Source organism: Anopheles cruzii, chromosome X (assembly GCF_943734635.1).
Source record: "Anopheles cruzii chromosome X, idAnoCruzAS_RS32_06, whole genome shotgun sequence".
In the NCBI taxonomy this organism is placed as follows: domain Eukaryota; kingdom Metazoa; phylum Arthropoda; class Insecta; order Diptera; family Culicidae; genus Anopheles; species Anopheles cruzii.
In genome coordinates, this window is record NC_069143.1 from 6,841,439 (window position 1) to 6,894,793 (window position 53,355).

The 53,355-nt window shown below is 53.0% G+C and overlaps 5 protein-coding genes and 1 long non-coding RNA gene across 7 annotated transcripts in view; 4 read left to right on the forward strand and 2 right to left on the reverse strand.

Moving 5' to 3' along the window:
• The window catches only part of LOC128278482 (uncharacterized), a 29,643-nt gene extending 20,889 nt beyond the window's left edge, over window positions 1-8,754 (forward strand). Inside the window, exons 5-10 of the mRNA XM_053017217.1 lie at window positions 2,854-3,018; window positions 3,107-3,182; window positions 4,670-4,767; window positions 4,810-4,873; window positions 5,015-8,555; window positions 8,682-8,754. Of these exons, the coding sequence (XP_052873177.1) occupies window positions 2,854-3,018; window positions 3,107-3,182; window positions 4,670-4,767; window positions 4,810-4,873; window positions 5,015-8,555; window positions 8,682-8,754 (4,017 nt within the window). The remainder of the gene's footprint in view (window positions 1-2,853; window positions 3,019-3,106; window positions 3,183-4,669; window positions 4,768-4,809; window positions 4,874-5,014; window positions 8,556-8,681) is intronic.
• A 107-nt stretch (window positions 8,755-8,861) lies between these two features.
• On the forward strand, window positions 8,862-17,280 carry LOC128274001 (smoothelin-like protein 1). 2 transcript variants are annotated; one of them, XM_053012095.1, is made up of 6 exons: window positions 8,862-8,933; window positions 11,519-11,596; window positions 11,657-11,765; window positions 13,045-13,195; window positions 14,866-15,017; window positions 15,123-17,280. In XM_053012095.1, exons 2-6 carry the CDS (start codon window positions 11,554-11,556, stop codon window positions 15,244-15,246), a joined length of 579 nt encoding a protein of 192 aa, XP_052868055.1. In that variant the 5' UTR covers window positions 8,862-8,933; window positions 11,519-11,553; the 3' UTR covers window positions 15,247-17,280. The 2 variants fall into 2 exon arrangements, with proteins under 2 accessions (XP_052868055.1, XP_052868049.1); XM_053012089.1 differs by lacking the exon at window positions 8,862-8,933 and adding an exon at window positions 9,243-9,377 and having other exon boundaries at window positions 11,522-11,596.
• Window positions 17,281-22,621: 5,341 nt separating this feature from the next.
• LOC128271555 (uncharacterized) lies at window positions 22,622-23,281 on the forward strand. Its single transcript, XR_008269226.1, has 3 exons — window positions 22,622-22,837; window positions 22,900-23,043; window positions 23,147-23,281. It is a non-coding gene; the product is annotated as an uncharacterized LOC128271555 (long non-coding RNA).
• Window positions 23,282-28,088: 4,807 nt separating this feature from the next.
• Window positions 28,089-29,847, forward strand: LOC128268391 (TNF receptor-associated factor 3). Its single transcript, XM_053005467.1, has 4 exons — window positions 28,089-28,248; window positions 28,321-28,791; window positions 28,886-29,377; window positions 29,475-29,847. Exons 1-4 carry the CDS (start codon window positions 28,162-28,164, stop codon window positions 29,802-29,804), a joined length of 1,380 nt encoding a protein of 459 aa, XP_052861427.1. The 5' UTR covers window positions 28,089-28,161; the 3' UTR covers window positions 29,805-29,847.
• A 1,964-nt stretch (window positions 29,848-31,811) lies between these two features.
• Window positions 31,812-44,526, reverse strand: LOC128268457 (otoferlin-like). The gene is made up of 19 exons (XM_053005564.1): window positions 44,448-44,526; window positions 43,321-43,379; window positions 43,043-43,244; window positions 42,910-42,977; window positions 42,063-42,832; window positions 41,805-41,988; window positions 41,674-41,736; window positions 40,022-40,106; window positions 38,350-38,506; window positions 38,088-38,274; window positions 37,632-38,004; window positions 36,346-36,558; window positions 34,970-36,277; window positions 34,159-34,927; window positions 33,310-34,032; window positions 32,983-33,229; window positions 32,667-32,917; window positions 32,078-32,593; window positions 31,812-31,992 (listed from the first exon to the last, which is right to left on the reverse strand). Exons 1-19 carry the CDS (start codon window positions 44,524-44,526, stop codon window positions 31,812-31,814), a joined length of 6,435 nt encoding a protein of 2,144 aa, XP_052861524.1.
• Window positions 44,527-49,846: 5,320 nt separating this feature from the next.
• On the reverse strand, window positions 49,847-52,382 carry LOC128274761 (adenosylhomocysteinase-like). Its single transcript, XM_053013066.1, has 3 exons — window positions 52,150-52,382; window positions 51,849-52,039; window positions 49,847-51,086 (listed from the first exon to the last, which is right to left on the reverse strand). Exons 1-3 carry the CDS (start codon window positions 52,172-52,174, stop codon window positions 50,004-50,006), a joined length of 1,299 nt encoding a protein of 432 aa, XP_052869026.1. The 5' UTR covers window positions 52,175-52,382; the 3' UTR covers window positions 49,847-50,003.
• Window positions 52,383-53,355: the final 973 nt, after the last annotated feature.

A 53,355-nucleotide genomic window follows, 5' to 3' on the forward strand; every position in this document is an offset into this window, starting at 1 on the left:
GTCAGGTCCGCGCAATTTGAGAAGACTCCGGTGTAGAAGGACTCTCCTATATTGAAGGCTTTGCGTTGGAAAACGTGCTCTGGTCCGCCTAGGAGTTCAGTGGCGTCAAGTCGGGAGCTCTGTGACTCGCGCCAACCGCACCAATTAACAAACTCCAACGACCAACGGCTGTGAGTTTTTGTGTGTGTGTGTTTGACAAGGACGACATGTGGCTCAGCACACGGAATACATTCTCTGCCGGAGTACACTCTACTATCAAACCGTACCCCGTGCGTTATCAGTGGCAGTGGCATATTTGGCTGCTGCGGCTAGACCTACGCGACCAGCTCTACCACCATCACCCACTCGGTACTAGGGTACTAGGGCCGAGTGATAAGCCCCGAGCACCGGCCATTTAAGACCGACCCGGACCCGATCAAATATCTCGGTGGGACGTCCCCCAAGCCAAGTCAGCTCGCGGCTTTCGTGGCAGCGACTATTTTCACGCCGGCGAAGAAGAACTCTTCCTGCCGGGTGATATGAATAAACGTGCACCGAGCGAGCGAGCGGGCGCGGTATGTTACGTAACGGAATGTTGCGCACTAGAAGCTCCACGTCGCGTGTAGCAAGCGATGCAGCGATACTGACAGCCGCCCGACGCCGCTGCTGCGCTTCGGTCCAATTTTGGTCCGAGACGTTCCGAGAGAGAGAGAGAGAGAGCGAGAGACCGCCGGAATCGCTCACACAGAACGATCGGTGGCCAGGCCTGTTGGGTGTCTTGCAGATGTTGCTGCCCCTGCCGATTGCTGTAACGGGGTCCTCCTTCTCCGGGTTCCGGCCACTGGAGCACTTTTGGTTTACGCGGCTGGCCTGACCTTGGCAGAGGTTACGTACCGGGAGCGATGGAGTCGGGAGCAGTGATCCCGACACGACCCGTGTTTGGTCCGGTAAAGGCCGGCTTCGCTGACACCAAGGGTACACACCTCTTCCTCTCGTCCGGTGTTGGTCCCGTAGTATTCGGCTTCGGGGAGTCTACGGGAAACCCCCACCCCAGACCAGTAACCAGATCTCGGTGTTACCTGGGATGTGGACCTGGGACATTAGACGGACGGCGCTTTTGATGTAGACGGCGCTTTGGTGTAGTTCGGAGCTCTTTCGACCGTCACCAGTTCGTCGCAGAAACACGTCCCGATGACGTCAAACAGAAACCAAAAGAATCGACGGTCGAGGAGGCTAGTCCAGTGATCCAGACCTAATCCACTGGGGATGTCTGGAAGGAGGGAGATAGAGTGTCGATGGCGATCGGGGAGTTACAGACTGGGGCTTGCTTGTCTTGGACCTGCTCTACCGTCCCGGACTAGGCTAATGCCAGCTGTGGTTGCGTCTTTACCTCACGATAGAGAGAGAGAGGAGCGCCCACCGGTGCGAAGAGGCGGAACGATTCACAATTGCCTCCGTCTCGGCCCCGCGTATATCCAGGAAAATTCGGTCTCACCCTGCTTTCGGTCTGCACCTGCTACCCTCGCCAGCTCGCTCGCTCTAGAGACCGCTCCGTGACCATCTAGGGACATTTGAACGAGGGCCAACGCAAAACGGCAACACAACACACATGGGTGGCTCGGTGTGTCTGTGTCTGTGCGAGGTGCGAGTGCCCTTGAAGGCCGATCGTGTACGAGATCGAGCAACGTTGTTGAAGTTGGTTTGGCAGCTTAACGACGCACCCGGATATCGATCGGTGCGGCGTTCGCCCACACAACAGCCAAGAACGGCTGCGCTGGCTGACAGTCCGGAGACTAACGGACCAACAGCAGCAGTCCGGAACTGTCAGTGAGCAGCAGGAAACAAGGCGGCCTCCTCGGGACGTCAGACTAGCGATTGGCAGTTGAGGGCCGCCGCCGCCGTCAGCGTTGCTCGGACGTACACAACACCTATCACCTATCAGCCACTTCCCAGCACACACCCCGCTACCCCCGTCGAGCCTGTGCCGGTACTATGGTCCCTGGTGCTGCTGATGGTCGGGGTCGGGGCAACTTCAGTTGGGGTTTTCCGGCGGACCTAAAAATAGCGCCCTAAACGTTAACAGCTCACTGCACAGACAGAGATTGCGTATGCATTGCCGGCGTACGCATGTGTGTGTGTGTGTGTGTGTGTGTGTGTGCGGGAAAAGAATTGCAAACGCGCGCGCTGGGAACGACAAGTCTGTGGCGAGAAGTACAGGCCCGGAAAGGAAGATGCAATTGAAAATGAGTTAGAAACGGGAACCAGGCGAAGCAGAGGAAGCAGAGGAAGCAGATTCTAGCATAGGGTGATCCATCAAGTGTTTTGGGTTTTTAAGCTACCGAGCTACTTGACATCTAAAATGTCAAACTTCTTCACTCTGGGAATTGTAAACATTGAGTAAAAATTTTGACAGTTACGAAATGGGGAAGACATTGAAAAAACCTAATTTCCAAAGTGGTTCTCAAGTCTTCAACTGAAACTGTACGACATTTTACTCATTTCCGCCTCGGTGGAATCTCATTTCCGCCTTTCTGATTGCGGTTCTTTGGCGAAACTGGAAAACTTGGAAAACTTGGACTTGGACTTGGACTTGGTGTCAACAGGACGGCGCTACGACGTGCCATACAGCCGTCGGCCGATCTTCAGAAGCCAAGAACTAGATGGACCACCCTGCTAAAAAAAAAACGACTGACGGGCTGCTAAAAATATCATTCGCCGTTGTCGTTGTCGAAAGTGAGATGCGGCAGACATAGTCGTCGAATGCTTGAGCCGCGCGGCAACCAACCGCACCAACAATCATCAACCGTCACCGAGAACCCTCCGAGGTCCTCCGATCTAACCGCCTTCGCGCTGTTTGGTCCCCCTTTCTGCCAGGTGTCGAAGGTATCGTCCAGCAGCAGCAGCAGCACCACCACTACGCGCACCGTTCGCGCTGGTTCCGGTTCCGCGGCAACACCGGCCTCGGCTACATCGGCCATCAGGCAGGTGTCCATCGACAGCCTCGACCAAGTGTGGGACGAAGCCGTGCTAAAGCAGTTGGTACGTGTGTGGTACTGGTGGTGTACTCCTCAATCTCCTCCCTCTCTCTCACACACGCTCCCGCTATCACTTTGTTCTTCGCCCCCAGCTGGAGCAGTCCACGAGCTACGACGATCGGCGCAAGATTCGGGCCCGCATCCGGCAGATAATGGCCGAGAAAGAAGGTACGACCCATGCACCACTCTGCGTCTCTATATCTCTTCCTTTGCCCCACTTTCTGACACTTCGTCCTCCCGCGCCCCATCGCCCGTCTTACCATCATGGCGCGTGCGCGCTGCCTTGGGAGTCTCAGGGTTTGGGGCGATGCTGCTTGTGTTCGCCGCCATCAGCTCGGTTTTCTTTGCCGCTCCCCGATGCCGGCCCGACTTTCTTTCCGTTCTATTACTCGAGTATGACGTACGAGTATGTTTGTTATTGTTTAACTTTTCTGTTACCGTTTTTTCGTTTTCTTTTCTGTTATGGCTCCCTGTTACTGTATTGCTCGTGCTTTTTTTTGGTTACGTTTCATTTACTTTGTTTTCATTTCGATTCATTTGTGGTTCTTTGGCGCGCTCCGGGAATGATGAAGAGACTGTCATTGCCGGTCAGATCTTTGCTCGACGTTACCGGTCGGTTGATGGTTTTTGTTCTAGCTTTCTCCCCCGTTTTTGGGTGGTCTTTTTTGTCTACTTCTATTATCGGCTGCCTTCTGATGCTATCAAACACGCCCACCCGAGTGCCCTCCATTGGGCGATTATTCGTTTTCTGATCACAGTATAGGAAAACCCCTCGCCAACCATGTACCAGGTTGTTCAATCAAGTTTGCGCGTTCGATGAGAAAAACATAATTTTATGGTTTGAAATCCATTTCATTACTCAGTATGGTCTATCTGCAACAACAATACATTTGTTCCAATGAGCTTCCAATCCGTGAATGCCCTGATCCCTGAAGTGAGAATCTGGAACGGGGTGAAAAATTGTGTTTTCATTAATTCATGGATTTTTGCCATTCTCCAAACAGCTCTCGTGACACGAGAGGTGTGCCCCCCGCCCCCCCCCCCCCCCCCCCTCATGGGTTTTTGAACGGTTCCACCCATCCCCTCGAGAAGTCTGCGCAGTTCCGGAGGCCCACAGTTGGCCAATCGTTGGCCTTCGAAATCTCGCTCTGGATAGACTAGACAGACGAAGGATCTGCGTACCGGGTCTTTTGGTCTTCGGGTCTTCTTCGCCACGTGCCTCGTCCACTTAGGTGTCCGCTACTCGTTAGGGCGTGTTTCTGCCTCTCGCTCCCTCTCTCGTTCGTGTTCTCGACTCTACGCAATTTACTTACACTCATTTTCTTTTATTTTTTTGTTTCTTGCTTTTCCATTTCTTCCTATTCCTCTCTGCCTCTCCCTCTCTCTCTCTCTCTATCTATTTCTCTCTCCCTCTCTCTCCCTATCTCTCTCTCTCGTTACCCTGATGCGCCTATCCTGCGCCCTGCTGTTTGATTTGTTCATCCTCTCCTACATATCTCTCTCTCTCTCTGTGCTATGTTTATGTGTCATTTGTGTGTGTGTGTGTGTGTGTCCGTGGTCCTCGGTTGTCATACATCCATCCCCCCCCGCCACCCACCAAAAACCCTCCCACCCGACCTGTGTCACCTGTGTGTCTTGTCACCACCTCCGCACAGCATGCACCGACATCGTCGCCAGTGTCACCGCCGACCTGCAGCGGGATCGCACCCTGCAGCAGCAGACATCAGCGGCCGCCACCGCAGCGGCAGCAGCGGCAGCAGCGACGGCAGCGGCCGCCAACGGAGGGTTGCCACAGGGTGAGTCACTGCTGCTGTTACCGTTACTGCAGGGCCTGCTACTGAGCAATGCGGCCGCCCTCGGCTACCATTTGCCGGTCCTAGCGGGCCTCACCGGTCCACCGGGTGTTGGTGGAGCTAATCATGTTTGTAGTGCTGGTGGTGGTGGTAGTACTAGTAGTGGTGGTAATGGTAGTAATAGTAACGCCAACCTGCCCCGAGAAGGTGCAGGCGTTGGGAACGGTGCAGTAGGGACAGCGACGACGACGGCGGCCCTGCTACCGGTCGAGGACTCGGGCACCGAGTCGGGCGAAGATTTGCGCCTGTTGGCCGCCGGCCTCCACGAAGCGGCGCTGCAAACCCACCCCAAGGGGGCGACGGTGGGGGCGGCAGCCCCCCCGGCCGCCGCCCAATGTTCGGTGCTGAGCGAAGTGACGGCCGCTCTCGAGCGGCTACAGCGGACGCTGCGCGGCGAGGGCGGTGGCGGGAGCGCCCCCGATGTGATGCAGCTTGACACCGAGAAGCGGCACGCCCTGCTGGCCCTCGTCGCCCGCCTACAGGAGGGTCTAGGGCAGCCGGAAGCGATGGCGGCGGCCGCAGTGGCTAGAGGTGGTGGGGTCGTCAGTGGCGAAGGAGCAGGCGGTGGTCCCCGGCGGTCCTCCGCTGAAGCACAGTTGGACGCCGGCCAAAGCCGCCACCGAGTGGTGCCGGGGGCGGCAGCACCGCCGACAAGTTCACGATTCGGCGGTGGCGGTAGCGGCGGAGGCGGCGGCTCGAAGCGTCGCACCAACCGCAGCAACCGCCACACGGTGGGCGTTAGTCGTGAGGAGCTCGCCGATGCGAGAAGGTTCATCGAGGAGATGGTGTTGGTGAACGGTACGGTACATCAGTCGGCGGCGGCGCCGTTGCAGCCGCCGCAGCCGCCACAACCCGTTGCCACGGGGGTTAGCGAGAGGCCGCCCCTCCAGAAGCAGCCGGCGCCGCCGCCGCCGTTTGCGATGAAGCGCCCGAGTCAGTTCGTGCCGAAGGAGATGCAGAACGCACAGACGGCCATCGACAAGCTGGTGCTGCCGCCAGCCGCCGTGCCGCCGCCGCCGCCGAAGAGCGCTGGCGGCCCGCCAACGGTTCCGCCCCGGACGGCCGCTGCCAAGGCGGCCAAACAGAAACTACTGCTGAGCCGCCAGTCACTGAGCGTCGACCAGGTTCAGCCGCCCACCGCGGCGGCCTCTAAACCACAGCCGCCGCCGCCGCTGCAAGGGCCAGCCGCCGAGCAGCACTTCCGGAAGCCGACACAAACGGCCGCCCAGCGGGCACTGGTCAAGAAGTACTCGTTCAACGACGGCTCCAGCTCGGACGAGGAGCGCACGAAACACGCCCACCGAAAGCCGGAAGAACAGCCGCCGGCGGCGGCGCCGCCGAGTAAGACGGCGGAACAGGTGGTGCTGCGGAACAAGAGCACCACCACGCCGGTCGTCAACACGGTGCAAAGGATGGTCAACCGCGAGGTGAAACTGCAGCCGCCGGCGGCTACGGCTGCCGTGGCGGCCAAAGTCACGGCGGCCAAAGTCAACAAAGCGGATGGTGATCACCATCACCTCAACAAGTACACGAGCAAAAAGTTGCGCATGAAGCGCGCCAACACGATCGACATCCCGAAGAAGCTGCTTCTGACGGGCGGCTACGACGACGACGACAGCGATGGATGCCGCACAGGGGAACGCAGCACCACGACCAGCACCACCACCACGAAGCCGCACCATCTATCGCCAGCGGCGGCGCCGCCGCCGCCGCCGGTAGAGGTGCCGGACTTTAAGCCGCGCACCGAGAATGACCTCAAGTTCATGGCCTTCCTGCAGCGCCAGGGGAAGCAAGGGCAGGCTCGCCAGGGCTGGAGCAAACCGGTGCCGCCGCGCGAGCACGCCGGGTCCAGTAACTGGACGAACAAGTTCGACCACCTGAAAAGCAACTTCGAGCAGTCGGCGGCTGCTGCGGCGGCGGCTGAGCGGCGCAGCCTCTCGGAGCTGCCGCCGCGTCACGGAGCGCCCAAGGCATCGGCGATGCACTTCTGGCGGAACCGGGCGGCAAGCGGTTCGTTCGACGACACCGAGCCGCCGCCGCCGAGAGCGGCGCCGCCACCCGTCCTCGAAGGACGGCTCGTGCTGGGGGCGCGCAGAACCGGGGCCGCCAGCGGCTCGACCAATCAGTTCTCGCACGCAGCCGCCTCCGTCTTCAAGCCGATACCCCGCAAGCTGGCGGTGGAGGTGGCGGCTGGTCCGGAGTCACACAAAGCACCGCAAACCGCCGTCGTCAAGCCGATCCCGGCGCACTCGACCCCGCACTCCACCGGCCTGGTCAAACAGTTGGTAGCCGCCGGGTTCCACGAAACGGTGGCGGCCGTCAAGCCGGAGCCGCTGAACGTGCAGCTTGGCCTCGTCCGCTCGCTAGCCGCCCAAGGCTACCAGGAACTCCCGTACGTACCACCGGCGCGTCTCGAGCGCACCCCGACGCATAACGTCCTGAACTACCGACCGCGTCCGGACGGTGCCGGGATTGAGCCGCCGCCATCAGCCGCCCCGTGGGCGGCTAAGAAGGGCACCAGCACGGAGGGAGAGACGGCGGGGCGCGTGGCCAGCATCGCGTCGACCAAGTTCACGGCCAACCCGTTCGGGCACAGCAAGGCAACGCTTCCCGTACAGCCGCCCCTCACGTACCACGGTTCGCTCAAGTACAACGAGAAGCCGCTGGCCTATCAGGGAGCCGCCGGCGGCGGCGAGAAGCGGCCATCGCTGCCGGACGTGTCGACGACGATCGCGTACACCTTCACCGACTACACGCAGCCCACCTCCGTGTCAACGTTCTCGTTGAACCGCAGCGATTCGCTGACCAACCCGGACAACGAACCGCTCGTCCTGACGAGCTTCAATTCGGTCTTTAGCCCCCCTTCGAAACAGCCGCCGCCCGTAGCGGCAGCCATCAGCTATCTGGCCGTGAACGTGGACCAGCGTAGCTCGTCGTCACACTCCCCGGCCGACGACGGGGACGACGACGACGAGGACGACCTGGAGTCGGTCGACTCGCACGAGATGCCGCGAGCCGTCTCGAAGGTGATGCAGCTTCCGGTCAGCCAGCAGGCGACCTACTCTGGACCAACTCGCCAGCAGCCGTCGTCGCAGTCGCCGCACCTGGCCGTTCGGTCGGGCCGCGGTTCACTCATCGCCCAGAGCCTGCAGTCGACGCTGAAGAAGCTCAAGGACAAGAGCCCGACCCCGCCATCGACCATCAGTCAGCCGCCGCAACAGCCGCCGCAACAGCCGCCGCAACAGTCGCCGTACCGTCAGTCGGCCGCCGTGGCGCCGCCGCATGCCATCTACAACAACGTTAGTCACCAGCAGCAGCAGCATCCCTTGGCACGGGCGCGCTCGAGCCACACGCTCGCCTTTGGGCCACCATTAGCCGCCACCCATCAGCCGCCGCAGCCGCCGCCACCAATCGGTGGTGCTTTTGGTAGTAGTAGTAGTAGTAGTAGTAGTAACAGTAAGCAGCGCAACGTTGAGGCGTACTTTGGCGGCTATTCGATGGGACGGGCCGCCTCGAACCACAGTCTCGCACCGACGACGGCGACGACGGCAGTGCTACGTGACAAGAGCACCCTCCTGGGCGGCTCACGACCGGCCCCCGTTCGCCCCGTTTCGTACGCGATCGGCGGCTACTACGGTGCTACGGGCGGCTATCATCCGCAGACGGCCGCCTACCACTTCCAACGCACGCCGCTCGCCCCAACGGAGGCTGTCGGCGGCGGCGGCGGAGGCGGAAGCGGAAGCGGAAGCGGCAGCGGTGGCGGTGGCGGCGGCTTACTGCGTAGCCGCACGATGCCCCACATACCGCTCGGCAGTCTGGCCCTGCTCGATGAGAGCAACGTCGAGGACGCGTTCGAGGAGCTCATGAACCAATCGTTCGCGGTCTAATCAGTCCTCAGGTGGTGGTGCTTGTGGTGGTGGTGGTAGTAGTAGTCAGCAGCAGCAGGAGCAGCGGTGGTAGTGTGCGTGTGCCACGTCACAGCAGCAATCGGTGCGGCCCTCGCCACATGGTCGCCAGCGTTTGCCAAGCATTCCATTTGTGCATCCTTGCGCACATCCTCTCGCAGGTGTGTCTCTGTGTGTGTGTGTGTCTGTCTATGCGTGTGTGTGTGTGCATATGCGCCCGAGAAAAAAGGAATTAGCGGCGCGCGCGCATTTTCTCTGATCTGAGTTCTGTTGTGATGTGGTCGTCGTTACGGTTTTGATCGTCCGTCTGCGTCCGTCTTCTGCGCCCCCCCCCCCCCCCCGTCTCCACCGCTACCTCTCCGATTTCTCCGCCGTTCGAGGGTGCTGGCCACTCGGCCATCGTTCACCAGCTCCAGGGTTTCGCGGTGTCTTTGGGTGTCCTCGGAGATCAGCCTGCTCAGCCAGCCATCCGGAGCCACAGTGCCAGAACACACCACACCATCCACACGATCCATCCATCGAGTCCAGACTACCAGGCACATCCGACTAGTAGCAGCCGTCTCTGTGTGCGTGCGTTGTTAGAGCACATCGCTTCGTTCAGTTTCGTGAGTTTCGAACCGCCTTTTTTGCTCGCTCTCTCTCTCTCTCTCCCTTGCCCCCTTCTCGCTGTGACAATGATCCCCCGTCCCACCGAGCCCTCCCCACCGGTAGCGTGTTTTTTTGCCACCTCTGTCCACGTGTGTTTTTGTTGTTGTGCTGTTTGTGCTGTGCTGTGCTGTAGGTCTAACACTTGAAAAACGGACTACTTTTCAAAGAAATCGAGATCGATCGCTATCTCCCTCGATTTCTCCCTCGCTCTCTGTTAAATCGTGAATTCCCAGATGCAAAAAAATGTTCGTCTTTTGAAACAAACCTCCTTAGTCCTCCAATTTCGACTTCCTCGTAGGAAACGAAGTGCTCTGGTCAGCCAATACGTGTCTCATCGATGAAAGCGAATGATATTCGGAAGGAGCCAAGTCAGCGTGGGGGATAGCAGCTCCCATCCAAGTGCTTTGATTGTATCCTGAACCAGTTTTTCTTTGTGGGTCATGGAGGCGCCATGCCATGGAGCAACAGGCGCCTCCATTTCGCACAAAAAGAAACGGCATTTTGGTCGTTTATCGATCAATGCATGGCTCAAATTGGTCATTTGTTGTCAGTAGCGATCTGAGTCTGAACGGTTTCATCAGGTTTTGGGAGCTTGTGCCAAAAAAAAAGCTTGCTTCCTTTTTTTGGAGTCCTCCGACGCTCGTTGTTTGTTAAATCAAAATCGCCAGTTTTAAGTCGTTTAAAGCACTCAAAGCACTGCGATCTTCCAAAAGCAAGCTTCGACAATCATTTGATTCAATTCTGTAGCAGTTTTCTTCAACAGGTAGCAGAAAAATGAGAATCCCTGCATAACGTCATTTTCAGGCACAAAAGTTGCCGTGGTCTAACCCTTTCAAAGGACTTTAATTAATTTTGAAATCATTTACCTGTTATTTTTTTTTTAAGCATTTCTATTTTTTAAAGCAAAACTAGTAGGTCCAAATTGACAGCTAGAGCCATCTTTTTAACAGTCCGATTCTCAAGTTTTAGACCTGTATGTGTGTGTGTGTGCGTGTGGGGGGTATTTTCGCTACCGCCCCTCCATTTTTGTTTGTGATCCCGAATGCTGCTGCACCGTGTCCCGGCTGCATGTGCCTATACCCCCCCCGTTGCCTGCGCCACCCACCCGGTGTGTGTGTGTGTGTGTCATTCACTGTAGCGCCCGTCATGTCTCTTCACCTTCATCTTTCACCACCACCGCCGTCGAGGCCGTAGGCCGCGCTTTCGTTCGGCGCCGGGGCTACCATCGGACCGACAGCAATCACTCACCGAACGTATCACCTCGCCGCCAAACCTTGTCCGCGGGTGTGGCGGCTAGTGTAGAAACCGAGCCCGAGCCGAATGGGCACCGCACCATGCTCTATGCCGCCACATATATGTATTTTGTTGTGTTTTTAGCTTTGTTTTCAGTCTCATACTTATCGGTTCCACAGGTCGTTCCTTTTTTTCTGTTTGTTTGGTTACCTATTTATATGATTTAAGTTGTATTTTTTAAGTTTGTTTTCATCATTTAAACTACTAGCTCTGTTAGCGGTACTTGTTTATATCTCCTTACTTTCTCGTTGGACCTTTCGTTACAGCGGTTATTCTTATAATTTATTTGTTTTCATTTACGTTTATTAGATATTTTAAGTTTCACATGCGTTCACTCTGTAGGCTTTCACTTTGTTTGTTGAGTTGTTTATTTGACTTTTGTGTTTGATTACTTTGGAGCTCCTTTCTTAGGTTATCTTTTTTTCCGTGTAATCCTAACTTCTTGTCTTAATGTTGGTACCGGGTTTTTTTTCTTTTTTTTTGTTTGGTTTGTATATTGTTTTTCTTGGTTTGCTTTTCCGTTTTCACTCCTTTATTTTGTACACTCTCTCATCCTCCCAAATAGTTTCATGATTTTGTTTCTGGTTTTTGTTTAGTACCGTTTGTTTTATGACATTTAAGTTAAACCGCCACCCCCCGCCCCCCCCCTTCCTATACCCCGTATCTCATGCTACACGCTTACTATTACGCCCGGCACTACAACCCTGCCCTGCCGGGGCGCTCAGCACATCCATTCCTAAGCTAACCTTTTGGGACTCTGTTGTTGTTTCTCTTTTCATTCGTTCGCTCGCTCGCTCGCTCGCAGCAGTTCAGCAGACCACGCGTACCGTCGCGTCCAAGATGGAGTCGCAGGATGGCGCCACCGTGACCACGCGCACAACCGGTAAGCGGCCGTTACCCGATCCGGCATGCATCCTTACTCAACTCTTGATGCCGATTTCAGTCACTACCAAAACGGTTGCATCCACGGGTACCCCGAAACCCATGTCACCGTTCGCCAAGTTCCGGCAGCTCGATAAGCAGAACTCCGTCTCGTCGCAGTCGCCACCCAAGTAAGTGCCGATGCTTGCCTTAGCCGCAACGCTAAGGACTAGGAGAGGGCCACTAGCCTGTGCCTAATGTATGTAGAGGTATCTCCGAGGTACGGTTAGCTTAGAGTTGAGCTCGTAGCCAGTAGGTGACCAGCCTTTCTTACTCCCGGACAGCGAGAGAAAGCACGAGCAAAAGGAGTGTGAGAGAAAGGTAGAGATAGTAAGAGAGTGTGGGAGAGAGAGCGAGGTAGAGATAGAGGTAGGTGAGACCGTGTGTACCCGTGTGATAGGAGTGACTAACCCAGGAGAAAGGAGAGCTACACGTAGTAACCAACCTCTAACCACTAGCCACCAGTTGGCACCAAGTAGCATCCTCTCGGTAACAACATTTCCTCCAGTAACACAACCCCTTTCAGGGGACCCCTTTTTCGTTTGGTTCGAGTCCCAAAATTTCCGCCCAACTCCAAAAACCCGCCCACCCGCCCGTGCAGCGATCCAGAGGAGACCTCATGGTCCTGCAAGAGTTCGCGAACGCTCGTTGCCGATGGAGATCGTCTAAAGATCGCAGGACGACGAGTTGCTCTCATGAGCGCTGCGCTGCGTAGTTCTAGGTGTACCAGAGGGGCCCGACCAAACTAGTCATAGTAGCTCGTAGGCAATCCGCCATTCTCTCCGTCTCGTGCGAGAGATGTGGGAGTGGAGGGGGGGGGGGGATACCTGCTCAAGAGGCATTCGCCGATTGCGCCGTCGGGTTCTTTTCTAATCTTCTCTCTCTTTGTTTACTCACTTTTGTAATGTCTTCTTTTCTTTTTCCTTCTCCTTCTTCTCTTTCTTTTCTTTCTTTTTCTCGCTCCTCTCGTTACACACATACACACACACACATCTGTTTCCCACACTTACAAAAACGATCAAACTATATCTCGGTGTGTTGGTATGTTTCGGTGTTTTCTCTTCCTCATTTGGTTGGTTTTTTGGGGCCAAACAAACGTCTTTGCTACAAAACCCACCCACCAAACGCGCCCTACCTCTCCACTACCGCCACCCCTCCCTTTGGCCCTCTATCTGCTGCTGCCGCTTCCCTCCTTTGTTAATCACCCTCTCTACTCACTCTGGTATCCCCTTTCCAACCTGTTGCTAACTCTCTCTCTGTTGCTGTTGTTCCGTCGTCCTGGACGTTGCCGGTAATGCCCTCCCATGCGTTCCCCGTTCGCCCCACCAAACGTTGGCTTGGTCTGGATCCGCATCATAACCCCCGCACATCCCACTCCCGCGCACAATCCGCCTCCGCTCGTGAAAATAGCTCCCCGAAAACACCTACTACTCCAACCACACCGTCTGCCGCGATGATGGGGCCCATGTTTAAGTTTACCGATCCGTCACTGAACCGTCGCGCCGCTACTGTTAAGGATCAGTTGTTGCAGTGGTGCCAGATGAAGACTAAGGAATACGAGGTACAGCCCACATTTTCATATCAGCCTCCCTCCCTATATCCTCTCCGCCGACACATGTTAAATAATCGCAAAAGCCAAAAAAGCCAGAAACCATAGGCCTTTTTTCTTTCTCCCCCTCGCTTTCTCTCTTTTTTTCTGTGTCTGTCTCCATTTCCTGCTTGTCTGCGCCACGCGCCACCCCCCCGTGTTGGGGTCGTCCTTTTCCATGCATCCTCCCGTTCTGTTCGTTTCCTTCCTCTCACTTTTACTTGTTTCTTGTTTTTTGGTTGCGATTTGCTTTTCTTTTCTCGTGCCTATTTGTCTCTGCGTGTGTGTGTGTGTGTGCATGTGTGCAGGTTGAAGTTTAATCCGAAGCGCGTTTTTTTGCCTTGTGTTTTGTTGCTTTTGCCGTTCTGGTTTGACGTTTATGGTTTTCTGGTTTTCACCCCCCCCGTTCTTGATTGTTTCTGTGTTTTGTGCATTCTGTTCCTGGGCTGCGTTTTAAATCTCTTTGTTTTCTTTTGGTTTGTTGCTACTAGTGGTTGGATTGATGTTCCTTTTCGATATTCCTCTTGGTTTGTTTTATTTCTATCGTCCTTCTTTTGGTTTTAATTTATTTTGTTTTCTTGATCGATATCGGGAAACTGGATCGGTATCGGCTTCGCTAATTCTGGAACTGTAAATTTCATTCGGAATACGAAATCGAAAACGAACTGTCCGTAACGCGTCATGATTCTGCTTTAGCTGGCCATAACCCCACACAGTGTGCAGTGTTTTGGTGCGTTTGGACCTTTTGAAGGATTGTGTGACGTCTCATTACAGTTTAGCTGGCATTTGAATTGTTTTTCAAAAACGATGCAGAAACTGAATGTGTATTAGTTCTACGTGGTCTTTCATTACTGGCGGCCTTACATGTCGCAGCTGTCTCAAACAAGTTAGGTGCGAAGTATCAACAAAATTCCTCACTTTTATTAAAAACTCCTGTGTAACTTCTTCTTCTTCTTCTTATTCGGCAACAACCGATGAGCGGTCCTGCGGCCTGCACCAGAGACAATGTCAATCTCTGTTGTTTTCTGTAACGGTGTGTGTAACGGTGTGACAGCGACGAGAGTTACCGACTGCTCTATCAGCTATGTATGACTAGCCTACGTTGAGCCTACGCATCTGACAACTGGATCAATCGACAACAATACTTGACAAATTGTCACTGAATACTGTTTGTACATGAAAGACCTTCTAGCTGACCCAAAAAGAGGTTCATGATCACGTGCGTGCTGAATGATCGGTGCGTCGGTGCTTATCTTATAAGTGGTCACAGCTGTACATACCACCTCCCTCACTCCCTCACTCCTCCGACGTATACTTAGTGCATACACCTGCGTCTGTCGTTTCCGCCTGACTGCTACTAACACCATCGGGGCCACCGGGCACCCGAATGGCCAGAGTTTATCCCGCAAGAAGTGTCCCCGGAGTGTGGTAGGTTACTAACGATTGGTGGTAAATAATATGCTCTAGCCTACTAACGACCTTTTGTTTGTGAGCTCTGATGCGAATGGCGGCAGCACACGATACTCATCATTAGTTGGCTCCCGGAAGTCTGTCAGTGTTTGCCACACACACCCTAGAGCCTAGAGACTACTATATCGCCGCCATGGTTTCCGTTTTTCTTTTACACCACATCGCCCTTACAGAACGTTAAGATAGACAACTTCTCCACCAGCTGGTCAGATGGAATGGCATTCTGTGCACTGATTCACCATTTCCTGCCAGATGCTTTTGACTTTAGCAAACTAACACCGCAACAACGACGCCATAATTTTACACTCGCCTTCCGAGTGGCTGAGTAAGTATTCCATGCGGTTCCCGCGGTAGTATCACTGCCACGCCGAACGCCGAATAATCAATGGTTTCGCTTCCTCTCTGTGTTTTTTTTTTTCTTTCTAAACAGTGAAAAAGCCGGGATCGCGCCCCTGTTGGATGTTGACGATATGGTTGCCATGCGAAAGCCTGACTGGAAGTGTGTCTTCACTTACATACAGTCGATCTATCGGCGATTTAAAAATGAGGACTAGTAGGACCGCTGGACCCCGACAGAGTGAAAGAGCGCGGGAGAGAGATAGAGAAAGAGAATGCTAGAGGATGACAACATTGCGGACCATGACGAGCCCCACAAAACGCCGTTGTAATGTAAAGTGTTTTTGTTTTTGTTTTTTTTTGTTTTCTTTTTAAATCTGAATCAGACCACTGTCAACACCGATAAACGAATGAAGATTCCATCTGAGTGGTCGAACGCCTCGAAGAGGTTTTTCCCCTTGCCCAACCAGGCCCGCGCGGTGGTCCGTTTGAGGCCCCCCCACCCCCCGTGCCCCCCCAGTTGTTGATTTATGTTTGTGATGAGTTAATTTGTATGCGCGCCATTTTTTACCACATTATTCGCGAACCCTTTTTGTCGTATGTCGACACACTTCATATATTTTAGTGCGACTGCCACTATCTATCTCGAGCGTTGCGACGTCGATGTACACAGAGCCCAGGGGTCCACTTCTATCGTAGCACGTGCTTCACCGGCAGTAGTAGCAGTAGACGGAGCGAAAAATATTCACCACCAGTACAAACCGATCACATCCATCAGAACCTTAGCTTATTTTTTTCTTCCATCGAGTAGAAAAAAACTAATGATTGGTTGGTTGGATCGGTTGTTTCGGGTAGCGGGGGCGATCGTTCTTCGCGTGCGCGTACCGGCGTGTGCACTTACTCAAGAGCATAAGTACACGGCAGGCGGGGAAGCGAATATCATCCCATGGTCCGCCGTGCTACGCCCAAGAGCCCGCCCATTCAGGCCTGAAGCTACTACTAAGCTGCCGCTTGAAGTGTGCCATCGCTTGCAATTTATCCCTTACTATACTACCACGCTGAGGCGACGAGGACGAAAAGTACGGATTTCATAAATAATCATCGCTTAGGACACTCCCGCGATTGGGAGAGATATTCTACAGAGCAAGAGAGTGAACACAGGTGAGAGAGAAACAGTAAATGATATGATCCTTTGATGTAAGTGGTCTCAAAGCAAGCGAATGGAAATAACGGTGAAGCGGAGAGAGAGACAGAGAGAGAAAGAGAGAGAGAGAGAGAAAGAAAGAGAGAGAGAGAGAGAGAAAGAAAGAGAGAGAGAGAGAGAGAGAGAGAGATATGGCCTGAGGTGATACAAACAAGAAACGAAGGACCGAAGGCGACAACGGGCGAGCCCAAACAAATGCAGGAACCACACCAGCTCGCAGCATCGTACACTTGTGGCCGAACCGAACATACTCCACCGGCTGAATCCTGTGTGTGGCTGTGTGTGCTGAGCTGTTCTGGGCAGTTAGATACCGGATCGGTGATCCGGATTGGTGACCGAACGATTTGAATCTTTACTGAATTCACCTATTTGAATAATAGCTCCCTATGCTGATCGTAACCGGAACCTGAGAGCGAGAGCGAAAGAGAAAGATGAAGAGAAGGAGAGAAAAAGATAGAGAGAGAAAGAGAGAGAAAAAGAGAGAAAGAGAGAGAGAGAGAGGGAGAGAGAGAGAGAGAGAAAGTGATACCGGGACCGGTTTTTGCCGGTGCATCAGGCAACAAAATAATTTATTCGAGTCACTCCTTATACGAGACAAAACTAATAAGAAGAAAGTGCATCCTGGAGGCTGGCCTGGTCCGGTCCAATCAATCATCTTTTTTGTACTACTTTTTATACATTGTTTTATGTTTTTTTTTAAATATTATTATTACACTATCAACGATCTATTATCAATTACTGCGCTGTTGCTTACTTACTTGCCTCGTACAGTTAATAATATATAACCGCAAGAGCGCATTCAGGCATTGCGGCACAGGGCGGCGATGTTCAGTTTTTTAGACTATATAAACGTTCAGCTTTTACGCGTGTAACCGCCGAGCCCTTCTGTAGCCCTCAGCAATCCGTACTCTCTACCGGAAAGGGAACTATGTACCACGCTGCTTGTTCCGCGACGGAAGATCTATCTGGGTAGCGAAAACAGAGGAAAAGCACCCGCCTACACACTGACGTACTTTACGAAAGTTAAAGAAATATAAACTAAATTTAGAACAGCAATCCGTGCCTAGTTTTTCATTTCTGGGCACATCCGCGTTATTGTGCTGGTTGGTCTAGGAGAACACTTTACGGGTTCCACACCTTTCCACAACAAAATACAGTTTCTAGAGCCGTGGCGTGGCGACCAGAATCAACAGATGGGCACGAGGAGTTGGCAAGAATGGAAAAATAAGTCCAGCCCAGTGTCCGGATAACCGTGCATTCAATGTACTGGCAGCACAGCAAAGCCGGAGACACGGAGGCATATTTAGGGGGCCATTTGTTGGCAACTACCCATAATTTATCTCACACGACAAGAGTCGGAAACTGAGCAGGAATGCCCCTGTGATTGTGGTGATAAAAACAAAAGGAGCTGGCACCATTGTTGGATTACTTTTGGTTTGTGTTCGCCAGCTGAAGAGATTGGTGCAGAAAGGATAAATCAGCAGGAGCATGCATCGGTGGTGTATTTAGGGTGATCGATCCGGGGAGGGGTCGTTCCCGTAAGCGAGTGATCCTACAACTTACGAGATTCTACTTCTATATCGGATCTGTCCTCCACCAAGCTTCCGTAAAGAATCCACAAACATCTCTATGACAAACATCTATTTTCGTACGTATATGTTCAGTGTTCAGTAAAGTATACTAAGAAAGTTAAAAGAATCACCAAAGGATACACATTAAACGAAGTAATATCTAATCGTTGCCCTACGAAAACTGAAAACCGAGATATGTTAGTAGATGATCGTTGTTTAAAGTGCATTTTATTCATTTCTGTTTCATTGTTCGTCATGTTCCTTATGTATTCTGTTACTAGGACTTTCAAATTGAAATAATGAAATAAACTTATTAAATTTAGGATGTTGCTGTTTGTGAATTTCAGAATGCTGTTGTTCTGACAAGTCCTTGTCCTTGTTGTGAGATAGGTTTGCGCATGAAACGCTTTGCCACAAACTTCGTACTGGAATTACTATTCGCCGGTGTGAGTGCGAATGTGTTTCTTAAGCTGGGATTGCCGTGCGAATTTGCCAGGCCAACTAGCACATTAATGTTGGTCCTTGTTATGACTTTTCATGTGGAAGCGCAGGATTCCTGCCGCATGGAACGCTTTGTCGCAGACTTTACACATGAACGGATTTTCGCCGGTATGAGTCCGAATGTGATCGTTTAATCGGGATTGCTGCGCGAATTTGCCAGGGCAATGAGGACACTGCTTGTCCTTGTTATGAATTTTCATGTGGATGGCCAGGTTTTTTGCCGCATGGAAAGCTTTGCCACAGACTTTACACACGAACGGCATTTCGCCAGTATGCTTCCGAATGTGATCGGTGAGTTGGGATTGCTTTGCGAATTTGCCAGGACAATGAGGACATTTATTTTGGTCCTTGTTATGAACTTTCATGTGGCAGCGCAGGATACGTGCCGCATGGAACGCTTTGTCGCAGACTTGACACATGAACGGATTTTCGCCGGTATGCGTCCGAATGTGTTCGTTAAGTAGAGATTGCTCTGCGAATTTGGCAGGGCAATGAGGACATTTATTTTGGTCCTTGTTATGAATTTTCATGTGGCAGCGCAGGATACGTGCCGTATGGAACGCTTTGTCGCAGACCTGACACATGAACGGCTTTTCGCCGGTATGAGTGCGAATGTGATCGTCAAGGAAGGATTGTCGTGAGAATGTACCAGGACAATGATGACATTGATGTAGGTCCTTGTTATGAATTTGCATATGATGGAGCAGGTAATTTGCCGCATGGAATGCTTTACTGCAGACTTTACATATGAACGGCTTCTCGCCGGTGTGAGTGCGGATGTGAATCTTCAGCCTGGATGTGTTTGGATACGTCTTGGAGCAACGGGGGCACTGGTGTTTTTGCTTGTTTTTATGCACATTACGAGTAACTTTTGGGCTCTGCATTGTAGACACTGAGAACTTTGCAGCGGCGACATCCTTTTGGGAACTTCGTCGCTTATTCGACCTTAACAGTCGCTGCTCGCCGACTATGGAGACAGGTTGATTACCAGTGTGTCGCGATGTTTCTGCACCGTTAGTATCCATTTGATTCAAAGTACGGCCTTCGGTGGTAGTGCACTGGTGTTTTTGCTTGTTTTTATGCACATTACGAGTAACTTTTGGGCTCTGCATTGTAGACACTGAGAACTTTGCAGCGGCGATATCCTTTTGGGAACTTCGTCGCTTATTCGACCTTAACAGTCGCTGCTCGCCGACTATGGAGACAGGTTGATTACCAGTGTGTCGCGATTTTTCTGCACCGTTAGTATCCATTTGATTCAAAGTACGGCCTTCGGTGGTAGTGCACTGGTGTTTTTGCTTGTTTTTATGCACATTACGAGTAACTTTTGGGCTCTGCATTGTAGACACTGAGAACTTTGCAGCGGCGATATCCTTTTGGGAACTTCGTCGCTTATTCGACCTTAACAGTCGCTGCTCGCCGACTATGGAGACAGGTTGATTACCAGTGTGTCGCGATTTTTCTGCACCGTTAGTATCCATTTGATTCAAAGTACGGCCTTCGGTGGTAGTGCACTGGTGTTTTTGCTTGTTTTTATGCACATTACGAGTAACTTTTGGGCTCTGCATTGTAGACACTGAGAACTTTGCAGCGGCAATATCCTTTTGGGAACTTCGTCGCTTATTCGACCTTAACAGTCGCTGCTCGCCGACTACGGAGACAGGTTGATTACCAGTGTGTCGCGATTTATCTTCACCGTATGTATCCATTTGATTCAATGTAGTGCCTTCGGCGGCATGCTTTATGCCCAAATTGTTGTGATCTGAAATTGGTGATTGGTCGTCAGGACCCGTGGTGGTGTTCCTTACCAGGGAACCTTCTTCTTGAATCTGATCTGCATGCGATAATTGAGACTGCTGCTGGTTCTCCATTGGTTCACGTTTCAAAAGTGTTTCCAGCGATACTTCCTCCGCCTCAAACAAATCGTCATGATAATCCTCTTCAGAATCTTCGGTGGTAACCTCTGTTTTAATGACCGATTCAACGGCGTCGGATTGTTGCATCCCACCGCCAGAATGCTCTACAGTTGTTTCAGAACCGGTCAAATGGGTGGTGTCCACTTCTTCCTTAACCAGTTTGATTTTTGCATTGTTTGAAATCCATATCGAGCGCAACTTATCCAGAAAATTTAATTGCGCTTTGCAGGCCGAACACAAATACGTTGGAATATTTGGCAATAGTTTCAGCTGAAAACAGATGAGAAGCATATTATAACCATTTCGTTACGAAAGCGTGAGCAATTTCATTATTAGAAGGGCATATTACCTGAACATTTGTACAGGAAAATACTTGTTGTGAAAGATATTCGCCCCTTTCGTCGAAAGTGACCGGCTCCAACGCGCCATCAGTCGACAGGCACTTTCGACATCTAGCCATGGTTCTAGAAAGACAAGCGCTATTATACATATTAATTGTTGTTTACCGTCAACTTACTCGTCTGAAAATGAATCTGTAGAAGGATTCGAAGTGCTCATTTCTACTGAAATAGTTTATTAAAGAGCAAAGTAAAATTGTCCGTGTCGCGCGCTAAAACAGGCTTTTGTTATTGTGTCAATCGGCTATTTTTGACAGCTTCTATGCTGTCAACCCCGGAGAAAATGCACGGCATCTAACTGATGCTGTGAGTAGCAGAAGCTGTCAATTCAATCGTTCAAAATAGTTTCCAAGCGAAAAAAAAAAGATTTTTGGCGCACCATTGGTAGCTGTAGCTGGGCAGTTGTTCCTCAACAATTCCGTTATGGTTCGCCATTCTTTTCTGCGGATAACATGAACAACGACTTTCTCTTTTTTACAAAATTGTTCTTAAAATTATGTCACGCATTTCGCACATACCTTTTCCAAGAACAATTTGCATCATTTCTCAAATTCACAAACTTGCAATTAAACCGACGTAAACAACAGCTGACACCAAACTACGTTTACAAATAATAACAAATGATGCTTTCCTTTTTCTTCTATTGCCATCTTTGTCATAATCTGATCCGCTGTCGAAAATCTGTCCAAAAATTCCCACAGAAAAATATTCTGCCCGTACCAACTGTCAAATCGAAAAATATTCTGTATATACCCCGAATCGGGAAAATAACCGATAAACAAGAGGATCTCAACAGCAACTCAAAGTAGCTCACGGGCAGTCCACCATAAAGAGTGACAGTTGCTGGGCTACATACATTTTTTCTCAGTTTCTCAAAGTGTTTACCCGGCGTTAGAAAGTCCACACATTGTGAATTGCCCACGCGCCGCGACGCTACCGATAAAGTCTAAGATAATCATGGCGCATCCGACAATTAACGATCTACCAAACGAGGTGAGTGATTTTAGTTTGCGGCTTGTTCAGGTGACAAAGTGGCTAAAAAAGTATTTATGTTTGTAGCTGTTGGAGTTGATATTCGACCAACTGGATATGGATTATCTGAAGGACGCGTCGCTGGTGTGCCGGCGATGGTCAGATTTGACCTTCTCGGGGCGACGAATGGATCGTGTGAAGCTAGTGGCGAATTTTCCGTGGGACAAACATTTGCTCCTAAGCAACCGACAATATAGCCACCTTGAACTCGGAGAAACTGAAAAGTGCTCTGCGCATCTGAAGAAATTATTCAATGCGTTCAATGTTACCTCATTGCGTATAGAAGACAGAGATTTATCATACTCTTCGTTACGGTTGATTTTGCTAGAGGCACCTAATCTTCAGCATTTGTCGATTGTTTGTGAACCCGATCTAATGAACGAAATGATTGAACCGCTCCCGGTTATGAGAAACTTGGAACGCTTAGAGATCGACTGTAGCATTCTGGGCAGGACATTCCCCTTGCATATGATCGCCCCTTCTTTGAAAGGTCTGAAAATGTATTGTAATGATGAGAACCAGTTGAAGCAGTGGAGACATTTCAGCGGCCAGTTGAAGCAAGCTTGTGCTACTTGCGACGGACAAAATTTATTGAATCGCTTTTGCGAAATGACTTTCCCTCTTCTAGAGGAGTTGTCAATAATAGTGGAACGTCCTTTTCAAATTAGTCCTGATCAACAATCCGATTTTTGTCGAAGAAACAGCTCTTTGCGGCTTCTTCGCCTCGATGGCTTTTACATATCTAAAACGTTAGTTGAGGATATTACGCACCACTGCAAAAAGTTGTCGTCTTTAGCAATTCAGCAAAAAGTTTACACCAGTGTACCAGGATTGTTGGAATCCCTGTCGCAACTGACAGAACTAAAGGTAAGCAAGTAATGTATGACTCACTGTTCCAACGTAATCATATTCAATGTTGTGTTTTCTTGCAGCATTTAAGAATGGGAAATGTGCTCACATTCATTCTTCACGGTTGTGAAGCGTTTACCTCGCTCCAATCTTTCTGTATTAGGGATGCATCATTTGGTGGCAAAGGACTGCTTAGTTTCATCGAAGATCTTTTCAAGATTGCACCACAATTGAGGTGTTTGGAATTGGGGTCTGTCGGGATAATAGAAAGCGTCGCTCAGTTCATTTGCAACAATTTTTCAAACCTTACTCGTTTGCAGCTGTCATATTCGGCAGAGGTAGGAAAACTCATCGATTGCCATGCCAGTGCCATGTAATTTCGGTTTGATTTCTTTCTCAGGTATCGCGGGATTTTCTCTCCGGAATCGACCGGTTACCGCATCTTTGGTATTTAGAATTAAAATTGTTTAATTTAAACGGATTATCTATCAGCCCCAATCCTCAAAACAAAGTTCGCTACCTTACAATGCACCTTCCTATTCAAGTAAGTGAATGAAGCATCTGACGCATGATGCAATCATTATGAATTAGTTATTATTATAATATTATGATCTTCTTATCCAATTCTTTTTCCCTGACTTTTATAGTACTGTCAACTTGATCTTCTTCGGCTGCTGGAATGTTTCCCTCAACTCGACCGATTGAACTTGATCATCCAAGGCCAGTCTGTTGATAAATCTACTGTCGATGAGTTATGCAAAATACTTCCGACATGCGCAATCAAATTATATGCCTATCCTTTGACCGACGCAGAGAAAAATAGAGGTTTTCAGAAGTGGACCAGAAGTGAAATGATGCCGTGGGAGAAAGAATGGAAATTTTACAATCGCATTTAGCCGGACAACACAACTCAGAGAAGAGACAACATTTGCTCAGATAACCAGCATCGGAAAACTGTGTTTAAGTGTTAAGATAGTACGCACGTGATCGGTATCTCGTGAAATATCGATCGTACAGTTTTAAGCTTAGGCTCGTTTTAAAGCTGATACTTTACACTAAAACAAAAGCTTTCACTGTTTACTGTTTGTTCCATTCGTTTGTGAGTTACGGGGTGTTAACAATGGAGGTCAACGAAGAGAAAATTCGGTATATTTTACAGTTTTTCTTTGAAAAGGCCGAAAATTCAAGCTAGGCCGCTGAAATTTTGCATGGTGTTTAGGCTGCCGATACTCTAACAGCTAGTTAGGTGCAATTGTGGTTCCGTAATCTCTCCTCTGATTGTCAAGTTCTACTCTGCTCCTACCTCTCTACCCTTCACCTCCTCTCTTTCCACAAACCTTTGAAACATTTTATACTCCTGACTCTCACTCCCCCGGACTCCAAGTCACGCATTGTTACCCTATCAGCTCCTTCCATCGCTATAACCTCATGTACCCCTTTCTCATATAGAGGATCCAGCTTCTCTCTCTTTCTCTGCATCACTAGCTATCCACCTATTCCTATTCTATCACCTATTCCTAAATCCATAGGTTTGGCACTTCTTCTTTTATCCTCCTCTGTCCTACCTCTGTCCCTCAACTCTCCATCTTACCTTTTCAAAAGGCCAAACCCATCCTCTTATTCCTTCCGGCCATTCACCTTCTCTACCCAGCCGTTCTATTACTTCTATTACTAAACGTGCCGTTTCATCTCTATCCAACTCCTCCTTAATTTGCTTTGTTGTTAGAGCAAACCTTTGCCTACCAATCAGTTTCGTATCCGCCTCTACACTAAACAACTCATGGGGCTCTAACTCGCTCCCAAACTGCGGATCATCGCAATGCTCAATCAGTCTAGACGGTGCATCTGCAATATTTTTCGAAACCCGCAACCTGCTCACACACGAAATCAAAATGCTGAATTCTCAAAAACCACCCCTCTGCTCTAGACATGATACGCTTTCCTACATCTTTAATCTTTCCTTTTTTTTTAACATAAACATAAGCGCCTCACCATCTGACTTGAGTAAGAATCTTCTGCCTATCAAGTAAAATGCAAATCTTTCCATTGCCCATACTATGGCTAACGCCTCCCTATGCAACTGTGGATATCGACTCTCTGTCTTCAGCCTGCCCGCACTTCCATATCCTTTCAGCTGCTCCTCCGGATTCGGCGTCCAATATCGCACGCAAGCCGCTGAGCCCTCTCTGATGTTCCACCACACTCCTTCCGTCACCGTGTTTACCGACGTTCCCATGTCCAGCAAAAATATGATGCTTTCGGCTACAATTCTGCCCTCCACCATACGTGGGTCGTCCGCCTGCCTCTATATTCGCTTCACCAACGGTTCTCCTTCCTGAAAGACATGAATTTAACCAAACAAATCAGCAAAAATAAACAACTTATAAGCACCAGTAGCGTCATATCTCCTACTCCTCTCCAATACCATCTCTGTTACTATCTGCCTGCTTTACGGGGCCTCCCCCTTAGTTACTCCGTTCTGCCACTTGCGAGGTCCACTCCTGTTGCACTTTCTCGCGAAGTGCCCATTCAGTCCGCAGTTAAAGCATTTTGCCATAAATGCCTTGCATTCGCGAGCCCCGTGCGCAAGTCCACACTTAAAACAGCTCCTCTTTGGTCCTGTACTTCGCATCGGTTCATTTCCCCTAAACGGAGGCTCTCGCCCTCCAACACCCGTCTCTCTCTTCACTGCATTCACTTCCAGCTCTCTCTGCTGGCCACTCTCCGCTCCAACTGTCTCTGCACTCATGCTGTTAGCTTCCTGCTTCTCCTGCTTTACCACATCCAGTCTCTCCCCCATCTTGACAATCTTTCGCTTCAAGCGATCACACCAGAATGTCCAACGTCGATGCTCCAGCGTGTGCTCCACGCTGCCTACCACCGCTGTTCTTGTCGATTTGTACCAACACATGGAACTCCCATCGCCGCCAACGCGTTAGGCTTGCTCGCTAATTCTCTCGCTCTCGATACCACTACCAACCCACCGATACATACCATCGCTGCTCTGCATTCGCGCATTGTCTGCTTCCATCTGCGCCGCCCGTCTCCTCCTTTTCTCTTTATTCGCTCTTCATATATGCGCACGCTATAACCGGGCAAGCCCGCTCTGGCGTGTAGCACTTCGCACATACTTAACTACTGGCGATCGTGAGGGCTCGCGCACTAGGCGGGCATAAAGCGTTCTAAGTGTTTGCTCGTTGGAGCACCACACCAATACACGCGACCCTCATTACTCTCTCTCTGTTCTCTCACATGTGCGGAGCGCAACGCTATCCCGGACTAAGTCCGCTCTAGCGTGTAGCACTTCGCACATACTTGAACTACTGGCGATCTGTGAGGGCTCGCGCACTAGGCGGGCATAAAGCGTTCTAAGTGTTTGCTCGTTGGAGCACCACACCAATACACGCGACCCTCATTACTCTCTCTCTGTTCTCTCACATGTGCGGAGCGCAACGCTATCCCGGACTAAGTCCGCTCTAGCGTGTAGCACTTCGTACATACTTGAACTACTGGCGATCTGTGAGGGCTCGCGCACTAGGCGGGCATAAAGCGTTCTAAGTGTTTGCTCGTTGGAGCACCACACCAATACACGCGACCCTCATTACTCTCTCTCTGTTCTCTCACATGTGCGGAGCGCAACGCTATACCGGACTAAGTCCGCTCTGGCGTGTAGCACTTCGCACATACTTAAACTACCGGCGATCTGTGAGGGCTCGCGCACTAGGCGGGCATAAAGCGTTCTAAGTGTTTGCTCGTTGGAGCACCACACCAATACACGCGACCCTCATTACTCTCTCTCTGTTCTCTCACATGTGCGGAGCGCAACGCTATCCCGGACTAAGTCCGCTCTAGCGTGTAGCACTTCGTACATACTTGAACTACTGGCGATCTGTGAGGGCTCGCGCACTAGGCGGGCATAAAGCGTTCTAAGTGTTTGCTCGTTGGAGCACCACACCAATACACGCGACCCTCATTACTCTCTCTCTGTTCTCTCACATGTGCGGAGCGCAACGCTATACCGGACTAAGTCCTCTCTGGCGTGTAGCACTTCGCACATACTTGAACTACTGGCGATCTGTGAGGGCGCGCGCACACGGCGGGCGAGTAGCGTTCGAAGTGTTAGCCCCACCGGGCACCACATCGTGACGCGCGGCCCTCGACACTCTCCCCACACATAAGCATTGCATTGCGCACGCTATCGGGCCAAGCCCGGGCAGGCGTGTTGCGCTCTGCAAGCTTATTCTCTTTCCCCGTACCGTCCGACTCTCGCGCTCGTATTTCAAGCCACCAACACAATCCTCTCTCGCACCAGTTTCGAACGTGTTTCTTTATGCAATCCTATCTTGCTTGCTTTACTCCGCCACTGCCATTCCAACACCAATACCACGAACTTCCGTTGCTACGTACAGCACTCTCTTCCACTGTATCTTCTTACCTCATCCAAGTTATCCAACTCTTCGTGTTCCTGCACGTTCTTACGTGTTAACCGTTGTCCCCGAATGCTCCTGGTCCAAAGCCGGGTCATTTCTAGCCAGCGCCTATGGTCCAAAACCGGGTCGCTGCTCCCCTCTACCGGTGTCGATGGTCTTAACCCGATCACCGTTGCCTGCGAATGCCTATGGCCCTAAGCCGGGTCACTCTTGGCCAGCGCCTATGGTCCGAAACCGGGTCGCTGCTCCTTTCTACCGGTGTCGATGGTCTTAACCCGATCACCGTTGCCTGCGAATGCCTATGGCCCTAAGCCGGGTCACTCTTGGCCAGCGCCTATGGTCCGAAACCGGGTCGCTGCTCCTTTCTACCGGTGTCGATGGTCTTAACCCGATCACCGTTGCCTGCGAATGCCTATGGCCCTAAGCCGGGTCACTCTTGGCCAGCGCCTATGGTCCGAAACCGGGTCGCTGCTCCTTTCTACCGGTGTCGATGGTCTTAACCCGATCACCGTTGCCTGCGAATGCCTATGGCCCTAAGCCGGGTCACTCTTGGCCAGCGCCTATGGTCCGAAACCGGGTCGCTGCTCCTTTCTACCGGTGTCGATGGTCTTAACCCGATCACCGCTGCCTGCGAATGCCTATGGCCCTAAGCCGGGTCACTCTTGGCCAGCGCCCATGGTCCAAAACCGGGTCGCTATTCTCTCACCAATTCGTTCCACCATGAAATCTTACATGGCAGGATCGCCAATGTGATATCCTTCTACTTTATTATTATTCACTCCGCCGCTCCCGCAGCTCTCGGACACAACCGTTGACGTCTATGCCCATCGTCAGACTGACTGCGCTCACCAATTCACACATACAACTGTCCGTTCTTATTCGTATATACCACACGATGGATGTCGTTTTTTTTTTTTAATCTTAGAGGAACGGACCGGGCCGTATGTTGTTTTTGTAGAATCTTCGCCGACCACATTGCTCCATCCCAAGATTGCTCGCATGATACCTATTGCGAGAAGAAGGGTGCACGATAAGGTAGGGCTTGCTGGTCGTGCTGATTAGATAGCGATAGTGCCGTTCCACCGTCGCTCGTTCCGGGTGTCGGCATAGTCCGATGAGGGATGAGCAGTCTCGTCGCCGTTTCAGTCCGTTCCAGTGGACTGTTTTCGGCCGCAATTGGTTCGGTACAATTTGAATTGCTCAGCTGACCAGGTGGCCGACTAACCCGGACCATGAGCGACGGATCGGGGCCGCGGGTGAAGTTTACCAAGACCTCTTGCTATCTCTGCAGTGAGTGGCTCAGCGACGATGCCATCGAGGTATGTTAGCGGGTCCGAGTCCGCCTAGCGTAGGCCCTAATAACCACACATTACGGTGTTCCGTGTGACTAGCCACACCTGCAAGAGTGCAACCGGGTCCTCGACCTGTGCCCAGAGGGTTGTGGTCTGCTGGTGCTGCGAAGAGACCTGGCGTCCCACAAGAACCGCTGTGCGGCTGGATTCAGCGAAGACGGCGAAACGGCTACAGTGAACCACCAACAAGCCACCACCACCACAACCACCATCAACCGCAGCGACACACCCGTCTTCCTGCGCGTGATCTCTCCCCCGGAGCCAACCATCGTTGGTGGAGACGTAAATGAGCTACGCCGTATGCTGCTGGAGATGCACCGGGCACTCGGCGAGGAAATGGTGCTGCGCACGGAACTGCTGGCCCAGGTCCGGCGCCTGAAGCAACGGCTGGAGCTTGCCGACCAGTGGACGGTGAAGGTGAACGAGGCGCTGGTGTCGATGAACAAGCTGGTGAACGAGGAAGCTAACCGACGCAGCGCTGCTGTCCGGAGTCTCGAGCACCGGCAAGAGGTAGGCTATCGAGCGATAGGAATGCCCCGCCAAAGGGTGATCGGTGATCGGCGATCTGGACTCTCAGTGCCCCGTTTCTTCACCCTCTTCCCAGCTGCTGGAGGCTTGGCGCCTTGACATCACCACTCGCTTCAACGTGATTGAAAGTAAACCAAGCGACGTGCGCGAAGGAAGCCACCCCAATGGCGGGGTCCGCTCGTCGGTGGAAGGTGGCAGCGGCCACCCGGAACAGGAGTGCCCGGAGCTGCAGCGAATGGTAGTCGAGAACCTGGTCGAGCGGCAGGCTAAGACCGCCTGCCGGGTGCAGGACGCGTTACGGCAAACGTTCGAGAGCGAGGAACGGGTGCAGGTGCTCACCGGGCAGGTGGAGAAGTACCGCCGCGAAACCTACTACACCAAGCAGCGCCTGGACGGCCTGCAGGCCCAGCTGCTACACGAGGACCGGCTGAGCGGCATCAGCAACCAGAATGGGCGTTGTGTCTGGCATATCGGTGGTTTCGAGCAGCGGTTCACCGAGTCCCAGGAGCATGACACCATGCTGAAGGGGCCCCTGTTTACGCACCAACCGTTCGGCTACGTCCTGCAGGTAGGTTGGTGAGGTTGGGCCCTTAGCGACCCAGCAGCCGGATACCGGATACATAGCTACAGTAGCAGTACTTCCTTTTTTTTGCGCTGGCCGGCAGATGGAAGTGAGCTTGTATGGGATCGGGACGTGGCGGGGACGGAACATGATCGTCGGGCTGACGGTGCTGCGCGGGCCACACGATACGCTCCTCCAGTGGCCCTGCCGGTTGCCCGGGACGGTGTATCTGCGCGACCAGCCCGACGACCGGGCGACGGCCTGTGACTTCAGCAAGGCGATCCTGGCCAAGCGCCACAGCCAGCAGCACGAACGCCACCAGTACGTCTACATCCCGCATACCACCGTGCGCTCGCAGCACTTTGTGCGCGACGACGCCATCTTTCTGGAAGTGGTACTTGACCGACCGAATGATGGCGACGCCGTTACGTAGCTGCGTGCTGTGCTGTGGCGAAATGTTCAGCGATCAATCAATAAACGCCCGCGATAGCTTTCATCCTTAAACGCTTTTATTGGAAAGGAATCGTGCCATATTTGTGTGTGTGTGTGTGTGTGTGTGTGTGTGTGTATGTGTGTTTGTGCGTGTGTGTTGCTGTGGGTGATCGTACAGTTTAGAGAGGTTGGGATTGATGCACTCGCTGTCAACATTCTCTGATTGTGTTTGGTTCGTTATCGATAAAGCTTTCTCGTTTTGTTAGGGTTTTTGCTCTTGTTTGTTCATGTCATTTGCTTAGTGTCGGTTGATGGCAGCTTTTGGGCCAGATAAAGGCGGAGCAATCGATTTTTCGGAGCGGACCTCCCAAGGCTGAGCTTCCCAACATTGCTTCCGATGTAAGCAAATACTTCGCATCCATCACCCAACCTAACGGCATCGCATTAACTTCACATAAAAAAAAAAAATTGAAGCGCATTCGCTGCCGCGAAAGGACAACGCGTGTGCTACGTATTGGTGATGCGGCGGCGGAACCTTTGCTTGGAAATCCCTTTTCGAAGGAGGCAGCCCCAAAAATTTGGATTGCTCCGACTTGCTCTGTCACACAGATGCCATGCTAACCGACTGTATCATTTTTGTAGTTGATCCCCAGTAGTGATAATAGTGCTACCCCTTGCGTCCTCGTTATACATTGCATTAGTTTTGAACCTGTGCCTTCGGTCGGATCGAATCATCGGTGCCTTCGGTACACTACTAGAGTGAAGTGCTCCAAGTGGGAGTCGTGGGAGACAAAAAGAGAACAAGAAGTGGAGGTCCTCAGAAGAAGGATCATTGTAAATATATATATATTTATATATCTATACTTGGCCATGTAAAAAGTCTGTCCGCGTTTTGCCTGCGTTTTGATTCTGGTTTAATCGGAAAAGGCTTTGATTGTGCTAGTGAGGAACCATGTATATGATCATCATTTAGTAGTGTCAAGTGTGTCAAAAGTAATAACAATTTAAACATGAACGAATTTGTCGAAGAAAATACGATAACAAACAGCCGCATCTTGTTTGGCTAAAAAAAGGGCCAAATTCTACATGATGTGGCCCTTGGAGCGATTTGTTCGGTTTCGATGTGGTTAATTTGTTGTCAGGAATCAGGATGGCTGAATGGAAGAACCTGTGAGACGATAGTGTACACCGGTTCCGAGAGGATCCAGCGGCGGAACCTAACTACGCGACGGAAACTTGTTATAGTTAATGGTAAATAGTAACTTGATGAACTATGGTTTCGAAATTGCAAGCATCACCATTAAAAGATGACCGAAAACGCACCAAGACGCCTCTTTACATGATCTAGTACACATGTACGTATATGAATAAATATATAGTATATATGTATATATATATGTTGTATATAGATAAAACAGTTACTCGATGAGAAGCTATCATATATTGGTGTGATGAATTGAAATATTGGGTGTTGTAGCTGTATATATGCATTATATACAGACCATTAGATATAATACTCAACCTTTGATATGAGATAGTGAGCTGTTTTGGGGCAAAATTGGTGGTCATTAGCAACGCACTCATAGTAAAGGTGTTCCACTAAGTCTATCTGTGCTCGTATCTGTTTCATCTAGATAAAATTGTGTCCTACAGAAGGCATTAACTATCTTCGCGTTTTTACTGTGTACTGTGAAATCCTGTTAAAACTCTTGTCGTGTCGGAGTTCGCCTATGACGCGGTGCGTGATCAACAACTATGATTTGTACGTAGTAAATTCACCACTGGCGGTGACCACTGGAGCCGCCGGAGCAGTTATTGCCTCCCCACCTAGACTAGTTTTCAAACGGAGCGGTTGCAAAAGCGGTAGGTGGTACTGCTGGGAACGTGCTACCGGTTACCGGCTACTGATTGCTAGGGCGATGTCCTGTTTCGGTGCTTAGCACATAACCTATGGGGAGGGGGGAGTGGCCTATGGCGCGACCTACGGCGGTGATTCAATGTGCGATTTTTACGCCCCGAGCAGTCGCTTCACCGAGTAGCCCGGAATGGCGTAGAAAAAGAGCAACAACAGCAGGGCCAGCCCGAGCACGAGGATGCCCTTGATGATCTTCCACTTGTAGTTGTGCCACACGATGTACCGCACCGACTTGAGCGGATTGAGGAACCACATAAAGGAGGCGTCGGGTCGGCTGAGAGACAGAGACAGAGACAGAGAGAGAGAGAGAGAGTATGAGGGCATGTGTGGGTGTTATGGACCTCCACCGGCGAACTCACTTGGGTTTTTCCAGCGGATCCGGCTCGTTGCGCCCGTAGCCAGCCGGGTTCTTCTCGGCCTCCTCCTTCGAGAGCAGGTGAATCTCGGCCTCCACCTTGCCGGTGAGCTCCATCTCGTCGTTTTCCTTCTTGATGAAAAACGGCCACCAGCCGCGGATGCGCTTCTGCTTGAAGATGTTGACCGTGGGCACGTTGTCGGTGCGGAGCATGTCGAGCGTGCAGAGCTTCGACGATTTGGCGCCACGCGGGAAGCGGTTCAGGTTGAGCGAGATCGCACCAAGAAAGTCGTCCGCCGAAAAGTGATCCGCGTCCCAAACCTGCAGCTCCAGCCGGGCCGGCATCTTCACCTCCGTCTCGTCCCAGCTGAACAGGGACTCCTTGCGCGACAGCACGATCCGCTCCTCGGCGGCCAGGTACTCGAACGGGAAGATAAAGCGCCAGTTGAAGTTGCCCTCGCCGGTCAGCGAGCGATAGTGGATGTCGGTCGCTTGCACGTCCTGCGGGCCCTTCAGCCAACTGTCGTAAGGAGACAGGATAACGGGCCCTGTTAAACGACGGGGTCTAGGAACGGCGCTCCACATTCGCTTACCCTTTCACGTAGATGTCGGACATCTTTTCCCCGGTGAAGAACGCGTCGTCCTCCAGCACGACGTCGTCCGTGTTCCAGATGATGATGCGCAGCTCGTACGACTTGGGTTTCCGGGGCGAGATGTCGACCGGTGGCCCGGGCAGCGGCATGTCCATCGGAAACATGTCCACCCACATCTCTAGCTTACCCTGCTCGATGCCCGGCTTGTCCGTGTTGTACAGCGAGCGCGACTCGATGTGCTCCGGAACGATCTGAAACAGAAGGTGTTTTTTTTTTGTGCGGGAGAACAGCAGCGGAGTCCCCTAGCATTCCCTACCTTGCAGCCAACTCGGGGCATCTCCTCCCAGCGGTGCAGCACGGCGAGCGCCAGGTGCTCGTCCCGGTACTTCATCGAGGCCGGACTGCTCCAGGTCGCGATTTCGTCGGCGCCGAACATGAAGCAGCACCGCCCGACGGTGACGCGATCCTGGAAGTACTGCGGGGGCTCCAGTTTATTCTCCTTGCACAGCTTGGTCAGGATCTGGGTCGGTTTCATCGGGTCGCGCCATATGTTGTAGCCGGAACTGTGCGGAAAGGGGGGTGGAAGTGAGTGCGAGTTAGACGACTGAAGCAGTGGCCGGTGGCCGGTGGCCGGCATCCTTACTCTTCGTAACGGGTCGCGATGCCGCACATCGCCCGGTGCTTGCTGTAGAACCGGTTCTCCAGGTCAATCTTCGTCTCGCCGATCAGGTCGTCCGAGCCGACCAGATCCCAGTCGTAGATCTGCACGGTCAGCATCGAGTCCTGCGGGAAGGTGGCCTCGATCTCGAAGCACTTGCCAAACACCGGGTTCAGCTGCTTGCTGACGTAGTTCTCCTTGTCCGCCACCCGTTTGCTGCCGAGCTGCAGCACCACGTACGGGTCCGCCTTCCCGTTCAGGTCCATCGGATGCAGGTCGGTCGCCTTGACCACGTACACCCGGACCAGCACGTGGATCGGGTCGTTGAGCGGCAGGGTGGGTGCGAACGCGGGCTCCAGGCCCTTCTCGATCGGCAGCCGGTACACCTTGAGCGCCCCCTTGAAGTACCCCACGATGCGCGTCTCGTCCTCCGTGCTGTCGCCCGTCTTCTTGCCGCGGTAGAGTGGAAACGACAGCAGCCACTCCTTGAACTCCCGGTACTCGGGCAGCGCCTCCAGCTCGCCCGGGTACACCTGACAGGTGGCGACCCGGCCCGCCCCGCCGCCACTGCCGCTCGCCATCGGCACCGGCAGTTTCTTCGATGCCGCCGCCTTCGGGCTCAACCGCGACACCAGCTTGGACGTCTTGACGCCGAGCTTCCTCGAGCCACCCTCGGTACCGCTCGATCCAACGCCGCCGCCGCCGCCACTAGCGCCTCCCAAGTCACACAGCTCCGGTGGCTGTTGTGGGTCGGTGCCACCGGTGCCACCACCAACGCCCCCGTTCCCGCCACCACCGCCGCCGCCGCCAAGTATCCCGCGGGAGGTGGTGGACAGCATCTTGGACGACTCGATGAGCCGCTCGTAGGAGAGAAAGTACTTCGTCCACCAGTCCTTGCTCGACTCGTCGTCGTCCTCCGGCTCGGCCGTCTCCTCCTGCTGCTGATCCGCCTTTTTCTTCCCCTTCCCCGCCTTGACACCCTTCAGGTTTCCCGCACCATCCCGGGACGGGCCTTTGGCGCCCACGTACACGGCACCGTACTGGGTCAGGTTCTCGTTCGACCACGAGCCGGCGAGTTCCGAGAGCGGAGCCGCCGCCGCCGGAAACGACTGGCTGGCTTGGTGGTGGTCGACCGCCTCCGGCCGGTTCGTGCGGCTCAGCACGATCTGCCCGTTCTGGTTGTAGCGCTTCGGGTCGTCCCGCGTCGTCCCGGGGCCCCCCGCCGTGGCCCGGTGCATGTACCGGTGGATCGAGGTGATCTGGTGCGTACCGACGAGCGTGTAGCGACCGAACGACCGGCAGTCCACGGCCCGGATCATGATGGGCGGCGCGTACCGCTCCTCGACGGGCAGCTCCAGGTCGAAGCACTTGAGCATGGCGGCAAAGTTGGGGTTCCGCTTCGCGTTCTGGATGATGCTGCTGCTCAGGATCTTGCCCGAGCACTCGATGTCGATGCGCGGCTTGTCGACCGTCATGAAGTGGACCCGCTTCAGGTCGCGCAACCCCCAGAACAGCACCTCGATGCGGAAGCGCGCCAGGTTGGGGCGTACCTCGCGCGGAACCGGCAGAATCGCGACGGTGCCCACCGCCGATCCACCGGCGGCTCCCGGTTCGAGCCCGGGCCGGTATCCTGGGCCGCCGCCACCGTGTGCCACGAACTTTGGGTCCGACGGGCGCGGCACGTCATCCGAGCCGAGCTCGAGCATCTCGAACGCGGCCAGCAGCTCACCGGCACCGTCGAGACCGCGCGTAATCTCGAACCACTCGAGCACCGGCGTGCTGTAGTGGTTCTCGCGCAGTTTTACCCTCGGTTTCGCCAGCGCCCGCCCGATAAACTCCGACTTGCCGACCTTGTCCTGGTCGTAGATGTCGACCACGATGGTCGGCGGATCGCGCCGGATTTCGTCCTTCGCACCGTACAGTACGATCTCGTCGAACAGCAGCAGCTCGTCCCAGGTCGGGCTAAGCGTTTCCTCGATCACCTGCGTCACCTTCGCGTGCTCCGTCACGTAGACGACCGCGTACGGGTCGCTCAGGCCGGACGCGTCCGATCCGATCAGCGAGCGGGCCTGGTACAGGTGGGCCCGCAGCTGGAACGCGTGCTTCTCGACGTAGTGGATCGTGCCCGGACACGGCACGTTCGGTTTGTCCGCCTGGCGCAGCTCGTGCAGCATCTCGTAGCCCTTGGGCAGGCCGGCGAAGAAGAACTTCTTGTGCTTGAGCGTGCCGAGCCACAGGTACAGGTGCAGCTTCGCCCGCACGTGCCAACCGGCCGGGCCCTCGGCCTGCTTGCCCGGCAGCTTCAGGAAGACGGTCTGCACCTTGCCGCACGCGACGCCCGTCTCCTCCTCGAGCGGCGAGTAGATGAGGTCCCGGGCGCCCAGCCGGTGGTACGCGACCCGCTTGCCGTTTGCGACCAGCCACACGAACACATCCGGCAGCGCGTGCTGCGGATCGTCGACGAGGAACTTGAGCCGCCCGAGGTAGCTGTGCGCGGTCCGGTACCGCTCGCGCATCGAGCTGCGCGTGACGAGGGCCCGCAGGTTGCGCGCCATGTTGCCGATCGACTCGAGCTCCCGCTGGCACAGCTTGATGCGCTCCTTGTCCAGCTTCGTCTTGCCGGTGCCCGGCCCTACCAGGGCGCCCTTCGTGATCGTGACGTACCGGGCACAGGCGGACGCCGCCTCTTCCAGCACGGCCCGCAGCCGCACCTCTGCGGTCGGGTCCTCGTCCTCCAGCAGCACGTTCGTCTCGGCCAGGCCCACCTCCATCCGGTCGGCGATCTTGCCGATCATGTTGCTGTTGTACATCCGGCGCCGCAGATCCGGGAACGTGCACCGCACGTCCATGCACGGCTTGTAGTCCCAGTACGGCAGGTAGTAGTGGCTCTTGTCGTGCGAGATCGGTTTGCACGCGCTCGTCGTGCTGTTGAACGCGGTCGTATCGATCGTCACTGGAAAACGGAACGGAACACCTCCTGTCACCATGATCTGTCATCTGTCACACGAGCGCGGCGCTTACCCAGCTCGTCGTCGTCGTCCATGTTGCTGGTCGCGCTCTCGTTGTGGCCGTCGAGCGAGTTGCCAGCGTTGCCGATGCTCAGCTCGAAGTACACCGACCGATCGCACACCTTCCGATCCAACATGGACGCCTCCAGCACGGTGGCGAACAGTGCAAACACGTCGCTCTTGCAGTACGATGACTCGCAGATCGGTAGCGTCGGCTCGACCTCCACTGCAGTGTGAAACAGAAAAAGGGAGAGAGAGAGATGAGGAAGCAGCCAGTACCAATCCGATACTCGACCGAATCGGACGCACATCGAACAGTGACACAGTCGAAAGAGTTCAAGAGACGAACAAAGAGAATCAGTGAGTGCCAGGTGTATACAGGTGCTAGTAGGATGGCACCAAAGAGGAAAAAAAAAATTCAACTTGCTGGAGACCTCAACCACAGAGGCGATCAATGAGTGGTGATAAAATTATAATCAGCAACGAATACGATTTGCTGTCGACGGCTGGGGATGAGCCCATTTCAGCCCACCAAACCACCAAAAACCGAACACTACCATCAACCTCAAAACACCACCGATCGTGGTGTATAGCTCATCGGTGAGCTATATCCACCGACTAGCAATTGCAGCAGGAATTATAAAATTCCAAACGTCTGCCACGTATAAAGGTACGATAAGCAAAACTTAATCCAAACAAAATTTCCCAAACGAATCCTAAATACAACACAATCGTTCCTCTCCAATAGAACAAACACCGTACACATCGCCGAATGCACAATCTACAGTATTCATACCAACTGCAGGAGTCCCCCAAGGAAGTGTCTCCAAACTCCAATCCTGTTTAATATATGCATCTTGGATATCCTCAGAGTTCAAAACTGCACTCAGTATCTATACGCGGCGCGACTGTGCCATCAGCGCCAACGGGGAAAACCCCAAACAGCCACAAATTATTGCAACAAAATGGGCTACATCCCCACTTTCCACCAACACATTGCAAAATTGATACAGAATTTCCATCAGAAACAATAGAATAGTTCAGGAAATAGAACACTCAACTACCCAACCTGCTCAACCAAATGTAAATTAGTTAGGAAGTAAGCCCAATCGTCTTAAGTTAGATAAGCAAATAATTAAGTTATGTTTAAGTTACTTTAAAACCAACCAGCGCAGGTATGTAAACCACCAAATCAAACATGCAAAATATACTACTACTACTACTACTACTACTACTACTACTAGAACTAGAGGAATAGAGGAAGGAGCGAGTGGGCGAGTGACTCAGCCGCCGCCGTACCGTTCTTGTCGGTGAACAGCTCGACGTTGTCGGTGATCTCGGTGCGGATGGCGATCAGCAGCCGGGCCCGGTAGCTGACGCCCTCGCCGAGCCCGGTGTTGAGGTTCGAGTGCTGGTCGAGCAGGTGGTAGTCGCGCGTCGACCCGTACAGGTGCACGAAGGACGGCCCGTACGTCGGCAGGAAGCCCTTCTCGCCGTCGTTCGAGATCTGCTTCAGGTCGATGTAGTGCGTCCCGATGATGGACGGTTTCATCGGGTCGGCGTCCCGCAACTGGATCTTGATGCGCTGGCAGAGCGGCGGAAACATCTCCGTGAAGACGAGCTGCTCGTTCCACACCGGGCTGTACGATGCCTTCTTCACGTTCGTTTTGCCCTGTGCCGATTGGGTATTTGGGTAAGATCGGTCGCCAATCAGGGGTCGCTCAGTCGGGTCAGACTCCTAACTCTGACACTTACCGTGAGGCCCGCGAACGACACCTGGACGTACGGGTTGACCAGGTCCTTCGCTTCCCCCGTGAACGCCCGCTTCACGTTCGCCATGATGGACGAGTTCATGCGGGGCAGCCCGTCGGCACGGTACACCTTCACGATGAACTTGGCCCGCTGCCGCTCGATCGGCACCCCGTCCGGTAGCAGCAGATTCCTGTGGGAATGTGGTAGTAGTAGAAGCATGAGGGGGTAAGCATGAGGGCCGCTTGGGACAGTGAGTGGTACGTACGCTTCAATGTCGTCCGGGTCCTTCTCGGATTTCGGGGGCACCTTCACCGTGTCACCCTTACCGATGATGCCGACGTCGCACTTCAGGTAACCCTTCGGGCCCGCCGCAAAGTCCTCCGGGTCGGACAGCAGCGCCCACTTGTGGTAGAACTGGTGGTCTGACGGGACAGACGGGACGGGACGGGACAAACGAATTAGCGCAGGGCGACGCATCCATCCGGAACGACGGGACAGAGAATAATGGGGAAGTACAGCAAATAACACAGGGTTGCGGGGGACAGCCAAAGACAGTGGGGCCGGCTCCGGCCCCCGGGAGGTCATGCGTGGTCAGCCGAGGAGGCTACAGAAAGGCTGGACGTGCCGTGTGCCGTGCAGACGGACCGGTGCAGCAGCCGTAGCCGTGTGTGTGTGTGTGTTGTGTTCCGGTAGCCGATCACCACCGGGACCAGGGGGGGGGGCGGTGTCTCAGGTGTGTGGTGGGGTGGAGGGGGTAGGTGGAGGGTGTCGTGTACCAAGAAACCGGGGAGGTTCCCAACAACACGGAACACGGCAAGGTGTGATGGTCGTGGCCCGTGGTGGTGATTAAGAGACCAGAGGTCTAGAACTTGAAAACCGAACCGAACCGAATCAAATGTTTGTTGGATTGAAATGAAACAGTTCTAGTTTATTCAAAGTGTGTGCTACATCGCTAGATATACATTTCTCCCTCGCTCTCTGCTAAATCGTGGATTACCAGACGAAAGAATTCTTCGTCTTAAGAAGCAAACCTCCATTAGTCCTCCAATTTCGACTTCCTCGTAGGAAACGAAGTGCTCTGCTCAGTCACTAAGTGTCGCATCGATGAAAATGAATGATATTCGGAAGGAGCCAAGTCAGCGAGGGGGATGGCAGCTCCCATCCAAGTGCTTTGATTGTATCCTGAACCACTTTTGCTTTGTGGGTCATGGAGGCGCCAAGTTGAGTGGCGCCACCTGGCGCCTCCATGAGGGACAAGGACCTCCATGGGCGCCTCCATGGGGTAGCGATCTGAATGTGAACGCTTCCATCAGGTTTTAGTTGGTTGAACGGTTTTAGGCTTGTCATGCAGCATACCTTTCTGTCCCATCCAGAAAGTCCTTTTTTGGAGTCCTCCGATGGTCTTTGTTTGTTAAGTGAAAATCTCCATTTTTTAATTTTTTAAACCACTCAAAAGACTGCGATCTTCCAAAAACAAGTGCCGACAAGCATTTGGTGCGATTCCGAAGCAGGTTTCTTCAAGAGGTAGCAGAAAAATAATAATCTCCGCAAAATGTCATTTTCAAGTACTAAAGTTAACATGGTCTAACCCTTTCAAAGGTCGGTTTCAAACTAAATTAATGTTTGTAATTAATTAATTAATTTTTTAAAACTAAATTAATGTCGAAACAAGGTAATGTTGCCAAAAAAGCAAAACTTGGAGAACCAAATTGACAGCTAGAGCCATCTGTTTAACAGTTCGGTTTTCAAGCACTACACCAGGACAGGTCAATCAGAGACAGAGGAGGCGTTAGAGGTGAAGAGCTGTGTAGCACGTGAACGCGTTAACGTGGTGATTGCACATGGGACTGCACCGGGGGTGGGGATTGGGGCTGGGGTGATGAGCGCGCACCGACGCACTCTCTACCGACGCCACCGCCGGTGCCGGTAGTGCTTACCTTTCTGGTGCCAGAGCGTGGCCACATCCAGCTTGAACGAGCCCACCAGCTTGTTGGACTGAAACACCCCGCGGTTCTGTAGCACCTGTGCGTTTGATAGGGGGGGGGGGGCACCGTCAGCAAACCACCCCGCACCACATCACCGCCACCGTGCCCGCCCCGTGTGTGTGTGTGGATTTAGGTCCAGGGTCCAGGGATTACAGAGATTGGTTTGTTGTGTGGCCCATTTGTTTTTGTATCCCAGTGTCAAAGTGTTGGGAACGATCGGCAGCAATGTTGGGGGGGTTGGGGTTTGGGGGGCCAGTGTACAGTATACGTGGAACAAGTGTTTCAATTGCGAACACACAACATGGACACACTCATGCAAAACGGGGGAGAAAAAGACACAGAGCAAAACAGAGAAATAGAGAGAGAGAGAGAGAAAGAAAGGCAGGGAAAGAGAATAAAAGAAGTTGAAAACAGTCATAAGGAAGTAGAACGATTCACGGAGAGTACGGCAACGGCCGAGGTAACGGATCACCGATGTGTTACCGAATGTAACACGGCGAATGTCAGTGATCGGCGAATTAAATTGACAAGCACTGGACTGGACCCACACATTCTGCTTCCAGCCCCCGAGACTCCCATGCACACCAACAAGGAGATAACGATGCACACAGCACATGGCGATAGAGGAGGTTTGGAGGTAGTATGGACGATACGATTGTGCCTCAAAAATACCGGGAATCCTGGCCAGATCAATGACAGCGTAACAATATCTCAATCTCTACGCTCAGCTTAGTGCAACGAGCGAAACACGGACATTCTTCGGAAGGTTTCACAACATGTCCAACACTCAGTATCTGAAATGGCTCCCTGAAATGACTAGAACGAAGAAGAAGCGTTGAGGAACGCTGCAGAAAGCCCTCAGTGAGTCGGCCCTAATCGAAAGCTCGAGCTGTCCAAAGAGGATCGGACAAAAACGGTTGAAGATACAGAAGTGTTCTCGACGTGGATTCAAAAAAAAATTAAGTTGGGAGCTCAATTGGCATGGCAGATGAACTGCAATCGTCCGGACCAAGCACCAAGACGCAGATTTCTAATCTAGCATCGCTAAGCCCATCGACGTGGAGCGTCTGGGGATCTGGGGATTACCCACGCAAGGGATGGGACATTAGATATAGGCGAGCAAAGCAAAGGTTTGTGTAGGTCCTAAACCGAAGACCCGGTATTTTTGACTCACACTAATGAGAGGAGAGAACAGCCGGGAATACACTTATGGTAGAAGTATGGAAGTAGTAGAAGTAGAAAAAACAACGGAGGGTAGCTACCGGGTGCGTCGTAAACTGTTTTGAGGTCGATTTTGAACGAGCCCACCACCGTCCCGGAGCGCATGAATTTGCGCGAGTGTATAACCTGCCGGTGGGGAAGCGGTACAGAGGACAGACAGGACAGAGTGTTACAGGTTACGCGGTTATCAGGTATCTGAGCTGAGACCCAGGACATCCCCAGGAGGTGGGCAAAACCTGTGGCATCCCCGCCCCATAGGTCCACGCTCCACGCTCGCTCCACGCTTTCGAGAGAAGCAAACCACAGGTGACCCGCAACAGGATACCATACCGGGGGGGCGAGTGGCATCGCTTTCCGCCGAGTGGCCACGATGCGATACTTACAGAGAGCGTGATGATCTTGTCGAACAGCATGACCGGCGGCATATGGAAGTCGAACACGAAGTACTGAAGCAAACAAGGGGAACCAGAGTGAGCCAGTGTCCACGCGTCGCAAGTGCAGCCCGCCCGCCTACCTCGTTATAGTACGGACAGTTGGTGCTCTCCTTGACGCTGGTGTACTTCTTCTGGTCGCCCACCTGGATGCAGACCACCGGGTCCATGTTGAGCCCGGGCAGCTGGCGGGCCTCGATGACGGTGACACACACCTGGAAGTCCTGTGACTTCAGGTGGTCGTTGCCCTTGGCCAGACTTTTGATCCTAGCGCGAGAGAGAGAGAGGCGAAGATCCAGCGAAGTCAGACGTCATTCGCCACACGCCCAACTAGGTCTTACTTTTTGAGCTTTTCGTTGTTGACTCCCTCGGTGTCGCTGGACGCGTTCGAATGGATGCTGCCGGCGTGGGACCCGCTCTCGCCGTACTCACCGCCGCCTCCGCCGCCGGTCGGTGTCGTTGGGTCTCCGGTGGCACCACCGGCACCAACGGTTGCTTCGCGAGCGCTACCTGACGCCGGCTCGCCCTCCGGTGCCCGGTCCCGGCGCTGCTGCTCCGAGTCACCGATCAGGGACCGGCTTTCGTCCTCCGTGCTGCTGGCGTTGCTTTCGCGAGACGAGTGGCGCGATCGGCCGAGACGGATAAAGTTTCGCACGGTACGCAGCGTCACCTTCCGGTCCGACAAGGATTTGTGCGTTTTGCCCGAGCCACCACCACCACCACCGCTGGCCTCGTTGTCCGATGAGGCATGATCCGAGGACGATTTCGGTGGAGCCGGCTGCTCCCCGAGTCCCGCCGACCCAGACGACAGTACCCGCTTGATGAGGCCCGTCTTGCGCTCGCTGCCGCCGCCGCCGCCGCTCACCTGCGATTGCTTCTGCTTCGGTGGTGGCGCCGCCGGCGGCGGCTGCTGTTGCTGGGTTAAGCTTCGCTCAAGGTTCGCGATATTCTGCTCGACGCTGAGCAGCATCTGCTGGTCGTCGTCGAAGCTGGACGTCTGGTGCTGCTGCTGCTGCTGATGGTGATGCAACCCGTGCACTACCTGTGTCGCATCGAAGTGCCCCAGTTCGTCCTCAGGGCTTTGATAGCACACGTCGAAGCTCACGAACGCCTGTGCGCCAAGAAAGGCAGAAAACAGATTGTTGGTCAACCAGCCACCGTGTACTCCAGGCGAGGAGGAGCCCTAACCTCAATCGGCTTGTTCGACAGGTCCACCAGCCGGTCTTCGACCCGCAGCCGTCCCTCCGAGATCAGCCCTAGGAAGAAACGGTGACAATGGGGGTTGGCAAACGAGAGCGCAGACGAGTCGGCGCCGGCTTACCCTGCATCAGCATCACGAACCGGCCAACGATCTTGGTGCTACTGGCAATGGTGCCGCGGTGCCCGTTCGACCCATTCGACGACGACGCTGACGACGACCCGACGAGTCCCGTTTTGAGCAGTATCTTGGTGGTCTGCTGCCGCAGCTCGACCGTCACCGTTTCCGTGTCATCTGCTGGCCGGGCCAGCGGCCAGATAAAGCTCTACCCGTTGGGACCGCCACCCCGAGGAAAGGAGAAAGCGTTACCCTTGAACGCACCCCTTGAAACGCACACTTACCTGATTTACTTGGATAAGCTCGGAGCCACAGTTGAGCTCGGTGGTCGTGTGGGCAACACCTGCAACAAGGACAGAATCAGTGACGGACAACAACAAATGGACGGACGCCCCCCCCCCACCCCCAGCTTTGGCGAAGAACTTTTCTTTGACAACGATACACGCTAAGGCCAGATGGGCAGCTAGTGGCCAGATGTAAAGGTGCCGTCGGTAGAACCGAAACAGAAAAGGAGCCCAGAAACCAAAACCAGAAGGCGACCGGGCGGCCCCAGGTGAGATAGGTGAACGGCAAAACTTTGCCACAATTAATTGACCAATATCCGGTCCGGTGTCGGTCGATATAATCTAATAGGCGATGCCTAGAATGAAATCTCACCGATTGTGAAGCGTTACGAAAAGTATATTCGTTCACAACGCTGCTTCCAACGTTCAACCGTGTTGATCCGAGGCCGAGGTATCTACTGGTAAGCGAACGAACAACTTTAATACACTTTTGGAAGGCAGAAGACAGTGATCGCGGATAACTAAAAGAAATCCCCGATTTTCCATTCGAAATGTCTCCAAACTAGTGACGTGGCAAGGTCAGCGATCATTTGCAAGGCAAACAAAACTGTTTTTTATTCTAGCAACAGGAAATCCTTAGGCAATTTTGGACAAAGAATCATTACCACGTCCAACAGCTCCCACCGAACCTGCTGCCTGCGTACCTTGAAATTGAAAACTTTCACAGTGCCGTTCGGGCCCAAACTGGCCCATGGCAGACAGACTGCTCCGCAGTGGTCTGTGGTGTCTATAACAAGTGACCTTAGCAAGTGAGCAAGGAATAAAACGCCAAAATTCAGCTATTCTCGGTGGTGAGAGGGTGAAATAAACACTACGTGAATATTGTTATGATGAAGAATTTGTGGGTGGAAATGGGACATGGGACTTGATTTGTACTGTGAGTCTCTATTCTTGGGCTCTAGTATTGCCGTGTCCATCTTCTGGGTCCAACAACTGGTTTTGTGTTTTTGTGTTTTTGTGTTGGACTCTCGGACAAGATTGTAAAACACAACCCTCGCCGTCTTCCGCAACATGAATAGTTCAGTGTCGAATCAGCTGGAGCTAGGCTACAGGTGTCTGGCACTTACCCCGGAATTCCACCCGGCCGAGCAGGTTGGACTTTGACTTCGGCAACTGGAACTTGTTGATGCGCACGGTTAGCGACATTCTGGTGCTGGCGCTGCCGCGAAGGCTGGCGCTGTTGGTGGTTCGCTGCTGTGTGCGTTGGTCGTAGAACTTCTAACGGCGTCGTTTGGCTAGCCCGGTCGCATGTACATTCCTGGAACGTTGATTGCTGGTGGCTGCAGGTTGCTCCGGTGCATGATACGCCTTGCCGTGGGAGCTTAAAAGCGTTCGGGTTCGCGCTGTTTGGTGAGCAGTTTGTGGTCGTTTTGATTGTAGCATTGCCGTCTCGTTCCTAGCTCGATTTCTACGCGCGTGGCTTACTACGGGGTTTTACGATACGTGGCGATTAGCAGCCTTCATTCCCTGCCGAATGCTGTGCCCCTTTTTTTGGGGGAAGGCCTCTCGCCGTCCAGTACACTATCTGTCAAGGCAAACGAATACTAGGGTAAGTAGGGCCGTCATAGAACGTCCAGACTTCCGCCAGGACTTCGCTGGACTCCGCCGCTCATCGCCTTTGGCGAAGGCGCCAAAGGAAAACAATTATGGGAAACTCAAAATGTCATAAACAGCGGCGGCGATGACACGTATTAGGGTGGTACGTCTAATGTTTGGTCCATCGGCTTGCTCCTTCTTAATTTTCGAAGAAACATGGGTCGATGGTGCCGACAGACCAAAGTCCGTACCAAAACCTCGGTCACTCGTTGTTGGTTGGCATTGGCTTCTCTTGCACGGCTTCCCAAAGCCCCAAACACGACAATTTTGTTTATAACCACCGAGGTGGAAATGAGCTTTTCATTCAGCACAACAGAAACAGTTTTCTGCAAGCACAGAGCGTCCCATTTCGTAAATGGCAAAGGTTGTACTAAACTACTTCCAGAATGAAGAACTTCGAGGTTTTAAAAGTCAAGTATTCGGTTCAGTTCAAAATCCAAAGACTAGCTGGATCGCCCTATACATCCCATGCTTATGTTGCCTGGCCTGGCCTACTGCTCGGCTCCGGCAGTTGACTCCAGACAGTCGGCAGCACATCCCAAAAACCATTTGTGTGCAAATTGAATTGCATCCTCCCTGCCTGGACCCCCCCGTCTGGAGCTCCCGGTCTCAAAAATTGATCAACGATTTTCCGCCCGACATTCCGAATCGCTAAGTAGTGCGCCTTTGGCGCTTCGGTGCCCGCCCGTGGGTATCCTTCGGCGAAGTAGACAGGGCGCCATTTAGGGCAGAGCAAATCTGGACACGGGGCACGCGCCCGTGTGTGTGTGTGATGGGTAAGCCGAGATTACGTTAATGCCGCACTCGGTGCCTCGGGTTTGATAAGGGCCTCAGACTATTATCCGCCTCAGCGCTAATGGAGCAGCACTCCTCCGGCTGGGCGGGGGAAGTAGTACAAGGCACGCTCGGCCTCGGTGTGTCCTTAGCGCGCGCTTGGTCGTCATCTTCCTCCTCGGTGGACCTGTAAGAAGACCGAGCGTGGCGCGTGGCACGCGGGGCACGCAATGCTCCGCTCCGCTAGGCGCCACTAATTGACGACTGGTCCTGCACAGTGGTCCAGCTACCTGAGACTGTGGGGAGGGTTCCCCGGAATTGTGTGGAGCAAAAAGGGAACGTGTGAACTTTACAACTAAGCCCCGAAAAAGGGAAGCCCAAATTTATGGGCCAAAACGACACAGTTTTTCGTTCACAAACGGGTCGCGCTCGCTAGGCATGAGGACCTCCAACTTTTGCCCCACGGGACACCGGAACCAAACTTCGACTTGGTGGAAGCTATGCTGGCTTCCCGGGTGAACTATAAATTCCCCGTACACGGGCACGGGCACCAAAAACTGTGCGTGTAATTCTCGTTGGAACAAACTACTGAAGGATTCCAATTCTTCCCGAAACGGCTCTCGGCGGTTGGACCGCACCGCACCACAGCCTAGCGGTTGGCGAACGGAAGTGCGTGTGTCGATAGGCTGACGAATACTAACGCACACACACACACGCACACCTAAACACCATACAGCGAGGGGGGGGGGGGCGAACGGCTCTCACCTGTAGCGCAGTGGTCCTGCTGCTCCCGCAAAGGCCATGAAGGAGCAACAAAGGTAAGGTCGCCGTGGTACGAAGGCGAGCTCGGCAGCCACAACTCTCTACGACAACGGCACTCTCAACTCCTTCTCACACATACACACACACACACACACCCACTAACCTTTTGCCGTTTGCCACCGAGAGAGAGAGAGAGAGAGAGAGAGAGAGAGAGAAGAAAAACACGGTCTAGCTTAGGAAGCTGCAGTGGAACACTTCACACGCAGTGCATGGCCAACTACACAGGTACATCGTATCGTGTGGCGCACAGCGCGGGATACCTTCCGGAATCGATTGGCAGAATATAGCGGAACCCCCCCGGGCTCTCTAACCCTATGCCGACCTCGCACGGCCCCCTAGCGGCCACATCGCGGCGGGACCTCTACGCGCGCCGACATCTCGGCGAGAACTGTTGCTGATTGCTCGGCCGACGAAGTTCGACGCTGTTGCGCGCCTTCGGCTTCGTCCTCGTCGGCGGCGGCCTGTTTTTTTGTCTGTACTGTCGTTCTGTTGTTGCTGCTTCATTCTCTGGTGCTGGTCCTGTCTGACAGGTCCTTCAGAACTGCTGCTGGTGAGTGTGCTGAAGGACCTCAGCCTCAGAGTGGACGAGGAGAAATGGGCGCGCTCAAGCGCGAAAGTGAGCAAAATATTTGTTTGAAATCCAAGCCGGGCCCTGGGCCTAGTCACACGGAGCCTAGAAATGGTAACGGGCGGCACGGAACAATGCTCATGCATAACTTGAGAGTTACCGCACCGCACCCCGTGCCCCCCCGTGTCCAGAGAGTGTGAGGCAGGGGGTTAACTTTTTATTGACTGCAAGCCAGAGGCTGCTGGCTTGCTTGCTTGCTGGTTGAAAAGAAAACAGCCAGCCAGAAAAAAACAATCCCTCCCAAGAATTGCTCACTCGTACTTCAATCTGGTGCTCTGAGCTCGTAGCTCTGAGAGCAGCACTCTGCAGGTGGGGCAGCATATCTGTTGGGATTTCTGTTTCGTTTTTCTTTTTTTTTTTTTTGTTGCGGACAAATGCCACCTCCAGTAAGATGTCATCTGAATGGTTTTCAACGCTCGGCAATGGCAATGCTGCGGCTGATGGACAGCGCGAGCGCCTCGAAAGCTGCATCCTATTCTTCACGGTCCCTTCCCGGAACATGGTAGAATGGCACCGTAAGAGATTCTCGGGACTGTCGTGCTTTCGTCATGCTTGTTGCCCATTTGTAACATTTGTAGCTGCCCGCCCGGCTCGGCGAATTGAAAATCGAAATCCAATTACGCGGACCAAGAAGTTGGTAGATCCTGGGAAATGAAAGTTCCAAATTTCCAACGAAGTTCACCGTCCACCGTCTGTACTTCAAGCTGTACACGCTCCGCATATTTGCTGAAGCTAATCAACCGACGATTTGAGTTAGTACACTCAGGCCACCAGTACTTCGACAGTAAGCAATTGCAGCCCCCTGGAAAGGGGGAAGGCCCTGAAAGGTTGACAGAGATTCCCAAATCTTCCTGGCTCCCGGTGTTGAACTGCGTTACGGCCCGCGCTACAGACGTAGTGTGTTTGTGCGCTCTGCGAAGTGCTTACTCACTAGTGCACCCGGCACGCAACTGTCACTCGCTGCTGGGGCAAACGCGAAGAAGTGGCTCGCAAAGAGCAGACTGTTGCGTGGGGTTTGCGCCCGTGGGGTACCCGCACCTGACTGTGTCCCCAACCCGACCCGACCCGGTCATTCCCGTGTCATTACCCGCTAACCGACGACTAGCGGACACTCCTGGACTAGAGTTGCGGCCGTTTTGATTGTTAAATTGCGCGCGGCCCTCTGCTTGGCGCCAACCTAATGGCGCGTTCGTCTCCGGATGTTTACTGGACTGGACGGGTTGCAGTTGTGTAGAAACACCACTCCTGGACGCCAAACCCTGCACAAAACGGACGCACTTGCGAGTCGCACTTTCTACCGTCACTTGCTTGCTTACTGTTGGTCTCTAACGGGTGGAACCGCGCTCGGTGTCCGCGCTCCGTTGTTCTAGCGGCGGTGGAAGGTCGGACGCTGCACAGCGGACGCTCTCCCCTCTCGGAACCTCGTCCTCATAGCGTCGTCGTCGTCGTCGGTATCAAGCTGCGCATGACGGCGGAGAATCCGGAGAAACGGACAGCGGACCGGACGACTGGCACGACCAGCACCAGAAGCACCAGAAACAGACACACCGACACACGAGCGGCAGCCCGGTCCGGCTCGGGTGGGCTCCGTATGTTTGGACCGTGGAACGATCGGCTCACGACTGACTCACGTCTCGTTGGTCGTTGGCTGCCGCGGGCCACGGACTCCGGTCTCGGTTCGGTCGCCACGCAAATGCTGCAAACCTTCAGATAACACAGGACGTCGGACGCCACTCGTAGTGCCTCTCAAGTTCAGAGCCGCCAAACGGCAAAGCTCCACGAAAGCTGTTGCCTGAAAATCCGCAACCAGGCAAAGCTCTCAACAGCAGCAGCAGCAGCGGCAGCAGGCGGTCAAGCTTTATACATTCATTCGCGCGCCGACAGCCTGCTGTGCAGCTTTCGAGAATTTATGGAGTGTCTGCGTTGTTTCATTCATCTCAAGCACAGCGAAGGTCGCACGGGTCGCTTCTCTCTGCTTCAGAGTCGCCCATTTCACTCCCTCAAATCGTTTCTGGGGAGTCTTCTGGGTAAGTTTTTCTTCGGATGTAGGCTACAATTTCGATGTGAACTCTATTGGGTTGCGTTCCGTACTTATTTCAGACAGTTGGTCGCATCATGGTCACAATTTCAAATCATCGGCCGGAAACGGACCAACTTCGAATCGTTTACCAATCTTGTTATCACCTCTCGAGGCAGATAGCTCGAGGCGGTGACGAAGTAGCGATCGAAGACGAGCACTGCACAAGTCCTCTAACCACGCACACGGTGACTCGGTGTTGGGAAACACTTAGTAGACCCTTTGCTGGTGAGTGGCGCAAGAGCGCGCGCGCGCGCCCCAAAACAGAGCTTCCGCCACAGCCAGAACAAAAAATTGTTCTGTCGTATTACTTCAACAAACGCACTACCGGGGATAGACAGTTACAGAGCGCAAAACAACCTTTTTACTTAGCTCAACTTGGAAATTTCTTGAATAGGTTAAGAATTTGCTTTGCAACCAAAGTAATGGGCATGGGTAGTACTAAAAGGCACAAATTTACGGTGCTTGAACGTAATGGTACGTACAGGTACTGTCATCAGTGTAGCCACTCCGCGCCAGCCAGTAATAATTCAAAAAGGCAACGAATGAACCGCATAAATGCATAGCAAATTGTTGAGTTTTTATAGGAAAACTTTTGTTAAAACGATTAACAGAGGTACGTGATGTCTCTCGAACGTCTCGACTGAAATTCGCTGGCGAGCCTTAAAGTGGATGGCCCGAGTTGATTTGGTCTTCGCGTCTCCGTCATACGTGGACCGGCTGAATCTAGTAGCGATAGTGGTCCGGCTTGTACGGTCCATCGACCGGTAGGTTCAGGTAGTCGGCCTGCCGAGCGGTGAGTTTGGTCAGCTTGACGCCCAGCTTGTCCAAGTGCAGGGCGGCCACCTCTTCGTCGAGCTTCTTCGGTAGCACGTGCACACCCACCGCGTACTGGTCCCGGTTGGTCCACAGCTCGATCTGGGCCAGCACCTGGTTCGTGAACGAGTTCGACATCACGAAACTGGAGTGGCCCATGGCACACCCGAGGTTCACTAGGCGGCCCTCGGCAAGCAGTATGATGTGGTTGCCGTTCGCGAGCCGGTACCGGTCGACCTGTGGCTTGATGTTGACCTTTTCCGTCGCGTTCTGCTCCAACCAGGACACGTCCACCTCGCAATCGAAGTGCCCGATGTTGCACACGATCGAGTCGTCCTGCATGTTGAGAAAGTGCTCGCCCATGATGATATCGGTACAGCCGGTCGTGGTGACGAAGATTTGCGCCTCCTTGCTCGCCTCCTCCATCGTCTGCACCTCGTAGCCCTCCATCGCTGCCTGGAGCGCGTTGATCGGGTCAATCTCCGTCACCAGGACGCGCCCACCGGAACCGCGCAGGGCTTGCGCGCAACCCTTGCCCACGTCCCCGTACCCGGCCACGACGCACACCTTGCCGGCGATCATCACATCGGTCGCCCGCTTGATGCCGTCCAGCAGCGATTCCCGGCAGCCGTACAGATTGTCGAACTTGCTCTTGGTCACGGAGTCGTTCACGTTGATCGCCGGCATGCCGAGACGGCCCTCGCGGAACATTTTGTACAGGTTGTGGACCCCGGTCGTCGTTTCCTCGCTCAGCCCGCGGATCTCCTTCAGCAGCTCCGTGTGCTCGGTATGCACCAGGTTCGTCAGATCGCCGCCATCGTCCAGGATCAGGTTGAGCGGCTTGCCGTCCGGGAAGACGAGCGTTTGCCGGATGCACCACAGGTACTCCTCATCCGTTTCGCCCTTCCACGCGTACACCGGCACACCGGCCTTGGCCATGGCGGCGGCCGCGTGGTCTTGCGTGCTGAAAATGTTGCAGCTGCTCCACTGGACCTGTAACCGAAACGGCATGAGCATGAGCATTCACGTTCTGTGCGCAACGCTCTTGGCGCTTGACGCCTTTGACGCGCAATACCGGTCTAAGCGGCCGAAGCGAATACTTCTTTATCGCGCGATCGACGTCACGCGACCGGACGCAAAAGACTTTTGTGTGTTTGGTGCAGACATCGTCACCCGTTCATCTCGCGCTACATGATGGTACCATCGCGATACATTCGTTTGGCGGGGTCAATGCCAAAGGTTATCGGCTCTTTCCCGTGCTCCGGTGCTGCGGTCAGCAGCAGACCAGTTTTGCCCGCGCTAACGACCAACTGTAACTAGGCGAAGTTGTTTGCTGGTTTGCTGGGTTCTACCCTTGTCTCTACGAGCTCACAGCCGGTAAATTTACCCACAAATCCGGTACTCCGAGCAAAAACGGGGTACGAACCAGTGCCGCGTGATGCGGAGTTCAGACAAAGTCAAAGTTTAGGTGCAGATGTAAGGGCAGATTTTGGAGGCCGGGTAATCACAAGTATCCTCCAGTAGACACCTTCGGCACTCTACCATTTTTCCCCCGCAACTCGCTATCAGTAGTTCAAAAGCCTGTTCTACATGTCTGAAAGTTTTCATACAAATGAATGCAATAACATGACCGGGGGGGTCCACGGGAAGACACAAGACAGGGTCGACGTACACGGCAAATTGCCGCACTTCGCCGTTCGGTTAAAGAGATAAAAATCAGCAACGACACCGGAATCGTAGCCGACTGCTACGTACCTCTGCGCCCAGCTCTATCAGCGTCTCGATGAGGACGGCCGTCTGGATGGTCATGTGCAGGCAACCGGCGATGCGGGCCCCCTTCAGCACCTTGGAAGGGCCGTATTTTTGCCGGCAAGCCATCAGGCCCGGCATTTCGTTTTCGGCAAGAATGATCTCTTTGCGTCCAAACTCGGCCAACGCGATGTCGGCTGCGTGAAAATGGAACGAAACGAAATCAAACGGCACCCGGTTAGCAACACCCGGGAACGGAACGGGAGGTTCAGTCGAGGATGTCGGTGGGACGACGCACGCTACTTACCAACTTTGTACGCTGGTTTCGTCATTTTCGTTGTTGGAAGATTGAGTGCTGGCTGGAGATGGAAAACGAGCGCCGGGAGCTCTTGACTCGAAGAACAGCAGGGCCACAAACCAAGCAACGGGGAGTATTGTGCGTTGCGTTCTCGGCACTGTCCGCGATTCAAGTGATCGATCGGTGAGCAAGCTAACACCCGGTCTACCCCGGAGCCAATTGCTCGCACGTGTTCCCGAGCGCGTTGCTGTACGCAAAACGTCGTAATCCTTCAGTTTTGCCATCTGGCGTTTGCTTTGCTGTCAAGTTTGCGCCGCGAACGACATCGTTGGCCGTTGAAAGTAAAGTCAGTTGTCGGTACTAGCACCGCCGCAACTTGCCCACAAAAAGTCCTGCCGATACCCTCTATAGTCAGGGCTGCCCCGTGAAAACACATGAATTCCGTTAAAAACGCAAACAACACAACGGAACTTCACTCGATGCGTTCGTTGTACATGCAACATGTACTACTGTGGCCAAAGATTAACGGCATTCTGCTTGTAACTCAAGCACTCTCTGTTCATTCTTCTAAATTCATTTCACCCCGCTGAAAGTATCATTCGCAAATGTTGGCCGAAGATCTTCGGTGCGCAAAAGCTCTATCGAAAACAAAAGTTTATAAGTGGTACAAAACGGCGAACGAACAAAATCAAAGAACAAGTGGTCCAGTGATCGTCGATCGACACTTCCCGATCTTGATGCGACCTTATTTGAATATCGCGCAGTGGAAAGCATGTTGAGTGACCGTTTGGGCCTTACAAAAGTTAACTGTCGATTGCAAGGGTTATGAGAACGAGTTCGTGTCATCATATTAAAGCTCATGGGCGCAATAAATGAACACCAACACGAGTTCATTAACGTATCGTTAAGAGGATCTGAAATTTTTTGCTATATGAAGTCGAAATCAACAAATTAGAACTATTCTAGTTGCTTCCTGGGATTCATTGTTTCTATGAAACCTACAAGTGGATGGCCTTCTAGCCGAAGGGTCTAGCGAAAGGTTTTCGGGATGCAAAAGGATCTTTGTTTGTGGATTATACTTACAAACTGCTGAATAAATAAATGCTAAATATTGGGTTGGGGAATAAGAAATCATCGATTTTCTCGATGGATCTCGGTAGAGTGATCGATATCTCGTAAAGTATCAATCAAACCATGTCAAGTTTATGCTCGTCA

Bases quoted from the DNA above. Each gene is read 5' to 3' on its own strand.
- LOC128274001 (XM_053012095.1), top strand. From the start codon at position 11,554: ATGGAGTCGCAGGATGGCGCCACCGTGACCACGCGCACAACCG. The intron at 11,597-11,656 runs GTAAGCGGCCGT...TGCCGATTTCAG, and splicing joins CGTGACCACGCGCACAACCG to TCACTACCAAAACGGTTGCA. The intron at 15,018-15,122 runs GTAAGTATTCCA...CTTTCTAAACAG, and splicing joins CTCGCCTTCCGAGTGGCTGA to TGAAAAAGCCGGGATCGCGC.
- LOC128268391 (XM_053005467.1), top strand. From the start codon at position 28,162: ATGAGCGACGGATCGGGGCCGCGGGTGAAGTTTACCAAGACCTCTTGC. The intron at 28,249-28,320 runs GTATGTTAGCGG...CCGTGTGACTAG, and splicing joins TCAGCGACGATGCCATCGAG to CCACACCTGCAAGAGTGCAA. The intron at 28,792-28,885 runs GTAGGCTATCGA...CCCTCTTCCCAG, and splicing joins GTCTCGAGCACCGGCAAGAG to CTGCTGGAGGCTTGGCGCCT.
- LOC128268457 (XM_053005564.1), bottom strand. From the start codon at position 44,526: ATGTCGCTAACCGTGCGCATCAACAAGTTCCAGTTGCCGAAGTCAAAG. The intron at 40,107-41,673 runs GTAAGTATCGCA...TCAAACGCACAG, and splicing joins ACAAGATCATCACGCTCTCT to GTGCTACAGAACCGCGGGGT. The intron at 38,507-40,021 runs GTAAGCACTACC...CTGTCCCGTCAG, and splicing joins CACGCTCTGGCACCAGAAAG to ACCACCAGTTCTACCACAAG.
- LOC128274761 (XM_053013066.1), bottom strand. From the start codon at position 52,174: ATGACGAAACCAGCGTACAAAGTTG. The intron at 52,040-52,149 runs GTAAGTAGCGTG...ATTTTCACGCAG, and splicing joins GAAACCAGCGTACAAAGTTG to CCGACATCGCGTTGGCCGAG. The intron at 51,087-51,848 runs GTACGTAGCAGT...TTTCGGTTACAG, and splicing joins TGATAGAGCTGGGCGCAGAG to GTCCAGTGGAGCAGCTGCAA.